This window comes from Magnolia sinica, chromosome 6 (genome assembly GCF_029962835.1).
Source record: "Magnolia sinica isolate HGM2019 chromosome 6, MsV1, whole genome shotgun sequence".
NCBI lineage: Eukaryota > Viridiplantae > Streptophyta > Magnoliopsida > Magnoliales > Magnoliaceae > Magnolia > Magnolia sinica.
Window position 1 is genome coordinate 73,472,075 of NC_080578.1, and position 72,089 is coordinate 73,544,163.

General features: G+C 43.6%; 1 protein-coding gene across 2 annotated transcripts; it reads right to left on the reverse strand.

Moving 5' to 3' along the window:
* Positions 1-10,851: 10,851 nt before the first annotated feature.
* LOC131248872 (DNA-directed RNA polymerase II subunit RPB1) lies at positions 10,852-22,783 on the reverse strand. Of its 2 annotated transcripts, XM_058249369.1 has the most exons (14): positions 22,655-22,783; positions 22,305-22,568; positions 20,101-20,400; positions 19,808-19,966; positions 19,287-19,448; positions 18,969-19,189; positions 18,738-18,879; positions 18,320-18,655; positions 17,933-18,219; positions 17,564-17,822; positions 14,425-17,486; positions 13,976-14,047; positions 11,286-11,339; positions 10,852-11,187 (listed from the first exon to the last, which is right to left on the reverse strand). In XM_058249369.1, the coding sequence occupies exons 1-14, from the start codon at positions 22,736-22,738 to the stop codon at positions 11,085-11,087; spliced, it is 5,505 nt and encodes a 1,834-aa protein (XP_058105352.1). In that variant the 5' UTR covers positions 22,739-22,783; the 3' UTR covers positions 10,852-11,084. The 2 variants fall into 2 exon arrangements, with proteins under 2 accessions (XP_058105352.1, XP_058105353.1); XM_058249370.1 differs by lacking the exons at positions 22,305-22,568; positions 22,655-22,783 and having other exon boundaries at positions 20,205-20,341.
* Positions 22,784-72,089: the final 49,306 nt, after the last annotated feature.

Here is a 72,089-nt window from a genome sequence, read left to right on the forward strand (position 1 = left end):
TAGCTATATTTTAGGAGTTGTACATGTTTGATGCATTTGAACAACAAGCTACATTTGTTCGACATTTGGTCTGTTTATCAAGCAGGGCACCTATTGCTAATATGATACAGCAATGTTTTTTTCTCTCTTCTAATCTATAGTTGATTAGAGTAGCACTCTTTTAGGAGAAATTTGGAGTGGTTAGAATTGCATTATATTAATTTAAATTTAACTTTCATATGTGATTTAAATAACCAATATATTTTAATAAATTTTTGTAAATAACATCTAAGTAATGGGTCCTATTTAATGAACAGAGAGGACCTTTAATACTTATTACCATCTTACTTGAGTAGGCCATTGTATTACATCATCTTCAACATAGAGGTATTACATGTGAATCAAAATACACATTCTTGTCATTTAATGCACAGGTAGTTGGACCAAATCCAAATGTCCAACTAATTGTTATATATATATGTGAGAAATGCTCACACACAACTAGTTGGACGCTTCATTTTCGTCCAACTAGCTGGCCATTCAATGAACAATTAATGCTAGTAAGAATTTCCATATAAAAGTTATTTCAATTGGCGAAAAAGAGTTGCTTGCTTAAGTGGGCCCCACTGTAGTATTAGGCAAAATCCACCCGGCCATTAGGTGAGCCACCTCAAGTTAGACCCAGTGCAAAACAATCAGCCCTATCCCTAGCTCACATGAACCACGTAATTGAAAAATGTGTATGTAGAAAGCTCATCCTCCAAACTCTTTCCCTTGGTGTGATTCACTTTAATCACTCATGTGCCAAATTTTTAGGTTCGAGGCCAAATTTTTGGTGTGAGAGCTATTGGTCGGAGTGGATTTTATATTCTCATCATGATAGGGCCTATAAAAATCAAGGGTGGAAGTCTCTCTCTCCGTTGTTTCAATTGATATGGCCCACTTAAATCATTGATTAGCCTTTTTTTTTTTTTGTCCTAGCCTAACATGGGATTATATAGGTAATGATCGAAGTGGATTTCTAAAAAATATCATAGTAGGGCCCTTAAAATTTTGAAGAGTGGGCGTATCTCAAACTATTGTTGGTCCCGAGAAAAATCTAATGTTTCCCGTATTAGCAGAAAGTGGATTAGGTATTATCTGAGTAACACCTATGGGCAAGTGTTTCTATAAACGTGGGCGCACCACGATGTATGTGTCACATATCTGTGCCATCTGTCAGTTTTTAAAGATCATTTTAGTGCAAGATCAAAAAAAAGAGGCAGATCTAAATCTCAAGTGGACCACGCCACAAAAAACAGTAAACATTGACCGCCTACCATTAAAACATTCCTAGGGCCCACTATGATGTTTATTTACTATCCAACCTGTTCATAATGTCATATTGACCTGGATAGATGAAGGGAAAACACAAATATCAGCTTGATCCAAAACTTCCATGGCTCCTAAGAAGTTTTCAACGGTAATCATTCAATCCCCACTGTCCACTCTACCTCATTTTTGGGCTCATACTTAAAATGATCTTAAAAAAAAATAAAGAACAAAATGGACAGACAGTTTGTATATGGCATCATCGGGGCTTGCAAAAAATTTTGCAACGACATTGCATTACGACTTGATCAACACCAGAGACGTGCACTTTATGAATTATTTTGAGAGCTGATTAAGTGTCTTTGAGACCTCACCCAACATGATGAGTCCTTGACAGTGGGGACCACCTAGATCCATGTATTGTATATCCATGCCGTCCATCCATTTTAACAATACTTTGGGGCATGAATAAAAAAAATTAAGTAGGGAAAATCTCTTGGTGGTCCTATAAGAATTTCACTAGCATGTGTCATTATCATCTCTGCTTCCTGTGATGTGTGTTGGGGGCCTTGCACAAAACCTTAGGATCTAGCCTCTTAAAAACACCAGAATTATTGAACAATAAAGCAATGAAATAAATCAAAGCACAAATCACATGACACAAGAGATTTTTACGTGGAAAACCCTCAAAGAGGTAAAAACCATAAGACCTCGTCCAGATCAACAATCCACTAAACATTACAACCGATCACAAGCACACACCGCTTGGATCAAACCTTCTTCACTCACGTAGGAGTGGATAAACAATAAGAGAATAAAGAAAAACGAACAGATCTAACCGATTACGAGGACGTAAAAGTGCTAAGATGTCGACTGCGAAGTAAATCACCTCTACGAGCAGAATCTCCCTTCCACAAGCTTCCTCTCTCTCTTTCTATCTTTCTCTCACACCTATGATAGCCCTAAACCCTTTAGCAAACCCTTTTAAAACTTTAGGAAACTCTCTTGCATTGTTAATGCCCTAGAAAAGCCCTAGGGACATCCTATTTATAGTTTAGGAAACTTTCTTTCGCACCCTTGCGAACGCCCCCTCAAAATTCCGCATCCCACACAAAATTGGACTCAAATCTTCGTAACCTCGACTTGTCGAGACAGGGCTTCGACTGGTCGAGCACTGTTCACTCGACTGATCGAGGACCCTCAAAGATCAAAACCAAAAGCTCGCTGGACTTTGGGTCGAGCACCACTCGACTGGTCGAGCACCACTCGACTGGTCGAGCAGGCTGCAGGACTGGTCAAGCAGCGCGAGAATTCCACTGTTTATGGCATTTGAACCGCACCTCATCTCCTCTGATCAGACAGGTTTCTACAAACCTCAAACTTACCCTTGAGCAATGCCTTAGTCATCATGTCTGACCCATTATCATCCGTGTGGACCTTCTCAAGCTGTAATACCTTCTGTTCCAAAGTATCTCTGATCCAGTGATACCGAATCTCTATGTGCTTCGACTTGGAATACTGACTTGAATTTTTGCTCAAGTGTATAGTACTTTGACTATTGCAATAAACCACGTGCTACTTCTACTTTAGGCTAAGTTCCTGTACGAACCTCTTCATCCAAAGCATCTCTTTATATGCTTCTGTGACCGCGATGTACTCGGCCTCTATCATTGACAATACTACGATCTTCTGTAGCTTGCTCTACCAAGAGATCGTTCCTCCTGCAAATGTGAACATGAACCCCGATGTAGACTTCGTGGAGTCTATGTTACCTGTCATATCTGCATTTGTGGAGCCCTTTAACACAGGTTTTCTGTCACCATAGCATACGCTCAACCTGGATGAGCCTCTTAGATAACTCATTATCCACTTCACTGCTGCCCAATATTCTTTACCAGGATTATCAAGATACCTGCTGACAACACCAACCACATATGCTATGTCTGGGCGCATACATATCATAACATACATCAAACTTCCTACTGCTAACGCGTAGGGTATCTTCTGCATCTCATCCACCTTTGCCTTCGTCTTGGGACACTGCATGTTGCTCAATCTGAAGTGATCATCCAATGGAGTACTGACCGGCTTCGTTGCATTCATATTGAACCGCTCTAGGACTTTCTCAATATACCGTTCTTTTGACAGCTAAAGCTTCCTGTTGATTCTGTCACGGGTTATCTCCATTCCTAGGATCTGCTTAGTTGGGCTTAAGTCTTTCATCACGAACGACTTACCCAACTCTTGTTTTAGCCTCTCAATCTTCTTAATGTTTTTTCCCATGATGAGCATGTCATCAACATATAATAGCAGTACTAAGAAATCACCATATGAGAACTTGCGCGGGAACATACAGTGATCCGATTCCATTCTATTATATTTATGTTTTAACATGAACTAGTCGAACTTCTTGTACCATTGTCGTGGAGCTTATTTCAGTCCATACAAGCTCTTCCTCAGCTTTCACACGATTTGCTCTTTGTCCTTGAATTTGAACCCCTCTGGTGGTGCATATAGATCTCTTCTTCCAGGTCACTATGGAGAAAAGCAGTTTTAACATCTAACTACTCTATCTCCAGATCTATGCTAGCCGCCAACCCAAGCAACACTTATATGGATGTCATCTTCACCACTGGTGAGAATATCTCCTCGAAGTCTATACCTTTTCTCTAACCGAACCCTTTCACCACAAGTCTGGCCTTGAACCTCATCTGTGAATTCTTCTGCTCAATCTTCTTTCTGAACACCCACTTGTTACTTAAAGCTTTATTGTCCTTAGGTAATTTCACCATATCATAGGTGTGGTTCTTATGCAAGGATTACATCTCCTCCTACATAGCTTTCAACCATTCCCCCTTATGTTTGTTGGCTAAGGCCTTAGAATAATCTTCTGGCTCTCCCCCATCAGTGAATATAATGTACTCATGCGGCGAGTACCTCTTGGACGGTTGTCTATCCCTAGATGACCTCCTCACATATGGCTCAACGGGTGGATCAGGTAGGGGCTGCTCCCCCGGTCCATCTTATGTAGGAACTCCCTTATCCTCTGCACTTTGCTTTACTCCCCCGTCATCAGGTACCACGGGAGGAATAACCAGATCCATATCCTCTAGCTCTCCTGAACTAAGCTGCATCTTTTCTGGCTTACAAATGTCTTCAATACATTGGTTTTATAAATAAATAAAAAATCACATCTCTGCTCTTGACGAGATTCTTCTCAGTCGGATCTCACAATTTATAGCCAAACTTTTCATCACCGTACTCCAAGAATACACATTGTCTGATTTTCATATCGAGCTTGAACCTCTCATCCTTTGGTACATGAACGGATGCCCTGCATCCAAATACCCTGAGATGACTGTACAATGGATCTTGTACAGTCCACACCTTCTCGGGTACTTCTCCATTCAACGGGGCTGATGGAGACCTATTTATCAAATACACTACCGTGTGCATTGCTTTTCCCCAGAATGTCTTGGGCAATGTGACACCCCGTCACTGTTGCACATGTGGGCGGGCACACGTGGGTTGACGCTGATGTGGGCGAGGCCTGAGGGCCAGGGCGAGATACCAGTGGTTGGCAGGCTACTATGTTGGCAGGCTACTGTGTAGGCAGTGAGAGGTTAAAGTTGTCCCACATCGGAAGCGATGTTCGAAATAATGGTGGTTATATGTATGGTTCGGACCTTCCTTGTACAAGGCCTTTTGGGAAAAATCCTAAGAACAAAACCCTGCAGGTCCAGTGGGACCCAAAGTGGACAATATCATACAATGTCAGTCGGGCCGTTACAAATGTTATCAGAGCCGAGGACGGCTCTACCCTCGGTGGGGGGATATTATGACGCCGCGTCACTGTTGCACATGTGGGTGGGCACATGTGGGCAGAAGCTGATGTGGGCGGGGCCTAAGGGCCTGGGCAAGCTACTGGTGGTTGGTAGGCTACTGTGTAGGCAGTGAGAGGTTGAACTTGTCCCACATCGGAAGCGTTGTCCGAAGTAATGGTGGTTATATGTATGGTTCGGACCTTTCTTGTACGAGGCCTTTTAGAGGAAACTCTGAGAACAAAATCGTACGGGTCTAATGGGACCCAGAGCGGACAATATCGTACACTATCAGTCGGGCCGTTACAGGTAAATTTGCATGGGATAACATGCATTTGATTCTCTCTACAATGGTGCGCTTCATTCGCCCAACCACACCATTATGTTGGGGGGTCTTGGGAACTGTCTGTTCATATCGTATACCCAGGGACTTATAATACTCATGAAAGTCACCAATGTATTCACTACTATTGTCAGTGCGGATGCACTTCAATGATCTACCTGTCTCTCTCTCGACCATAGCATGAAACAATTTAAATATACCAAAGACCTCGTCCTTAGATTTCAAAGCATAAACTCAAACCCTCCTATATGCATCATTTATAAAAGTGACAAAATACAATATCACACCCAAGGTTTTTATCCTCATAGGACCACAAATATCAAAATAAAATAAATCTAATGCATGCACTTTAATAACATGAGAAGCAAATTTAACAAATGAAATTCTATGTTGTTTCTCTAATAAACAATCAATACAGGTTTTGAGAGGTATACCTATCCGTCTAAAAGGAGTCACTTCCTCGCTAGTAGTTGAAGCCATTTTTCACTCATGTGGTCTAAACGCTGGTGCCACATGTCAATAGTTGAACCTTCCGCTGCATTCAACCCACCCTTGCACACAATGACACTTGCTTTGTAAAGGGTGTAACACTTTTTTCTTCTGGCGACGATCAACGAACCTTTGATGAGCTTTCAACGCCCACTAGCAACCCAGCTTTCATAGTCATCATCATCCAACCTTCCCATCGACATCAAGTTGAGGCGAAGGTTTGGAATGTGCCTCACATCCCTGAGAACCAATGTGCAGCCCACATCGGTCTTCACACAAATACCACTGACCCCTACGATCTTCGATACGCTAGAAATCCCCATCTTCAAGGTCCCAAAGTCACCTGACTTGTAGCTTATGAAAAAGTCCATGCGTGTAGTTACATGAAAAGAGGCTCCCAAGTCTATCACCCAGTCGGTGTCCTGACTCGTAGCCGTGAGACAAACATCATGATTTGCAGAAAGAATAACTACAACGTCGCCATCAGAAGCGGCTGCAATGGAATATGATTCATCTTCTTTCTCCTTTCCTTTTCCTTTCTTGTCATTCTTCTTCTTATGACATTCATGCTTGTAGTGACCCTTCTTACCACAATTCTAACATTCAACATCCTTCATGGTACTCGACTTGCCTCTTGATTTATCTCAGGCCTTCCCGTCCTTTCTGTTCTTTCCTCTTTCTCGATCTTGTATTACAAGGGCCTCATGCTGAGTAGACCCCTGAGACTTTCTCCTTGTCTCTTCATTAAAGAGACAACTAGTTATCTGTTATATGGATACCTTTTCGTCTGGCGCGGAATTACTCAAAGACACCACCAATGTCTCTCAACTATCAAGAAATGAGCTAAGCAATAGTAAAGCCTGTAATTCATCGTTCAAGACCATCTTCATAGTGGAGAGCTGGTTCAATATATTGCTGACTTCATTCATGTGCTCAGTTATAAAACCACCATCTTTGAACTTGAGATTCACAAGTCGTCTTATCATAAATATCTTATTGTCGACTGTCTTCTTCTCATACAGCCCTTGCAATTTCAGCCATATGCTAGCGGCTGAGGTCTCCGTAGACACATGGTGAAATACGGAATCGTCCAAGGATTGTCTAATAAACCTCACCGCCTTTCGTTCTAACTTCTTCCAATCACCATATGTCATATCCTTTAATTTTACTGATATGCCTTGAATTGGAGAATACAAGTCCTTGCAATAAAGCAAGTCTTCCATCTTAGCCTTCCATATGGTCCAGTTAAAACAATTAAGACTGATTATCCTTGATAAACCACATTCCATAATTTAGAACTGATCTCACTCTGTTCATCCAACCTGAACTCTCTGATACCACTTTGCTGGGAGCCTTGCACAAAACCTTAGGATTTAGCCTCCCAAAAACACCATAATTATGTGATAATAAAGCAATTAAATAAATCAAAACACAAATTACATGACACAAGAGATTTTTATGTGGAAAACCCTCAAAGAAGTAAAAATCACGGGACCTCGTCCAGATCAACAATCCACTATGAAGTAGAATGTTACAACCGATCACAAGCACACACCGCTTGGATCAAACCTTCTTCACTCACGTAGAAGTGGATAAACAATAAAAAAATAAATAAAAACGAAGAAATCTAACCGATTACGAGGACGTAGAAGCACTGAGATGTCGACTGCGAAGTAAATCACCTTTACGAGCAGAACCTCCCTTCCAAAAGCTTCCTCTCTCTCTCTTTCTATCTTTCTCTCATACCTTTGATAGCCTTAAACCCTTCAGCAAACCCTTGTAAAGCTTTAGGAAACTTTTTTGCATTGCCAATACCTTAGAAAAGCCCTAGGGACCTCCTATTTATAATTTAGAAAATTTCGCATCTCGCATAAAATCGAATTCAAATCTGCGTAATCTCAACTAGTCGAGGCAAGGCTTCGACTGGTCGAGTACTATTCACTCGACTGGTCGAGCCAAGCCCTCGACTGGTCGAGGACCTCGAAGATCATAACCAAAAGCTCGTTGGACTTTAAGTCGAGCACCACTCGACCGGTCGAGTGGCCCACTTGACCAGTCAAGTGGTGCTCTTGACTAGTTGAGCAGCACTGTGATTCCACAGTTTATTGCATCCGAACCGCATCACATCTTCTCTGACCCGAGGAGGAAAACCCCATTAATGTAGTCCACTTGAGCCTTGTATTTTCTTAATTTTTGGGCTTGTACCTTAAAGTAATATGAAAAAATAAATAAACAGTTGGATAAAACTCATACACCATGACGGCCCTTCTGAGCCCATGCACATTCCTCGCTAAGGATGAGCGGAGTTAGTAGTCTGCCGGTGTTAAGTTTTTGTAGGCATTCCCCGTTGGTTTCCAATCACACAATGTAGAGGAAGAGAGAGCCTGATAATAAAAGAGAGTGCATTAAATGATGAGGGAAAGTAGAAAGAGGAAGATTGCTTCAAAAGATAATGGTATAACTGGAGAAATTGTACGTGTGTGATCATTTAATAATTTTTTTTATAAATAAAATTAAATTAGTAAGCCCAATTTGATAAACCAACTAGATTTACATATGGATATTAAACTGAATGTCACATAAACTCCGGTGAGTAGATATTACATGTGGATAAAAAAAACATTCTTAATATTTAATGCATAGGTAGTTGGACCAATTTGAATGGTCCAACTAGTTGTGTGTGAGCATTACTCTACACATAATGAGCCACTGGTTGGAAGATGTACATTGTACATCATGTAATATGTACGTGGTCTTGATGATGGACAGTTTCGGGTCGTTTGATTTGATGAATATAAAATTACTCGTTTTTTGATGATGTCATCACAAGAAGATAGTTTTTCTCTCAATAAAACTCTTCTCATTTTGTTATGTGTGCAATCAATCCCACATGAAGACGAAACTAGTGCAATTGTTGGAAAAAGTATACACCACACAATGAATCGTCAAAAAATTTTATCGGCCGTTTGATGGATACGATGAATATAAACGATGGACAATTGAAAAATTTTGTAAATAGGAATTAAGTGGTATATAGAGTACCTTGATGGGTAAAGAGGTCAACATACGGTTAGTTATACAGATAGATTATCATGTTGTGAGATATGGTATGATAGATGTAACGGTGGGTGTATGGATGCATGTATCGCTTCTCTCTTTTCTAGAAAATATAAATTTGGCACGAAAGTATGTCCAAGGACTATGGGCCCCCAAAAACAAGTTCGATCAAAGTCCAATGCAAAAGGTAATCTAGTAGGTTTGTCAGGAAAGATGTGAGGATCATAACAGTGATTTTTTTTAATGTTTTAGTGGACCATCAGGTGGATATGATGAAAAGTTTTGATAGAGAGTCAGATATTATAATATAGCTAGGGAGATTAAGGATGTCTAGCTCAAATAAATTGAATGGCCTTAAATTAAATTCTCACCATGATTGACCATATACAAATGAGTTTTTGAGAATGGCTTAAGGTTAGGAGTGTGTACACCATAAAAATTCTTGAGCAATCAGTGGGTATACTTATACCCAACAAAATGAGAATTCAACAGTGAAAAATATTTATAAATGAATGAGTAGGGTGAACAGTTTACTTTGATATTTAGGCGGCCTAGTTAATAGATATGAGTGTAATGGATAGCCAGATGATGAATTAAAGTAACTGGACGTAAGGTTGGGTTTCAGTGGGGACTAGAAGGGGTCTATATCAAGACCATATTAGTTTTCTTCAAATCGAACCCATTTAAAACTAGGTTGGGGCAAGTTAGATGGGGTTGATTTTATGAGGTCTCACTTTCGAACATAGACCCACTTCAATGTGTTCAACTCTATATCGAAACACGTCTAACATGGTCAACTTGAAGAATCCATCTGGTGGACCCAACTTATCTGCAACCTGCAAATGACAATTTAACTCAAAAGGCTTGTGAATGCGATCCCGTGACCGTGTAATTAACTAGGTTAAATCTAGGCAAGAAGTACGCCCTGCCTGAATTATTCAACATTTATAGGATGAATATTTTTAGATGGGCCCAATTCGTTAGCTCATGGACTCAGCTGGACCTGATTCATCATGGGTGAGCTGTCCTTGGACTCAGTCCCTTATCTCCTTGGCTGGAGTTGGACATGCTTCAGCAGCCCAAACACCTAACGAAAGCTTGTAGCATTAGGAAGAACCATGAAGAATGGTAGAGGCACGGCAAAATTATCTGCTGAAACGGGTTTCTCCTACTGTATATGTGGCCCTTGAGTTTGACATATATAAAAACCCAGATTGACGGTGAACACTATCAAATAATAGGGAAAATCGCTATTATTGATAGGCAAATCTCTCATGGGTTGCTCCTTAAATAAATAAATAAATAAAAACCCCTTTCTTTTGAGTTGGGGAGTTGGGCCACTGTCTCTCCAAACACCACTCCATCTCAAACCCAGGCGATACATCCGGAGAATGGGTACACTTCCAGTTTGCAGCAATCTCAAGGGTATCCCAATGCTTAACAAACTATACAGAAACCTCGTGGGTGGTCCACTTAAACTTTGCAGTGGTTGTAACCATTCATTCATTCATTAAACTTTAGTGATCCGTTGCTTTACATATTTATGACCATGGCCAGTTAGCACTAGCCCGGTCCTATTTGCCTAAGCCCTAGCCCTAACCACATTAAAAACCCTTAAAACCAAAACATGATCCGAAAAAATGCTTTTGAAACCACAATGCGCCACACAAACATGATCAATGTTTTTGAAGCGCAGAACCATGCACCCAGACTGTACCAAAAACCGAAGGCTGCTCAAAAGCATCCCATACAATCTATACTTGGGGACTACACCTCTGTAAACTATAGGAATAACCCTTAATTACATCCTTCGCTTCTCAATCTTTTTTTGAGTTAGAAGGAAATTCTATCTTTTCCTAGATCTTCAATGGGCAGTAGGAAGAGTGCTCATATATTACAGAAATAATAATAAGTGTCTGGTGTTGGTTTTTGGTGAAATGGATCATCCATCATAAGCACGCATGATAATCCATGAATGTCTTAAAGCAGACTTTCATGAGATGAAGAAATGCTTCTGTTTATCCACTGGTTTTGGGAATTGGCTGAAAAAAAAAAAAAAAAAAACTCAGTTTCTCTTGTCCACTTCAGCGACTGCTGCCCTCATCCTTATTGCTCATCTGCGGAGTGTATTGGCTGGTGGATGATGGTGAATACCCCGGCGCAGTAGGTGAGTAGCCAGCACTAGGACTGAAAATAGAAGGTGAAGCACTAAGCTCATGCTACTTATGAAAGAAGGTAACTTGGAGAACACTCAACAACTGAAATCCACATAAAAGATACCATACCTGTACTGTGGAGAACTTGGGCTGTAATCTGGGCCAACACCTGAACTGTATGGACTGCAGAACAAAAGGGCAAAGACTGCTGTTAGGTACTGTTTCGACATGAAAATCCCAATGTAAGAAGACAATTTCTACAATCCTCGGACATAACATCAGTCCTGCATCAGCTCTAAAGAGGCAAAGATCTTCAAGATCCCTGGGATTTTTTCTTTTTATTATTATTAACTACACCCATTTACTTCGAATTTTTACACGTGCCTTCAATCATGCATACCAAAAGCACATAGAATCAAACTAATCAACAATCTTTCATCAATACCACATAACACTGGCTACAACATTTTCCCCGTTCTCTGAGATTCCAAGGCATGGGTCTTTGGTAGCAAACCCAATCCCATGACATGAGAGCCAAAAGATTCTAAACCAGCTTTTTGACCACACTGCTTTATGCATTATCTTGTACCATAGTTGCTCAAATGCACAAATGCTCAAATCTCCGACAGTTAAAATAGTTTGTGGGTGCTGGACCACAAGATTCTTGTTAGTATGCCTGTATCCCATCTTATACATTGATTTGTGGTAATTAAATGAGTTCGAGTAAATAAACAATGATGCATTGATGTTACACTGGTAACTTGATTTTAGTTTTTTCTTCTTTTTTTAAGCATATAAAGTGCCGGAATCAAGAGTTCTACCTGCAAGGTAGAAAAATGAGTTTATTTAATATCTAACTTTGCTTGGATGGGTTGTGTGTGCAACTTCATCCCAGGGTAGCGGGGGTGGATAAATTTTATTCTTTATTTTTTCTGGGGGGGTTGGGTTGAGTTGTATATCCTCATGATCTCAGCACTAGACATTGGACATAGTTTTCTAAGTCAAGGTCAACCAATGGTTTATGACACTATAAGTCGTCATATTCATCTGAGCTAGCATCCCATGGTTTTCAAGCATCTCTAGTGAAAATAGTCCAGTATCAAATCATCCAAGGATCACTTGAACTAATCTAAAAGGTCAGCAATCAGCCACAAACATGTCCCAAGACCCAGTTATTGGAAGTATTGTACGACAGAGTTTTCAGGATAACTACATCTAGATGTGGAAATTAGAGAGGGGAGGCAAAACAAAACAAAAAAAAAAAAAAAAGGGACAGTTTTTTTAAAACATCTTTAGACTATTTTAATATTACGAAAATATTTTAAATATCATTCATCCATTCTCCCAAACCCACAGATCTATGAATCTATGATCTTGAGTTGAGACAAGCTAAAACACTAAAAAGTTTTAAAATGAAATCGTATCTCAAAGATGAGAAACCGCAATGGGTATTTTCCATCTGAGAAACTTTGGAAGGCAAATCCAAAGATTTGAAACCGCATTTATCTTGAAACGGCTTCGAAATCTTACTCTCCTATTGAACTTTGGAAACAAGAAAAAATGGTGAAAATGGGCTTTGGAAAAACCGTCCTCATATTTATAAGCTTCTGACGAGTTGCATTGAGCAACTCTTCCGAATTAGGTCCATATCAAGTTGAATTGTACGGTTTGATCAGACTCGTCTTGAGACGAGTCAGACCTATTAGGGACTTAGTCATCCGATTTTAACATATAGGTGGTCCTAGTCGCACCAATTCCACCAAAACTAATATGACTAGGGTGTGCATGACATCCAAAACCATGAAACATCACATGGCAAATAACTTGCCAGCATGTCATCCCATTAAAAGTGTGCCCTGATTTCTGTACAGTTGGTACAAGTTCTTCCCTAAAATAAAACAAAATTCCACAGCAGTTTAGATTTTACCAAATAGTGTCTCAAAGAACCAAAATGCTCCAATGGTGCTCTTTAAGGGAAGAAATTGCATAAATGCCCTTGTTCAATTTTCCTTTAAAGAAGTGGATAATCGAGAATTGTGGGCACCATGGTATTTGTTTGACATCCAAACGATCCAACAGATGCACCCGACCATGATTATCATACAAGTGGAAAATATGGTGGGTCCAATCATAAGGTAGGTCAAACCATAAAAAAATAATGTACACCACTCAGAAACATCAAAATTCAAGTGTGGCCCATCTGATGATTCAATTGGCCAGATTTTTTCTTCTTCTGATCAACCATGATTGGTGTTGGACAGGCTGGATGTTATACATATACCATGCGAGCCCCACAATTCTTGACTTTGCTACTTTTAAAAGAAAAAATATAAAATAGATGAATTTTAATATTCCATCCTCTTCATCATGGTTGGTAACCTTATTGTTACTATGCCAAACATATATCCACATTCTGAATCTTAATATAACTAGATTAGGTTTCCCACTCTTGCTTACTTCAGGACCTTACACGCTGGGACCACTAGAGGTATCAACTCCTACCCTATTTCTTCACTTGTTCCAGTTTTTTCCCTTTGTTTTCACTTCTATCCTTCTCCATTGAATCAACAATTCTGTGTGTTTTTCTTCCGTACTCTTGATGAACCATCGTTTATATATAGATGTGCGAGGATTTGCTGTAATAAGCCCTTCATTGAGTAGGAGAAGAATTTGCTAGTGCATAAATAGGAAACCAAACATGCCCACCAGAGCAAGCATGTCCACAACTGTGCATGCATCACAATTCCCATCCACATGAAGAGAGCACAACATAGTTCACAAGCAACACAAACGATGCTTTGAAGTAGTGAGAAATTTACCTGCTGGGACTATACGTAGGGCTTGCAGGAGAATATGATGGGGATGTTGGCGAATATGATGGTGAAGTTGGGCTGCAATAAAAGCAAATATAGAAGTTAAAGTATATGACAGATAAAGGGAAGATGAATAAAAAAGAGAAACAATATTAAAGTTGACAATCCAATCTCAGCTTGTGACTTGCCCATGGGTGGAAACAGAGTCGAGTTAGAAATCATCCCAACAGACAGGCAGTACTTAATGTAACAAATAAGAATCAGCCAATGCTCAGCAGATACAGGATGACCGAATGGCTGCTGAATTGTTCTTGTTGGAGAGTTCAAATCTTTTTTTCTTTTTTTTTTTGGAACTATGAGTTCAACCCATCAAAATTTTAATTGATCACAACCCACATGATCATGTCCAGTGAATCACTGAGGTTTCAACTTTGACAACAGCATTTTTCTCTTACCTGTAATTTGGAGATGTCGGACTGTAAGGACTGGATGGTGACAATCTGGGACTGCTTGGGGAGTATGCCAGCGATGGACTGTATTTTGCGGAAGGGGGATTGTAACTTGGAGAAGTAGGACTGTAGCTCGGAGATGTTGGGCTGTAGCTTGGTGATGTTGGGCTATAACCAGGAGAAGTTGGACTGTATGCAGGTGAGGTGGGGCTGTATGAAGGCGAGGTGGGGCTGTAGCTTGGTGAGGTGGGGCTGTATGAAGGGGAGGTGGGGCTGTATGATGGCGAGGTGGGGCTGTATGCAGGAGAGGTGGGGCTATAGACCGGGGAAGTCGGACTATAAACTGGAGAAGTGGGGCTGTAGCTTGGTGAGGTGGGGCTGTAACTTGGCGAGGTGGGGCTGTAACTTGGTGAGGTGGGGCTGTAGCTGGGGGATGTTGGACTGTAGCTGGGTGAAGTAGGGGAGTAAGATGGGCTTGTAGGAGAATATGCAGGACTAGTTGGACTATAGCCTGGAGAGCTAGGGCTGTATGTAGGTGAAGTGGGACTATAACCAGGCGATGTAGGACTGTATCCAGGTGAGGTGGGACTATAACCAGGAGATGTAGGACTATATCCTGGAGATGATGGACTGTAGCCAGGAGATGATGGACTGTATCCTGGCGATGAAGTGGGAGAGAAGGCCATCCCACCAACATAAGGAGAAAACTGAGCATCTGTAATGGGTGACAAACGGGCATTTGGGCTAAACAAATAGCTTGGTGATGACATGCCTTCATGATATGGAGTTCCAGACATGGGTGAACGGGAAGGTGTCATGCCAAAATCCAAACCCTCCATATAACTAGGAAGCTGAAGTTCAATTGCTTGCTGCAGCATCTGATCATTTAAATACAAGGCACAGTCCCCTGTGCCAATGGGTGCAAGCTGCCCAAGCATAATATTTTCAGTGACACCTCTGAGATGATCTGTTTCAGCATACAAAGCAGCATCCAGAAGAATGTCCACTGTTTCCTCAAATGAACATCTCATCATTGGCCCAGTGTCATTCCGATTAATGCCATGGCGGGTGATGGCCATTAAATGGCCACGGTAGGTCATAGTGTCACATAGAATAGCCAAGTGCCTGTAATTCACGTAAGACCCATCAAAAGATATGACCACCCGTAACTCATCCAGCAGAGATCGACGTACAGCCTCAATTCCAAGAACTTCAATCACTTCGATCAAGTGATTACTTGTTGTCCTAGTTGCATCAACATCTTCATGACACATAACGGCCAACAGATTGACACCTTCTGTGTCCAACATCCATTCTATTTCAGGTTTAAACCCTTCATTCTCGTCAAACTTATTTATCTTTCCAGACTTGATAAACACCTTGTTGATGTCCGGGATGCCTCGTAGGGCCATTTCCGTCAACATGTTGCTCTCAATCTTCTTGAGGAAGACATCATCTTCGGCAGATTCATCTTGCATCTCCCCCTTTGGAGCTTCATCATTCATGATACGTATACGAAGAATTAGCTTCTCAGCATTGTCATCATTAAATATACAAGTCAAATCATCATCAAACTCGAGGTTAATCTTCTCCGCAATGTCTGCCATGCTCAACTTCTTATCCACCATCATTTCGCGATTCAACTCTATGCGAAGCAGCCAAGGAGAGATTTTCTCTGGGGCAACTTCTTCATCTGGCATTTCATAATAAGACTTCACAAACTCAGCATCCTCTTCAATGATGGTGCTCATAGGATCTGGATCATACCACACTTCAGTTGCTTGTGTTACACTGCGTAAAGTGGTGTATTCCAAAGCACACTGGACATTCTTTGCCCTCTCTTTTGTCTTGTTGACTTCAGGCTTTAGGTACACAGAAAGTGAGGGAGTTTTAATTTTCTTTGCAACATTTATGATTTCCCTCAACCTAGGAACGCCTAGAGTAACATTTTTGGCACTAACACCAGCATAGTGGAAGGTATTCAAGGTCATCTGAGTGGCTGGCTCACCTATGGATTGGGCAGCCACACAGCCAATCATTTCACCTGGTGCAACCAATGATTGTAAGAATCGAGATTCTATCTCACCGATTACCCATTCAAATGCTTCACGAGTTAGCCTGTACTCTTTCAACACACGCTTACTGGCAAATGTGCTACGAAGCAGAATGTTGAAGAAAAGGGTTGCATTTTTCTGAGCTTCCATGCTCAGAAAATCATCACCTGGAACGACTTTCAACCTTTCCTGAAGCTTGTCAACTGCTTCAACAATCTCCATAGGGTGCATGTCAGATGGCCTTCTCAAGTCAACCTTAAATGTCTTTTGAGCATTCCAGATAAGCCTCTTGAGGTTAACAGGCATAGGCCATGAGTTATCACCTGTAGTAGCAATCTCTGTACCAAGTTGGTATCGATCTGCTTCCAGTTTCTGAACTTCAGCATCAAAAACATTGCGGAACTCCCGGATGGTTTTCAAATCCTCAACATGCTCAGTTAACATGTAACTTGGATTCCAATTGGCATTGTCAAATTCATACCTGAAAACATTATCGAACTCACGCTTCTTCATTTTCAGAGAATCCAACTTCTGTGATTCAATCCAAACAGCATCCATACCATCCTCTCCATACAAAAACTGAATCACATCCCCTAATGAGTTCCTAACAGTACCATCATATTTGACCATAATGTCTTCCATAGCCTTCACAAGACGCCTCTGAATATACCCCGTCTCAGATGTTTTCACTGCAGTGTCAATCAGACCTTCCCTACCACCCATAGCGTGAAAGAAGAATTCCTGTGGAGTCAGCCCACGGAGATATGAGTTCTCCACAAAGCCCCGACTTTCGGGCCCATAGTCGTCTTTGGTGAAATGTGGTAGCGTCCGATCAATGAAACCGTAAGGAATTCGTTTACCCTCGACATTCTGTTGTCCCACACAAGCAGTCATCTGTGAAATGTTGATAAAACTTCCCTTTGATCCTGCTGTCACCATAGCCTTCAGATTGTTACTTTCTGATAAGCTCTTCTGTGCACTACTTCCAGCATCATCACGAGCCTTATTCAGCACCTGAAAGAGAATGTGTTAAGAAATAATTCCAAGTATAGTTGGGAGGGGGAAAAAAAAAAATCATTCAGCTTGTGCACCTGGTTCACCCTGTTCTCAAATGATTCCATCATAGTTCGCCCAGGTTCTGCCTCTAGCTGCTTTTCTTGGGCAGCCTTAATAAGTTCCTTCACTTCATTCTTCGCTTTCGATATTGTTTCATTAATTTTTTCCATAGTTGATGCATCTGCAATTGTGTCCCCAATTCCAATACTAAATCCATTCTGCAAAAGCCAGTAGTTAACAAGCCACTGTGTGTGGCCCAAGAATTTGCGGGCAGCATCTGGACCAACCTCTTCCCTGCACATCCAAATACAAAATTGACAAAAGGTAACACCGAAAGCATCCACATGGATCACAAAGAAAAAGGGAATAAAATCAAAAGTGGAAAACAGTCACAGGTCACATACCAGATGACATGAATAAGACTACCAGTAGATGTTCCAAGGGTCTTCTTGCAGAGAGTGCCAGCAAGCAGCTCGCCTCTCTCTATTCTAACTTGTGTATCTCCTGGAGTGATAAATCCTGTTTCCGCTTCCGAGTGCCATGCCGAGGTTCTTATGAGGTTTATCTGCTTAGGAATGATCAGATTGAACACTTGTTTTCCTGTCCAAAGAGGTCTAGGCTTCAGAATAGTTGGAGCAGGTATTTTCCCATCAAAATCCTCCCACCACATCAAGATATTCATAAAGACATCCTGCCAAAATCCAATCCGTATTTAATTTCCCACAATCTTAGAAGACAATACTACTAACGGCAAAGAAGACAGAAAATGAAACCAAAACACATGATATTACCTTCTCAATGAAGGTATCTCTTTTAGTTATCTTCCGGCATCCTAAGAGTGTATCCTGGACAATACCCATAACAGGGCGATTTGATTGAGGCGAGACAATGCATTTTGGTACCATCATCAGCTCCAAGACTTCTGCTCTAGTTTCAAATGACTGAGGAACATGCATGTTCATTTCATCCCCATCAAAATCAGCATTGTATGGAGAAGTTACAGACAAATTCAGGCGAAAAGTTGAGTATGGCATGATTTTGATTCGATGCCCCATTATAGACATTTTGTGAAGACTAGGTTGCCGATTGAAAAGAACGAAGTCCCCATCATTCAAGTGCCTCTCCACCTGCAAACAAGATGGCACATTTTCAACAAGGTGAAACCATGGTTGATTGGCAATAAAGAATGAAAAATAGATAATCGTGTACCTTATAACCAAGCTCCAGATGATGATCACTACTTTTTTTCAAGTACCGAAGATCAAGCCTCTGTCCGTCTTCCCTTATGATGTACTTGGCACCAGTTTTACCGGGAGGAGGATGGGGCCCATATTCTACAAGTTCCTTCAACCTGACAAGTACAGGAATTATTTTCAAACTACATATATGAAATAAAGGGAAAATTACATAATAAATACAACTAGAAAAAAAAATTGACACCTCTCAATGTTATATGGTGTCACAGTTTCTGGATATGTTAAATTAAGAGCAATACTCCATGGCACTCCAAGTTCATCAATGTTAATTGTCGGATCTGGTGTGATGACAGTTCGTGCTGAAAAATCCACACGCTTTCCCATCAAGTTGCCTCTAATCCGACCTTCTTTAGCCTTAAGCCGACTGCATATGGATTTGATAGGCCGTCCTGACCTCTGTGTAGCCTGAACAATAAAGCAGAAATCAGTCGATCAGATTCCTTGTCTAAGGCTTTTTGTTTAATTCATCATCTAAGAGTTAGTGAACATATGTTATGCATACCCTCGGCTGACCCGGAAGCTCATTATCGAAATATGTAGCAATGTGAAATTGCAGTAATTGTGCAAATTCTGAGATGATGTGGGCAGGAGCTCCATTTCTCTCCTGCCTTCTCAGATTCTCGTTGTGTCTAATAATCATCGCCAACTGATGAGTCAAGTCATCCTGTTTCCAAAAAAACAAAAGTTCTGGACTAAATTAATAGCAGCCATAAAATATGTTGGACAAAGGAATGATATGTTTGACAGAACATCAGAAAGAAAAAAGAAAAAACTTGTTGATTGTTGGATAAAAGTGTAGCGATCACCATCATTAATTCAGAATTAGGAACATGTAAGCCAGACATTGACAAACACATTTTAATCCATTTCAAGCTATTTAGAATGGCATGAAATGGAACTTTAAAAAGTTGTATTAAAAAGAAGTGTTCTATCAATAAACCCTTGAACATGAAGAACTTCACCAGTAGAGATAAGAAGCAGATAAAACGAGATAATGAAACTCGCAAGATCGCAGAAGCATACCTCACTCCTAGAAGACGTATCCATCATCACAGAAGGTCTCACAGGAGGAGGGGGAATCGGGAGGACTTGTAAAATCATCCAATCCGGACGGGCATACTTAGGATTCAAACCCAACAGTAGGCAGTCCTCATCACTTATCCGCTTGAGAACACTTAGAACCTAGAAAAAATAGAAAACCACAGGAACAAAAATGATGATAAGTACAGATTTTAGCATGCATGACAGAGTGACAAAAAGAAAGAGGAAGAGCATAGGAAAGGTGAGAAAAAAGAATAGACATGCAGAAGAGATACCCTTTCTGCAGAAAGCTGTTGTTTTCTTTCCACAGGTTCAGGAAGCTGTTCTTGATCATCATTCTTTTTCCTTGTAGCCTTGTATTCTGCAATCATTTTCATACCTTCAACAGTGAGCTTTGGCTGTTGAGCACCACAACCCCCTCGGCGCTTCTTTACCGGTTCTTCTAAATCTTGATCTCGGACCTCAATATCATCACCACCATCACATTTTGTTTTATTCTTACATGCATCCAAAACCTTCCTGAGTCGATGTTTTGGATTTCTAATTTTCTGAGATTGCTTGAATTTGTGGTCTTCCTGAAAGTAGTATAAAAGTAAGATGTATTTGAAAGCTCTGGGTATTGGTGTGGCGCCAGCAATACAACTAACAAAGAAAGCAACCGAAAATGACATACAGGCCTATAAAAAGGTGCCTCTGCAGCAAGAATCCAGATTACTTCCATAAACACAGTCAGTTCATGCCTGACAACACCTACACAAGGATGAATTGACTCCACGTATGCAGTCAGCCCTAATGAATCCTGACAGGAAGCATATTTATTGGGCCCAATGATGGATGTGGGCTGGAAGCACGGGCTCAAAATCTTGTGACCAACCAACAAGAAAGAAAATAAATAGGTTCAATCATCCAACAGTTTCTACACCTATTGGATTAATGTCATCATGATAGCATGTCCGCCCATTTATGTATCAGTGTGCATGTTCTAGTCCAAATTGTGGCCTACTTTAGATAACCCATGAGTTAAAAATGGCTGATACATTGAGCACAGGTTAAGCTAGTTTTGAGAGCTTAGTCAAAGTTGATTTAGGAAACTTTTTTGTCCAAGGTTACTTGTAGAGTTAATTTCTTGGTTGGAAAAAAAAAAAAAACCCCAAATAGAAAGTCTCGTGGGTTTGAATTATGAAAGAAAAGGAATCCAATATAAGATCGGAAACCAAGTCAAAAATGTCAAAGATGTTGTCTTTGAGTGGTAATTTCAATTAAGAATCATATAAACATGTGAAATATCTGGAAATCCCTATTCATTGCCTTAAAATTTTAGTTTCTTTTAACAAATTGCTGAAATTTTGAAATTTACCTTGTTCATCACAATATTCTTTTCAAGAAGAAGACTCGAAATCCATACAAGTTTATCTTAGACTGAAGCTTATTATTATCAATTAAACACAGTGACCCATAAATTCCACAACAGAAACCATTGATATCACATAAACTCCATATCCTTTTTATTCATCTCATCATCTGCTCCCCATTATAAGAACTAAGATTCTTCAAGGAATCCACCAATTATGCTTTGACAATCTTTGGTAAATCCAAATGACCAATAAATCCTTTTTAAACAGTGAAACAAGAAAGACATTTTCCAAGACAGATAGGGGTGCATTTGGTCCTGGTGTCATCCTGGTTGGACCTCCAAGCATCACCAACGGTACTTGGTGCTTGAAGCAGCATAGTAAATGGAAAACGCATTAAGCAGGCTATCTTTTCCTACTTTTAGCACCCCAAATAACGATTAAGATAAGCATACAGTCTCTTACACAACTTTGGATTTGATCTTATGTCAATCTTCATTTAGATTCAGCGCATCCTCTCCACCTTGGAGAGCAAGAACATGTGACACTTACAGTGAGTCTCCTACATAATCAAACAATTCAACATATCCTCATTACAGTGATGTGTTACCATAAAGTGTTGCACAGGGATTTTTTTCCCACTTTTGTTTATTTGTTTTCTTCTTTTTTTAATTGGGAAGGTCGGCTAGAACCTGAGAGCTAAATGTTGAATAAACAGCCTGTCTACTGTTGAGGTATGGGCTAGAACCCTTTTTGTCTTTACTTGCACAAGGATTCCTCAAGCTCAAAAATTCATAAACAATACTTGAAAAATGGGGAAAAAGAATACCAGCACCACATTCTAATTTTGATGGCAGTGATATTCATATTGATTAAAATGCAATTTTACTCAGCCACTCATCCTAACCATAACTAATCAAACCCAACAATTCAGACCAAAGAAAACCCAACACTCTACAGAGAAATTGCAATAAAACCATATTAACATTGATGTACTCATGAAGTATAATTCAAATTCAAATTACAGCCAATCAAAAAACTCAAGATGCATACAGACAAAAGGAACAAGCCACAGCTCAGGTAAGAAACAACCATAAAACATAGAATGAAGAATTTATAATGGGTACCTCATCAACAAGTATTTTAGAGCAATTAAAGCAGACGCAGCGCATGATAGAGAGCACAGTTTTCAAGAACCCGATATGGAACATGGGCTTGGCGAGCTCAAGGTGCCCAAAATGACCAGGGCACTCAGCCATGTTCGCCATGCACGTTTCACACTTCAGCTTACGATCAATGGTACCAAGCCGAGGATCGCTGAGGCCACCAGGCTTCGGCTTTCCACGCTCCATCGTCTCACTATGCTCGATCTGAACAACTGACATTTGCCGCTGCAAGAAACAAAAAACACCTGTATGAAAATGAAATCCCCATAAGAGCAATAAGGGAATTGACAGCGGTGATGATCGGAGATTACGATTTCATCAGGACTGAGGATGCCGAACTGGACGACCCGGACTTTTGCGACCTCTGCTGGGGAGTACGGGAATCGGATGTCCATGGCGACGAATCAGCTGGATTGTCCGCGATTGCTCAAGTTAGGGTTACTGGAATTAAAGATTGCTCGAGTTAGGTTTAGGGCTTTCAGGAGAGGTAGATTCGTGGAATTAGAGTTGGGGGACTTTTGGATGCCTGTAACTTGTGTAAGATGTAAGAAAGTAACAGGTGACTTTCTTACAGTTTGTGTTTGGGGGAGAAATGTTACAGGTAACAAAGTCTCAACCTGTAACTTTCTATCAGGTAAGATTGCAACAGAGGAATTAGGTGTTTTTCAAGTCACAGGTTACTTTGTTACAGGCAACGGCTATCCATTTCGAATTTGGGAGAGGGTGGTGGAAACGCAGCTGCATTGAAAGTGCACCTACCTGCTCTGACCCAACGTCTCCTTCTCCCTCCCTCCCTCCCTCTCTCTCTCTCTGCTGCTCTGCTCTGGCAAGGGAAGACCTAGCCCTTTTATTGTTTTTCTTTTGTATTTTTACCTCTCCTTTTTTTTTTCTTTTGCCTAAGTGCGGAACGGGGCTGTTTGGCAGGGCGGTTTCGGATGCCTAACTGTGGGGCCCACAGTGATGTACTTTCCTTACATCCACACCGTCCATCCGTATTGAAAGCTCATTTTAGGATATGAACCAGAACATGAAGCTGATCCAAATCTCAACTGGGCCACACCACAGGAAACAATCTTAACTAAATTCCTACTATTAAAAATATCACCGATCCACTAAAATATTTATTTTCCATCCAACGGAAGCGGTTTGCCTAGTGAGTAACTCACTGTGCTAGTAACCTCTATGCAGGCCACCATAATTCATGGATTTTATCTGCTCCGTCCATCCATTTTCCCAGATAATTTTAGGGATTGAGCCCAAAAATGATGCATTTGTAATTTCAAATGGGCACTTGTACTCCTGGCATATATAATTTTAGGGCATGTTTGGATTGACGTATAAGGGTGTATTGTATTGTATCCAACTACTGTTTATGTATATGTTTGATCAACTGCAGAATACATCTACCAACAAGTTATAAATCAATGTTTGCATAGGAGGAATTGTTCGGGCAAGTATACAAATTCTTCGTGTGATCAATGTTTGGATACTACATATTAGGGTTGTGTATTGTATATATGTAAAATATTGAGGATACTTGTATGACGATGGCTATTTTCAACAGCTGCTAGAGTAGAGATGATTCTGAGGGGCTATGTGGGTCCCTCAATGACATATGCGAGCCATCCACATTGTCCATCTATTTTAGTTGTCAGATTTTGTTTCGATTAGGGCCAAACAGCCAATCGATGTCGTCCGATCAGAATTTTGAAACACATGGTATCTAACATCAGAAACCTTTTCATTTTTGTGAGGTGATCCGATTCCAACCGTGCATCTACTAGTTGTGAGACCCACCATGATTTGGCCCACTTTTTTATCTGTACAATCTCTAGGGTAAATGTATATCGCAATTGATCGGGAAGGCAGATATTCGTACCTGAACGATCGGCTTTCCTACGTCCGATCTGGTGAATGATTTCCCGATTTGTCCCGATCCAACTTGGTAAGAAGTGTATTTTCCGACTATATTATGAAAGTTAGACCTTCAGAAGCGAACCTTCTCTGCTAAATGGCCACATGCAGAAGGTGGGAGATGATTTAAGGCGATGCTGGAGTAGGAATTTTTGGTCGTTCTCAGATAGAAAACCTGCAATAGACGCTGCCTCTATTACATGCGAATACAATATCTTGAATAGGCTATACTGCAAGAAGCAGAGCCGTCTGACAATACACTACCGTCATTTGAATTTTTTGACAAAATGATGTATTCATACGCATAATACTCCACGGATCTTAACTCCAAATCAAACATTATATAATGTATTTTAACCCATTTAATACAATACAATTCAATGGGGACCATCAATCCAAAACGGCCCTTAGGGCCACATAAGTTTTGAATCAAGCTTCTATTTTTGTTTTCTGTTCATCCATGTCTGTATAATCTTATAAATAGGTTGGATGACAAATAAACATTATTGTGGGGCCTAGAAAGGTTTCACGGGTGGAAATCATTATCCTAACTATCCTATTGTATGATCCATTTCATCTTTGTATATGTTTCAATTTTGGGCCTAACCCCTCAAATTAGATGGAAAAATGGATGGACGGCGTGGATAGACCACATACATTCAAGGTGGGCCTGACTGAGTTTACTAAGTACGATAAGAGCATACTGAGTAACTTAGTACTCGCAATCCTATTTCCCATCCAATCTATTATAAAGGAAATTAGATCTTTTACCATACTGAGTACACTCAGTTGGGCCCACAGTGAATGTATATGATTTATCCATGCCGTCCATTCATTTTTCAAGCTTATTTATGGGGTTGAGACCAAAATTGAAGTAAATCCAGAGCTCAAGTGGATCATACCACATGAAACAGTGGGAATAATGATTTCCACCATTGAAACCTTGCTGGGCCCCACAGTGATGTTTATTTGTCATCCAACAAGTTCATAAAATCATACAAACATGGATTAAGGGACAAATCAAATATAATCTTGATCCAAAACTTCTATGGCCCTCAAGAATTTGTCAACGGTAGAAGTTTAATTCATATTGTTGCCTGTGGTGTGGTTCATTTGATATTTGGATATTCTTCATTTTTTGGATCAAGATTTAAAATTATATGGTAAAATGGATGGACGGATTGGATACAATACATAAATCATGGTGAGCCTTAAAGAGTTTACTCAGCACGCAATCCACTTCCGTTGATAAGGTAAGAAAGACTTGGACAAAGATACCAAACAAATATCATCTTGATCCAAAAACTTTTGTGCCCACAAGAAGTTTTTAATGATCAATTACTATTGTTTCCTATACTATGATCCACATGAGATTCAAGTCTTCTTATTTTTTGTATCATGTTCTAAAATGAGCTTTCAACATGGATGAACGATGTGGATGTGGGAAAAATATATCACAATGGGCTCCATAATTTGGGATCCCGCACCCCTCGATGGATCCACTTAAGTTTGACTAGCGACGTTAGCCAATAACTATATCACTACTAGTTGGTGCTTTGTAGGCCTCACCATGTTGCATGTGTTTTATCCATGTTATTCATCAATTTTTTCATATCATTTTAGAGCTTAATCGCAAAATGAGCAAATATAGACAATTCTTAATCTTAAGTGTTCATGATTAAAAACCTCTTATGTCAGGCCCATGTCCTAGTGTCCGTTCTGTTCCGTATGATCTCACGATCCTCCAAGTCGAATTCCGACGACCCACAACCTTTTGATTGCATTTGCCCGTGACCCTGAGTCACATCCCGTAAACGCAAGTCAGCTCACCTGAGACCCATGCCACTGCGACCGCGCCATCGCCGCGGTTCCAACGCTGCGTCTCGTGCGCCAATCCGACGTCTAGATCATGAGATGTAGATCGCACTTGATCATGGCCATGAACTGCACGTTGCGGGACCCACATGACACATTTCCCTACGCCTTATGAGATGACCTCACCATACATACCTACCTACCCACCCTAACCTAGCCTAGCCACCCTACCCCCTAGCCCTTAGCTATTATCATTTTCTCTTCCCCATGACTTACAAGTGATTATGGTCTTACAAACCCATCATTACACCACTACAACTCCCTCTTTCCCTCTCTTTCTTCCTCATTTCTCATTTTCCTCCATTGTTAGCAAGGGAGAGCTCCCAAAAATCTAGGAACCTCAAGCTCCCTAATCCCCCATATCCAAACCTCATATAGACTATCAAATCAACCTCCTTGGAACTCTAGGAGCCATTGGTGGAAGAAGGACAAGAAGGAGATCAAGATTTGAAGGTGGGTGCTTCCTAGGGTCTATTTCTCTCATGGATCTTTATTTTCTTTAGCTTGGGACAAGTGGGATCCACCAATCAATGGTGGGGATCCCATCTTGGTTCCTAGATGTAGCTTAAAGCCCATCACATCATGCATGTATCTACCCATGGTGAGACCATGTCACGCCCCAAACTCGGTAATCGAACTCACAAGGAACCCGATAGCCGATTCTGGCAGCAATAGCCTCCGTAGTACCCCATTCTTGACTCTTGAGGCAGGTTCTGATCCTAAGATCTTACAAGGAGGATTTCCATAACAATATAATCATTTCCAACATGAGCATACCCAAGATCACAACAAGTATATCTGAAATAACAAAGGCATACATCACAAAATCCACTAAGAATTTAAACTTTTACAAGTTTTCATAAGGTCTAAAAGGACATACATAAGATAATAGAAGAAGGAGAAAAAAAATCTGCAACACCAGAGTCCTTAAGCTCAACTCTAATCCAAGCTCTGTCACTATGATGCTTGTTTAGGATCTCCTGCACGCATCAATCGTGTATGAGCTTATAGAAGCTTAGAAGGTGGTGAAGGTGTGTGACAATAGTGCGCAGAAGAATAATGGGAGATACAGGAAGGGAAACATGCTCAAGGACAATATCACTAGCCTTACCAAGGCTTATAATGAATACGATGCAATGAGTACTGTGCGCCTTACCAAGGCGATGCATAAGGGGGCTTATACAGCCGATGCAAATGCGAAGCAAAGTAATGTCAGTGCTCATGACCAATCCACATATCAAGTACATTTCCAATCATAAGGAAATCACCGGGGTCCAGTACACTACTGGATGATTACTGCTCTATAGACCCACACAGTCAAACAAGCGTAAGAGACCTCACTACCCGCTTGTGGACAGCCAATCACCAGTAAGGCTTGAAGGTAGCGGACCCATTTACGAGCTAGTCAGACTCAGCTTAGTAATGCCTCCTTACATCAGGCAAGTAAAGTCACACCCCTACCCAACCTACTACACGACAATGGGAGTCGCAGCTTAACGGTATAAGGCTCTCAATATTTTTCACTCGGTCATGACATTGGGGCAGTTCCTCAGTACCATGGAAGTTTTAGAAATTTCACTCATGGGCATCGTATGCACCCAGTATGCTCAAGTAATATTTTCAGTGTCCACACATACGGCCATCCACGAATATCCCTGTGGAGGCAAGGCCCTGATGAAGCAAGGGCGGTATCATCATGAAATGCGATGCCAATGCATGAGTCACACATACAGATCATGCACTAGCTTCAGGCACTCAATGTACACAAGGGGAGAAACTTCATCCCTCTATGACCACCACACAATGCAATCAATTCACACAGATGATGCATATAGGTCACAATGATGTAAGAGTGCTACTTGTAGAATATATTCCTCCTTCCCAAGGAGGGACAAGGTCTAAATACATAGACAGGTACTCTAAGGAGAAGTGAAGTCCTCTAGTAAGGGCCTAATACTTTGGGATGGCCTACAAGCTAAGAGAGTCATAAAGCCTTGAGGAGGAAACGGTCCTAACAAGGTCCAAGGTGGGCCTTCAACCACCTACAGGAACCCTATGGGCTACCTTAAGGCCACCAAGGAGGACAACCAACCTCAACTGGGTCCCAAAAGGTAGCCCGCTACGCATATAAAGTAAAGTCCAAGGCCCAAGCAATCCATGGCCTGGTGAGCCATATACTAAGCCCAATACTTAGGTATCATGGTGGGCTCTTAAACAAGGTTTGGGCACAACATAAAGGTCATGAGTCCACTCACTGTGGAGGGCCTAATGGGTAGCCCATTATTTCAAACATATGGGTAATCCTTACATTTAAGACAAGTAATTTGGGCCTCACATCTTGGCCCAATCATGGATTTATTTTAAATGGGCAAGCAAGGGCCCAACTACTTGAGTATTTAGCCTATAAAACCCATCACAATAGTGTGATATTCATAAGCCCAAGGGCTAGGGGTCCATCAAGAAAATTATAAGTCAATGGGCCTAGGAAACCCAACATGCAAATATGAATATTATTCCAATAAAATCCCAATTGAAGTAGGCCTTAAGTATGCACTAATTAAGCCCAAAATCTAATTAAAAATAGGGAAAGATATGTGTAACAATAACCCCAAATTTGGTGGACTATGCTACCCCAAAACATCCATTTATAGGCAGCAACCATGGCCCTATTGCTGAATTTCCAGCCCACCCACAATCTGGCATTGCTGGAAATTCAATTTTTAATTAAATTACAAGTTTATTTTAGTTCCCGATGACTCATACATGTCACAGGGGGTCTACCAGATGAAGGGAGTAGATAGAACACGTAAATCAGATGGGCCATGCTACTGGACTGGACGTCCAGCAGCAACCTAATGGGCCGGGCGTCCCATGGTGGGCAGCCTTATGGGCCTAGGTATTTGGCCCAAAAACTCATCCAATGGGCCCTAAAAATGGAAAACTATAGAGGGAGGATGATCACTGCCCCTATGGACCCCACAGGATGAATGGTGGGATATAAAATATATTAAGGTGGGTCCACAAAGTGGCCTGGATAGCCAGCCAAGGTTGGACTCCCCAGCCTGGGCATCCCAGCCTGGTAGGCCATTCTAGGCCACACCACAGTCGGTACAGGGGCCCGATGGCCCTGAAATTTTGCAGGGTGGTCTTTCCGTGGGTGGGCCACACCTCCACAATTTTTTATGATTTTTGGACACTCAAAAATATTTCATTTTAATTCAGGATTACGATCTATCCAGAAAATCTGGATGTCCCAGCCTGGTGGGCCGGTCCAGTCCTTGCCACGGCGTGCACAGGGGTCCGTTGGCCCCAAAAATTGGTAGGTGGGTCATACCATGGGTGGGCCACCTCCAGATAAAATTTTAGAATTTTCTGTATATGAAAACTATTTTTATGAATCAAGAGAAAACAATTTGTCTAGAAATCTGGTTATTGCTGGAATTTTTGTTGTCCCTATGTTTGGGACCACATGGAATGGGCCTGGACCCACCTAAACCCTTGAAAATTTGGGGGAAAGGTGGTCCTATATCTGGTCAACAAATAGGGTCCACTGGAGTGGCCCATTTCTTCTAGAAATTTAAGTGAACAAGATGATTTCTGCTATACTACATTGCTAAACTATCTAGAAAATTCTGAATAGTTAGCCATCTTTGGCCCAACCCATGGGCCTCAACCATGGGAGGTAGGGTGTGGGCTCCATCCCACATCAAAGTGGGGTCCACACAATACAAATCTCCTAAAGAAATTTGGGAAAAAAGAATCTGAAAATGGGTCTAATCATTAACCCAAAACACTCTAACTGGGCTGAAATCTGGACAACAACATATGCTGTCCATATTTTGGCCCATGCATAAAAATCAAAGGGCCCATGACCCTGATTTAACTTGTGGAGTCTACCTTAACATGCCAACAAAATTCCAAGACCTTGGTTTCATTCAAACCTCCATAAAAAGGGAGGTTTGGAGATCACCCAAACCATGCATGCATGGTTGGGCCTGGACATCCATTTAAGTGGGCTTGGATGTCAACCCTCCTTGAGGCCTGGGAGGTTGCTGACCTTCATTGGTGGGCCTCACCTCATCAGCAAATATGAAAGGAAATTTCAGAGAAATGAGAAGGAGAAAGAATGAGATTTGGCCATAGGTGGGTGGTCCCGCCACTAATGGACCACCCACACACCATCCACACCATTACTATCTTTATAAACTTCATGCATAACAATTTACATGGAAAATAAAGTGTTGGATGGTGGGAATTCCTATCCCCACATGCATGCAAGGCTTATATTACCCTTGATATACAAGAAATGGGAAGAAGAAGAAGCCTCATGGTGGGTCCATAGAGAATGGCCCACCATGGCTAAGTTATGCAAGATCTAGGTCATTTGCCCTACCTTGGAGCCATGTAGGGCCTCCACCATGGATTGGTGGGCCCTACATGCTTCCATGCATGAGGCAAAAGAGAAAGGAAGGAGGGAGGAAGCAGAAGTAGAGAAGAGACCAAGAAGAGCACCTATCTCACAAGAACACAAAAAATCTTCTACCACTAGACTCCTTAGACTCCAAGGTGCATAGATCTAAGGTTGAGATATTTCTTCAAGGGTTAGATGAGGAAATTTATGAGTGAAAGTGGGTTGGAGTTTGCCGAGCAAAGTGGGATGTCCAAACTCCTCTAGCTATAGAGAAAGAGAGAAATGAGGGAGAGAAGATGGGAAGAAATGAGAGGGAAGTTGCCAGGATAGAGGGTTTTTAGGAGAGCAATCATGAAATTACTAGAAACAAAAAAGCAATGATGGCTCTTCTCTCCTTGAGAAGAGGAAATTTCAGATTTTTCTAGCCTAGGATAGAGAAAAAGGCATGATTGCCATGGGAGAGGGAAAAGTGGTAGCCTAGAGAAGAGAACTCATCATAAGATGCTAGCTATGGGCCTATAGCCTAGGCTAGGTAGGCAATTTGAAACATAGGATGATGTAATGCATGGAAAAACGTGTACACCCTAGGTGGGCCATATAAAACATAATCAACGGTCCACAAGAAGCGCGACCTACATCTTTTAATCTACAATTCAGATTGCCGCACGAGACGCGATGTTGGAATCGCGGCAACGATGCGGTCGCTATGACACTAAATTTGGGTTGATCCGGGTCGGGTCTACGTGGCTGGACTTTAGGATGACCGCAAATATTAACTGAAGGTCACAGGTCGCTGGGATTTGACCAGTAAGACCGCGAGACCTAGAGGAACATAATGCACACACTCGGGTAGCGTCTTACAGACCATTCTCCATGGATCCCACCATGAAGTTTATAAGTTATCCATCTTGTAATGGCCATCTAGGCCTTGATCTTTGTGGTGGAGATATGGTTTTCCACCTGATTTTTCTGATTTGAGACCCACCTATTTTGGGATATCAATATGATGTATGCATGTACATGGAGGAGCTCATAGTGGCGGAGCTCCTCCCATCTCCGCCGTTTCTTTCTCTTTTTCTCTCTCTCTCTCTCCCTCTCTCTCTCTCCTTTTCTTTTGATGATGATGATGTATGTGTGTGGCCCATCTGATATGATAAAATCTGGACTATCCAGATTTTCTAAACGCCCAGCAACTGAGGCCCACTTGCTATTTATCTCAGGATGTCTGAATGGAGGTGAAATACAAATATCAGCTTCGTCTTACAAGCTGGTGGGTCCCACACGTGTGGACCCACCTTCATGTATGTGGTGTTCCCACACCGTCCATCCAGATGGTGAGTCCCAGCAACCTGTTGATGTCACCAGCTGTGGTGTGTGCCCCACCATGATGTATGGTTTCATCCAGCCTTCCATTGGCCTGGACGGTGGACTCCACCATGATGTATTGTTATATCCAAACCATCCATCCATCTGGAGGACGTGGCCCAACCCTGCACATGTGGGGGGGACCCACCTTGATATATATGTTATATATCCACTCCGTGGTGTGGAACCCCACATCGATGTACGTGTTCCATCCTAGCCATGTGGAGCCAGGCCATGATGCATGGTCCCATCCTCACCGTCCATATGTGTAGGACGGTGGGATCCCATCCATGGTGCATGTATTCTATACACACTGCCCATTCATCAGCCATGTGGGGACAACCCCACACGTGCTGCACGTGTGGGATGGGACCCACCTTGATGCATTTATTTTACATCCACAATGTCCATCTAACGTTATGTGGACCCCACTGTAGTGTATGTGTCTTATACACACCGTCCATGTGGGACCCTCTCTGATGTATGTGTCATGTATCCACACTGTCCATCTGGACAGGGCATGTGAAGCCCACCTAGATGTAGTGTTGTATCCAATCTGTGCAGCCATGGTGCCATGTGGGGCCTACCATGATATATGTGTTTTATTCCAAGCCGTCCATCCATTTGTCTTTCTTTTGGATGTGGCCCATCATGATTTGGACGGTGGGCCCTATTATGATGCATGCGTTCATCCATGCAGTCCACCATCCAGGTATGGACGGTGGGAACCATGCAATGTATGTGTTTCTCCAAACCATCTAAATCATGGGGCCTACCTTGATATATGTGTGGCCCTTATTTGAGGCCCAATTTGATGTATATGAGGCCCTTATAATGAGGCCCAATGTGTAGCATATGAGGCCCATATGTGAGGCCTAATTTGATGTATATGAGGCCCAATTGTCGCATATGAGGCCCATAAGTGCGGCCCAATTTGATGTATATGAGACCTTTATAATGAGGCCCAATGTGTAGCATATGAGGCCCATATGATGAGGCCCGATGTGATGTATGAGGCCCATTTAGTAAGGCCCAAAGTAATGCATATGTGGCCCATGAGTGAAGCCCATAGTGATGTACATTAGGCCCTTATGTGAGGCCATGGGCCCACTTTATGTTAGGCTCTATGTGGGCCACTCCTTTTAGTAGGTTTAAGCATAGCCCGCATCTGGTAACGCTCTACCAAGATTGATATTTCTTCCACGAAGGGCCCCTAGAATCGACCATGCATTACGCAAAAGCAATGGATAAGGGATGATGTATGAACGTATCATTTTTATAACTGCTATATATAGTTGCATTGATAAATAAATTTAATGTACAATTATAATTTTATGCAATTTGGCACAGATTAACATATAATTTACTGTATTATAAAATAGTGCAACAAAACATTCAAATCAGTACATTAACTTACTCAATCTACTTCAACCAAGCTTCTATTATTAATTGCTAAAATGCACCATTAAAGATCGGTCGTCGCAACTTCGTAAACCTTTCAAGTAAATCTACCTCACAAGGTTGATCAAACCTTAGTGGAGATGTGTTCCGATGATATTGGGATGTTTGTTTCAAGGTGGGTAACATGTCTTACTAAATGGTGAACTGATCCTGTTGTTGTTTTAGCATTGTCGTCATCTGTGCTACCAACCCAATGGCAGCGTCTCACGGTTGAACATTTGGTCCTACGATGTTAGCTCAAATAATGATTGTGAATAATGAGAGTTACATGTTATGTCCAGCATCTGCCATGTTAACTGGAGGTGGTGGTAGTGGAGGAGCTTGCCCTGCTTCATTGACTTCATTCTCATCTTTCTCGTTAAGAGTTGTTCCAGATTTTTTAGGAATATGAGAATTTGGCAAAGAATTATCTGAGAGAAGTGTACTTGCATAATATATTAAATCATGAACACTACTCGTCTTCTTAAGGGTCATGACTCCTATAAGATGAACTAACATATATGGTTATATATATGAATGTATAGGTATATATATGAATGTATATGTATACATTTATATATTATATGTATGTGTATGTATATACGTATGCATATGTGTGTGTGTGTGTGTGTGTGTGTGTGTGTATACATGCACATATATATGTATGTATATGTATATGTTTGCATATATATATGAATATGTATGTGTATGTATATGTGTATATGCATTTGTATATGTGTGTACATGTATGAGTATATATGTATACATACATATATACACACATACACACACATATACATATACACACGTACACATACACATACACATACATATACATGTATACATATATATATACATATAATATATACATGTATATGTTTGTGTATATACATATACACATACATATACATATATAGAGTCATGCTCACCTGCGCACCTATGCACGTGCGCACCTTTGCACATGTGTCATGGGTGTCTAATCTGAACGGTCCATGTAATGCAAAATCCCATGAAACCCCAAGGGACAAATTTTCACCATAATCTAAAATTCTGGTGGGCCACAGCAAAGAGAAATGCAAATCAAGGGAGGAAACTGTTTTCAATTTTCATGGCCCACCAAAGTGCCACGCCCAAAACTCAGAAACTGGGCTCACAAAATTTTCGATCATTGAATTCGGCGCCGACAGCCTCCGTAGTACCCCATTCTTGACTCCTAGCACCCATACACTGGGTTCCGATCCTAGGATCCTATAAGGAGGATTTTCAATATAAATTTTGTTTCACAATAAGCATAACCCACGAACAATAACTATAAGAACACCATCACAAAATCTACTATGATAAAAACTTTTGAGTACAAGACGCATAAAGGGAAGTACAATTGTGATGATAACTAAAAACTCCTGAAGCTCTGCGGCACACTCCTGCTCCTGCACAGCTACGGTCTAGCGTCACCTGTACGCATCAATCATGCATAAGCTTATAGAAAGCTTAGAGGGTGGTGAAGGTGTGTGCGCAATAACAGTGTGCTTAGAATGTAATATCAGAGTAATGCGGAATATGCTGGTAAGTCCATGAATGAAATCAGTCGTACCAAGGCTATGCAATGCGAGACATGAATGCTTCAGCCATACCAAGGCCATGCGATATGAGATGCAACTCAAGCATACAAATCCTCATCTGAATCCATAAATCAGTACTGTTCCTCTCTGGAAAATCACCGGGATCTATTACACTCAGCACCAGCTTGCCGCCCCTCTCCGGACGCACAACTGGGTGAGTGAAGAGACCTCACTATCCGCCTGCCAATATCGAGCTAGGCTCGTCGATAACGGACCCATTCCGCAAGCTGGGTCAGACTCAACCTAGTAAATTGCCCCCTCACTCAGGCGGGTAAGGTCACACCCCCTTTCAACCGATCACGACTCAGTGGGAGACGCGGCCTCCTGGTATTCGTCCCTCATGTGCTCATACATCCACTATGTCTAGGCATTGGAGCATCCTCCATTGGTACCATAAGGGTTTAGGGACTTTCACCCTGGGACATCCTACACGCCCTCGTGCTTAAAAGTATTTTCGGTATATAATCCTGCCTTCCATGTCATAACTGCAGAGGCCACAGCCTTGATGTTGGTAGGGCATCTCATAATCATAATCACACAATGCAAGATGTATGAATCACGCAGTCTAATTATACATCAATCTTGCACATACCGTGTGCTCTTATGGGACAACTCCGCCCATTTGGGGGTCCATAAACAGCCTGCCTAATGGCATATGCAATATAAACAACCTGCCCAATGGCACATGCAATGGTCAATCACATCTCATAACAAATATGCAGATGATGCGCATGGGCATGTATGATGATGGTATGCATACTCATGGTTGGCATCGCAAAATCAGCCTATATACAAAGTGGGGTCCATAGGTGAACAGCCAATCATAACCATAATTAATAAGGGTCGGCTCTCAATAGTGGAGTACCAAATCTGGTAGCATGGATCATGCATAATAATGGGGCCCAACCACTTAGGTCAACCCACATGGAAAATGGTGAGAATGGGCCTAACAAGGCATAGGGAAGGTCACAATGTGGACATTTAACCAACATTGCCCATCAATGTGGACATTTAACCAACATTGCTCCCTAAGAGTGGCTCACATAGAGCTAATCATATAGAGGGCCCACGGCCTCATACAAGGGCCTCACATACAACATAATGGGCCTCACACAAGAGCCCAATATACATCACAATGGGCCTCACTCATGGGCCACATATGCACACTTTGGGCCTTACCAAATGGGCCGCAAACGCGTCACATTGGACCATAAATACATCATATTGGGCCTCATCAAATGGGCCTATGGGTTAGGCACAAGGGATGGGCAGTTAGTACATCTCATACATCGTAGTAAGCTTAATGAGGCAGCCCATATAGTCCAGAAAATAAGTGGACAGTAAGCTCAATGTACACAACAAGGTGGGCCTGATAGGTCAGCCTTAAAGGTTCAGAAAAATGGATGGACAGGGTGCCTGTAATACATACATTTAGGTGGGCTTGTTGCACCACAAAATGGGCCTCATGGGGCAGCCCATAATCCAGGAAAAATGGATGGTCAGCCTGAATCATACATCACGGCGGGCCGCACAAATGGACGACATAGATATACAATGCATACATCATTGTCAGTCCTTCACAGGGATGAAACACATATATCCAAGGTGGGGGGTCCCACTGTCCTACATTGTGGATGGTGTGGATAAAACACATACTTCATAGATGGGTCCCACCTTCCTGCATATATGGACGGTGTGGATATAAAGTAAATACATTAAGGTGGGTCCCACCAGTAGAAATGGATGGACAGCGGGATACAAAACATATAACATGGTGTGTCCCACGCACATCGTCCAGGGACGGATGATGTGGATATAAAACATATACATTACAGTGCGGGCCACACCATCTGGACAGATGACAGAGTTGATATACAATTCATACACCAAGGTGGGTCCCATTCCACACATGCAACATATGTGGGATGGCCCCACGAGCTGAAAATAGATGGACGGTATGTGTGAAACACATACATCACCGTGGGGTCCACTGTCCTGGACGTAAGGACGGAATGGATATAGAATAAATGCATCATGGTGGGCCCCACCCACACGTGCAGGGGTGGGCCATGTCCTCCAAATGGATGGACAGTTTGGATATAACAATGCATCAGGGTGGAGTCCACCGTCCTGGCCAATGGATGGCTAGATGAAACCATACATCATGGTGGGGCACGCACAACAGCTGGTGAGCTGGGACTCACCATCTGGAGGGACAGTGTGGGAACACCACATACATTAAGGTGGCTCCACACGTGTGGGACCCACCAGCTTGTAAGACCAAGCTGATATTTGTATTTTCATTTCATCCAGACGACCAGCAGACCCATTGTCCCTACTCCAATGGATGGTGTGGTTACATAATGCATGTATCACGGTAGGGTCCACCAGGGTGGGCCGCTACCCTTGGAAGGCCGGATACACATCAAGATGGGGTCCACACGCTAGTGGGCCACCCTACTTCAAAAGGACCAGGCTGGTGTCATGCCTTAAACCCAAAAATCGGATTCACAGGAATCCCGATCGCCGAATCCAGTGCCGACAGCCTCCGTAGTAACCCATTCTCAGCTCCCAGCGTCCATACGCCATATTTCGATCCTGGGATCCTAGAAGGAGGTTTTTTTTCCAATGTATATTTAACTCGTAAGAAGCATAACCACAAGTTTACCCAAATCACAAAGGTAACATCACATCACATATCCACTAATATAATCATTTGAGTACAATGCTAAGAGGGAAATATAAAAATAAAAAATTAAGCTCCAAAAGTCCGTTGCACGCTCCAAGCTTAACACTACCACAACCTAACATTACTTGCACGCATCTATCATGCATAAGCTTATAGAAAGCTTAGAGGGTGGTGTAAGTGTGTACACGAGGTAAGTGCCAAGTATTCAATACAATGTCATAATCATACAATATCGAAAATACTGGTAAGATCATGAATCATACGATACCAGAGTAAGCGAAAATATTGACAAATCCATTAGTTAATCACTATCAGAATGTGTAATACAGATTAGCTACGTAAAAGAGGAGTCATAAAGAGCTAAATGTCAGATACCGATGATGCAATGCAATATATAATTCCTGATGAGTTCACGAATACTGTTAGCCACATCTAGATCATATAAATGTAGAAACACAGTAATTCAAAATGCCATATGCCGCAAATGTAATGCAAAATGTGATGCGAATGGAATGACCATGCTGGAGTGTGAAGTCGGGATGATAATATGTAGTATCACAGGCTATGGAGTCCATCACAAGGGACTTCTATCCAAACCAGTCTCATACCTAATTTGGATAGTCAGTTTCAATGTGGTAAACTCCTGATCTCAGGTTAGTCGCGTGCCCCAACCAAAATCCTGGCCATTATGAAGGTACACGTAAAAATAGATACGCACCACCAGCCCGAGTGGATAGTGAATGAATAAATGAATGCGTATGCAACTCCTACTCAATAACTCCACATATCAGTACGGTTCCTCCCTGGGATCATCACTGGGGTCTTACACTCTACGTCAGCTTGCCGCCTTTATCCGAGCGCACAACTGGGTAAGTGGAAGAGACCTCACTATTTTTCTGCCAATATCGGGCCCAGCTTGTCGATAGCGGACCCATTCCTCAAGCTGGTCAGACTTAACCTAGATATTGCTCCCTCACTCAGATGGGTAAGGTCACACCCCCTCCCAACCGACCACGATATAGTGGGAGACGTGGCCTACTGGTATACGACCCTCATATGCTCATATACATCCACTCGGTCTCGAGTTTGGAGTGTCCTCTGGTACCAAGAGAGTTTAGAGATTTTCATCCAAGGCCATCTATGACAACCCGATGCTAGAACAGATTTTCGGTGTCCCTTCTGGCCATCCACGATATGCTTGTGGAGGCTATGGCTCTAATGTTGTTAGGGCATACAGTAATCACAATGCACGATGCATAAGTCATACAATCCAGTCATGCATCAATCCTGCGCATACCATGCGCTCACATGAGATAACCTTCGCTTATTAAGGAGTCGCATAACAACATGCCCAATGACATATGCAATGGTTAACCACATCTCATAACAAACATGCAGATGATGCGTATGGGCATGTATCATGATGCTATACTGTCACATACTCGTAATCAGTATCGATAACAGATGTTGATGATCGACATTGATAATCGGTCTAACAAAGGGGCCTGAGGAAAGGTCACAATGTGGACATTTAACCATCATTGCCCATCAATGTGGACATTTAACTAACATTGCTCCTGAGGAGTGGCCCATATAGGGCTAAACATATAGTGGCCCATGACCTCACACAAGGGCCTCACATATACACCGCCATGGGCCGCATCAAATGGGCTTCATATACAACACATCGAGCCTCATCAAATGAGTCATAAATACATCACATTGGGCCACACTACCGGGCCCTCGAATACATAATAAAGGGGGCACAACACATGGGCCGTAATGATGGGCCTCCAATGCGTCACTATGGGCCCCAACTCATGGGTCTCAATACATCACAGTAGGCCACCACCCATGAGCCTCAAATATATCATAATGGGCCTTGTATACATCAAGTGGGCCGCATCTACGAGCCGCACTAATAGGCCCTCATATACATTATAATGGGCCACAACTCATGGGCTTCAAATACACAATAGGTGGGCCTACACATGGGGCCTCAATTATATACAACCGGTGGACCTCAATTACATTAAATCGGGCCTCACTCAAGGGCCATAAACAAATCATATGCATCACTTTTGGGCCACATCCCATGGGCTTCATACAAGGTTCTCATGAAACAGCCCATGGCCCACACAATAAATGGGCATTATCCATGATATTCTACACACTATGTTGGGTCCCAAGTAATGGCCCCAAGGCCTAAATACATCAAAATGGGCTACATGAGGGGCAGGCCATGGCTTAAAAACATCATGGCTAAGGAGGACATCCTTCTCATGCATTATGTTGGGCCTCATGGGTAACCCACGTGTCCCAATTAAATAGCCAAGGTGTAACCAACATCTACCAATGTGTGCTTTACAAATTAGCCCAAAACTAGGTAAGTTGGGTGGGCGGCAAAGATTGAGTCACATATATCATATTGGGCCCTTATGGGGTGGCCCATGAAATCCAACAAAGTAGATGGGTAGCATGTGCAACATATACACTATAACAGGCCCTCATGAGGCAGCCCGTGGCCCAAAGAGCCGATAAATAGTGTGTTTCCTATACATCAAGGTGGGCCTCAAAACTATACAATGGGCGACCAATCATACAATAAATGGGGCCCTTACATATCATAAACGAGCCTCACCAAAAGGTGGCCAGCATGGATATGGTACATTCAACATGATGCGACCCATTTGAAATATGGAATCCAACTCATAATGGAATCCACAGCCTATACACAATCTAGAAAATGAATGGACAGCATGAGCATAGAACTTATATATGGTGGGCCTCACAAGGTGGCCCACTACCCCCAAATGGGTGAATAGTATGGGTATAACATATACATCATAGTGGGCCTCATATGGCAGCCCCATGCATGGTTTGATACCCCAGCCCAACACACATCCTGATGGGCGCCCACCTAATATTTGGACCTGCTACAGCTGTGTGGGCTACAAAGCGGCCCATATCACATCAACACCAATGGATCCCACATCGATGGCCAGCATGAATTTACAACGCTCACAGAAAGATGGGCCATCTGGTGGGCGGTCAGCCCAACAGGACGCTGGACCTACTAGACGGGCTGGATGGAATATAAGGTGGGCTTCATCAGTGGGCCTCATACATCATCAATGGACCTCAGTTACATCAAATGGGTCAAATCAATCCAATGGGCCGAATCAAGTGGGCCGATCAAATGGCCGAATCAACTGGGTCGATACAAATGGGCCGAATCAAATGGGCTAATACAAATGGGCCGATACAGATGGGTCGAATCAACTGGGCTGATACAAATGGGCCGAATCAAATGGGCCAACTCGAATGGGCCGAGTCGAGTGGGCCGCTCCAATGGGCTCATATACGTCAAATGGGCTGCATCACGTGGGCTCAAAATACATCATATCGGGCCTTATCAAGTGGGCCCCAAATATATCAAATCGGCCTCATTAAATGGGCCCCTATTAAATGGGCTATACCAACTACATTATTAGAGATTATTTTAAAGCATTATATATAAAAATATCATATCCAAAGATCATCCAGACCATACCACAAATGGCAGTGGTGATATTGATTTATACTATTGAATCCCAGTGGGCCTCACCGTAGTACTTATTTTCCATCCAATCTGTCCATAAGGTCAGAAAGACTGGGATTTAGAGGAAAAACAAATATCATATTGGTTCCAAAACTTCTGTAATCCCCAAAAGGGGTTTCAATGGTGGGTGTTCAATCCATTGCTTTTTGTAGTGTAGTCCACCTGATGACTGGATCTGTCGTATTTTTAGTCTCAAGCCTTGAGACAAACTCACCAGATGAATGGACAGTTTGGATGCAACACATGCATCAGTGGCTGCTCAAAGCTCCTACCCATCCCAGCAGATGGGGGAACGGTTTAGATATAACACATGCATCATGATGGAGCCGTGCTGCACCCAGCACGTCACTAGGGTGACTGCTGCGCGTGCAGCAGCAGCTGACGTCGGCTGCTGGCCCAAGCCCTCCTTCAAATCGGACGGTGTGGATGCAAAAGGTGGGGTCCACGTCCCACGCTGGACGTACACAGCAGCTATATAGCTGCTGTACGTTGCAGTTACAACTATTGTAAACGGAGCAGGTATGTCCCACGTAGGGCCCACCATAATGTTTATCTGCCATCCAAACCGTTGATAAGGTCTCACAGACCCTGGATGAAGAGGAAAACAAATTTCATAATGATCCAAACTTCTGGGACACCTAAAAAGGGTTCCAATGGCAGACGTTCAATTCAACTGTTTCCTGTGACGTGGGCCACTTGAGTTATAAATACCGTTGATTTTAGGGATGGCCCACAGCCAAGAGGGGGGGCCATCAAAATGCATGGTGTTGATGTTCTCACACATCATGGTGGGGCCCACGGCTGGGACCCGTGGTCCCTACCCATCCGGCGTCCACGCAGCAGCAGGACGCTGCTGCGTCCTCTGGTGTCAGCGACTGTTGCCTAAATTTTTTTTTTAAATATTTGTTTTGAGGTTTTTCGTAGGTGGGGCCCGCATCAAGTGAATCCACTCCAGCCATTGCATTTCATGGCTCATGACCGAACAAATAAGCCCAATATTCAATATGTTTTGGCTCAAGGTGGGTCCTAGTCGATTTTAACGGTAAAAAATCAATATTTTCTATGCTATGGCTCGCCAAGAAATCAAATTGGGTTCATTTTTCAGCACAACGTCTAAAATGAGCTGGGGAATGGAATGGACAGTGTGGGTTAGACCAATACTTCAAGGTGGGGCCTGCAAGGGCAGCCCACCGCAAAAGCTTAAACCAAGCTAATAAATATTTTTTTATTTATTTGTCTCTGTTGGTGTTAGTGCACCCCACTGTCCGTTCACACTCCCCCGAGTAGCCATGTCCAGCGTCCAGGGACGCTGGATGGATGGCATGAACACTTTAATCAAGGTGGGTCCCACATGAACATGGCCCACGTGATTTGGATTAACCTGGTATGTGTGTTTTCCCATCATCCGGACCCTCCAAGAGGGGTAGCAAAGTGGGTTGGTCCCCATGTTTGGATAGCCATGGGGTCCATTTGATAGACGGTTTGGACACCACATATACTCATTGAATGGGCTACAAAATAAAGGAAGGAGAGAGAGAGAGAGGCACCCACCTCTAGATCAACTCCTTCCGCCTATGCAAGCTAGAGCCCCAAGGGGACAATTTCGACGGTTGAGATGATGATCCAAGGGTTGGATTGAGTGGTAAGAAGGTGGGCCACACCTGTCACGCTCCAAACTCAGAAATCAGATTCACAGGAATCTTGATCGCCAAATCCGGTATCGACAGCCTCCGTAGTACCCCATTCTCGACTCCTAGCATCCACATGTTAGATTTCGAACTTGGGATCCTACAAGGAGGATTTTTTTTTCAATATGCATTTAACTCGTAATAAGCATAACCACAAGATTACCCAATTCACAAATGCAACATCATCACCACATATCCACTAATATAATCATTTAAGTACAATGCTGAAAGGAAAATATATAAATAAAAAATCAAAGCTCCAGAGATCCGCTACATGCTCTAAGCTCAACGCACGCATCTATCATGCATAAGCTTATAGAAAGCTTAGTGGGTGGTGAAAGTGTGTGCACAAGGTAAGTGCCAAGTAAGCAATATCAGAGAAATCGGAGTAAGCGGAAATACTGACAAGCTCGTAATCATACAATATCATAATAATGAAAAAACATGCTGATAGGCCGATAAATACCATAAGCTTTATCCAGGCTATGCGATGCAAAAATATAATAAACCAATATCATATACTGAGGAAGCAATGTAGATCAGCTATGCAATGTGGAGATAGTAAGCCAAATACTATGTGTTGAGGATGCAATGCAATATGCAATGCGAATGAAATGACCAAGCTGGAGTGTGAAGTCGAGATGATAGTACGTAGTATCGCAAGCTACGGGGTCCACCACAAGGGACTTTTATCCAAACCGATCCTATAACTAAATTTGGATAGTCAGATTCAATGTGGTAAACTCCTGATCTCAGGTTAGTCGCATGCCCAACCGAAATCCTGACCATGCGAAGGTACACAATAATTAATTGCGCACCACCAGCCCGAGTGGATAGTGAATGAAATGAATGCATGAGTATGCACTCCTACTCAATAAGTCCACATATTAGTATGGTTCCTCTCTAAAAAATTACTGGGGTCTATTACACTCCAAACCAGGTTGCCACCCCATCGCGCGCAACAAAGAGAGTGGAAGAGACCTCACTATCTGCTTGCCAATATCGGGCCTGCCTCGTCGATAGCCGACCCATTCCACGAGCTGGTCAGACTCAGCCTAGCATTACCCCCTCCTCTAGGGCAGGTAAGGCTGTAGCCCCTTCCAATCGACCACGACATAGTGGGAGACGCGGCCTAACGGTATACGACCCTCATGCACTCATGCATCCACTTGGTCTAGACGTTGGAGTAACCTTTAGAATCAAGAGGGTTTAAGGACTTTCAGCCAGGGATATCTATAACACCCCATATATAACAGATTTCTTGTGTCCCATTTGGCCATCCATGAAATACCTGTGGAGGCTACGCCCTTGATGTCACTAGGGTGTACAGTAATCACAACACACAATGCAAGATGCATGAGTGTAACGCCCAACTCAACACACGAGTTCCAATGCATCACTTATGCAACATAGATAATGATGATTAAATGTTTCTATATTAGTGCATTAATCATGAGTAGAATTATACCAAAACAGTAATTCATACTCCAGATCAATTCATATAACGCAAGCGGAAGACTGGAAAATATATATAGACGTGTATGAACCAAAAAGATCACGATCGGTCACCAGAGTATGAATACATCACTAAGTCACCATAAACATGTAATAGTTCAAAATAGTTCAACTACAATAATAGACCCTGTAGCCCCGTCGATCCGGATGGCCTAAGCGAAACCACCGGAGAATTGCATATATGAGAACTCATCCTGATCATCATCGTAATCGGGCTCCACCTCCTGAGTCGCATCATCATCTACAACTAAGACAGAGTCTGGTGGGTGTTCGGAACACCGTCCCAGAACGTGGGAGTGAGTGATCAACTCAGTGGAACAATAAAGCAAAGGTTAACATTTTCTCAATTCAGTCAAGCAGTAATGATAAAGCAGACATATCAGACATTTCTAGATACTCTTATTAATGCAAGGATGAAATGTAAGCATGATGCATGCCCTCGCCTACACTCCCTCGTGCGACACTATCTTACGGTTGCGGCATACTTTCTTCCCTCTATGCTCTTCAACCCGGGGCACATGCAGTGCGATGAAATGAGCATGAGTACCGAGTTATTTTAGTCCTTTTCAAACAGCAAGTTTGGGAATCTAAGGTACCTCCCTTATATCAATTCCCAAACAATGATTCATTCTAGGGTCGTCAGTCCTAGTAAATCTCATACGATGATATGGTTCAAGATCACTGCAAAGGGCTCGTCACCTTATCAGTGCAGGCCTAGTGTACTCTTGTTGCTACGTAAGGGCTCGTCGCCTCTACGCAGTCTTAGCGTACGCTCCAGGTCACTACAAAGGGCTCGTCACCTTATCAGTGTAGGCCGACAGCTTGAAAACAGTTTCCTATACCACCGTATTCAGCTCACGAGTATGGGTTACTCACTGGTCACTACGGGGAAGCTCGTCACGCCAGCGTAGGCCGATAGCTCGACCACGGTGTCCCATACCACCATGCCCGGCTCATGAGTCTTAGGGGATCGAGGTACCAAGGTTTTAAAGAGGTTTTCACTGGTGAGTTTGGTACCTTAGATTCAAGCAGTAACGTCCATCCATAGTAAACATACATCGGGCCAATCGGGTTATTTGACGAGCTCGACTAGTACGAGCGCACGTTGAGTTGATCGACATGAAGTGCGTAAGCACTTCGTGTGGCCTAACCACTGCCGACGTCCCAAGTACGGCTTGGATTCATCGATCGCGTCCTATGTGGCGAAACAACCTCAACCACTTATTCAATGCCTGTTACCGATTGCCTAGACTATTCTGTAGTCCCAAACAAAATCGACTATAACAGATAAGCATACAAGCTAATCAGAACAGTAATGGATCAACAATTCCAAGCATACAAGCATGTGAGCATTTGGTGGATTTCAACTTAAACATGAATTCACACATAAGCAGTGTCTAAATAAAACAGAAAAAGAATATAGGTTATATGGAGGAAATCATACACATTGTTAAGGTAGTTGAGAATCTCTTCTCAACGCCCATTTAAAGTACAATATATTACACATTTGTTCATTCAGACATTTCTACAAACACTTAGACTACATACTCCAACATACATGACGTATGTTGGTGTTAGCAAGTATTAGGGCAAATCCTTTCACTAAGGAATTGTCACATATAATTCAACCATTTGTCTACAACAGTTAATCATGGCAAATCCACATACATACAAACATTTCAACATGCCCAAGAATACACATTATTTAACATAGTTCATACATATGTGTAAAGTGCGGGAACAACGTGTTTAAGCATGTGATAACAATTCAAATCAGTCATAAATCATTAGCTGACATTGAAAGCCTTGAAAACCATAACCTAAACATTTATAGTTCGCACCTTTCCCCGGTAGACTTGTAACGAACTCAGTTTTAAAGCTAGGTCTTTGTCTATGGCAGATTGGCAACCTATAACATAAATTAGGTTAGCTATTTCATAACTTACACTATCAGAAACCCTAAAATAGATTAGGGTTAGGTTTTCTTACCTAAGAATGGGATTGGTATCGCCCGTATAGCGACACAGGAGTGGTGGCTAAGCACGTGGAGCATCAGGGAAAGATCCCAACCCCTATCTCTCACACACTCTCTCTCTCTTCCTCACTTTCTTCTTCTCTTTTCTCTCTTCTTTCCCTTAGGGTTTACAAATTCATATGGCATATGAGAGAGGGTGTTTAAGGTCCTTATATAGGCCCAGGTTTAATGGGAATGGCCCCAGGCCAAGGTATACTTAGGTTATATCCAAATATGGGTCGTTCCGGTCCAACGGAGCACTTCTGGTGGCCCCTTTTCCACTTGTGGTTGGACTTAAGCTCCCTAACCATGGATCTAAGTCGGGCTAAGTTTTCATCCTGATCGGATTTACAGATCAGCCGTGGCGGACTAGTTTCAGTTCAATGGTCACGGTCACTCGATCAGGGCCACAAGTACATCGACATGTGTGGGACATTTCTCCTGATCCGAGGGTGTATTTGGGTCAGATTTTGACGGTCTGAATCCTTATATTTGGCCCACAAGCGACACGACTCAGATTACTTAAATTTAAATTTTTATTTCTAAATATTTTCACGTTTCTCACACTCTTCGCTCCGGGCTCAAGTTGTGTAGTTCTAGACACAATTAAGACTTGATTTTCTAGGGAGTTGTTAAGTCCAGTAATGCGGTCATAACTGTATAGTTTTGGGGTAATTGGACTTTCGACGTGCGGTCCAAATCCGATACGGAGTTTTGGTGTGCTCCCGAGAGCAACCGGGTTTAAAGATGGATTCTAGATTTCAGGGTAATGTAGCGTCAATGATTCTGCATGTTTTGGGTCTTGCAGATCATATTTAAAGTGATTAGTGCTAATTTCATAAGCACTCTAGTTTAACACTTGCTAATATTAACCTAATTTCTAAAGGATTTGGTCCTGGGTGATTTTTGCCTGAGGTGGTACTCGGGTCCTTGTACGGATTTTTTTGAGTCGTTACAAGCTACCCCCCTTAAAGAAAAATTTCATCCTTGAAATTAGTACCTTCTCGTACTCCTCGAGAATCTGAGGGTAGTTCTTTTGAACATCGGCTTCTGTCTCCCAAGTAGCCTCTTCTTCCGTGTGATGCGTCCACAACACTTTCACAAGTGGAATAACCTTGCTACGCAATACCTGCTCCTTCCTGTTTAAGATACGCGTCGGTTGCAGTACATATGTAGCGTCCTCGCTCAATTATACCTGCTCCCATCTGATAATGTGGGAAGGATCGGGAACGTATTTCTTCAGCATAGATACATGAAATACGTTATGCACGCCCACAAGTGGTGTGGGCAAAGTAAGACGGTACGCTACCGCCCCCACTCAATCAAGTATCAGGAATGAGCCAATGAATCGAGGCGTAAGCTTTTCCTTTTTGCCAAACCGAAGGACTCCCTTCATGGGGGAAACTCTGAGGAACACATAGTCTCCGACCTCGAACTCTAGCGGTCACCGCCTCGTATCGGCGTAGCTCTTCTGTCTGCTCTGCGCTATCAAAAGTCAGCGCCTGATGATGTCGATCTTCTCTGAGGTCGCCTGTACTAACTCTGGGCCAATCAAGCTTTTCTCGCCAATCTCTGCCCAGCAATGCGGCGCTCTACATGGGCGCCCATACAGTGCTTCGTAAGGAGCCATGTCAATACTCGCCTAGAAGCTGTTATTATAAGCGAACTCTGCATAGGGAAGACAGTCGTCCCAACTATCTTTAAAATCCAGCACTCAGGCCCGCAACATATCTTTCAGAATCTGGTTCACCCGTTCTGTCTGCCAGTCAGTCTGTGGATGGAACGTGGTACTGAACTTTAACTTTACTGTAAGACCCGTATCCTAGCCTGTACCGTTCCGTAGGCTTTCGCGGTCCTCCTGGTTGAATTTTGGTGACCCGCAATCTTTTATCGGTAGTTACGTGCAACCTCGAGTCTTATCCCGTATTCCAGAGTTGGCTCGATCTGAGACTTATACCAGTACAACCGCGCCGTCGCCCCAGTTCTGACACCGCGTCTCACGCACCAAGGCGATACCCAGGTAAGAGATGTGGGCCCACGTTCGGTTCGAGGAAACGCCACGCGTTTGTAATCCCAAGAGAATATCTACAACATGTCAAATCAATCTAATCAATCACCTCACATGTCAAGTACATGTCAAGTACAACACATCAATCAACCCATCACCCAACACATCACTCACCCCATCACAACCTATACCTCTCTTACACAACAACCCCAAAAGTCAACATTTCCATCCCATCTTCTCTCTCTCTCTCTCTCTCTCTTATTTCTCCCTTCTCTTCCAAGCAATCAAAGGAGAACCCAACGTCCAAGCTCTCCATGAGAAGACCTTGGTGTGGCCCATCTTCCTACCCCCACATCTTTCATCTTAACCCTCCAAACTTCATCATCCTCTGTCAAAGACGAAGTCGAGGAGCTAGGGATTCCATCAGGCCAAGAAGATCGAAAGGTGGGTGCTTTTACTTATTAATTTTTGTGAATTGAGGGCCCACCCTTGCTGCCGGCTTAGGCAGACCCTGATATAGGGAAATTACAAATATCACCTTGATTCAAGCTGGTAGGGCCACATCACGTGGACCCCACCATGAAAACGGACTGGCTGGGTACCTCATACCAGTCATATAGCTGGTGTATTGAAACCACCAAGCTTTGAGGGTCCCACTGACGTCAGCAGGTGTTGTAGGTCCCACCATCCGCACCGGCCGTCAGGTAAATGTCCATGCTCTGGACGTTAGCTGCAAGCATTCTTATATTAGTATTATATATATAAAATATTATATAAAATCATAAATGTATATGATACATATGTATACATATCTGGTGAGCCCCACGTGGGACCCACCTATTGAATTAAAATATTATATAGTATTAAATATAACTGGTATAAGGACGTTAGCTGGGGCCTGATGATCCAGACCGTCCGTCTATTGAGGACGTGAGACCCAACACCGTCCACTTCCTTTTGCCTTATGGGTCATCCCACATGTGTGGCATGTGTGAGATGGGACCCACTTTAATGTACGTGCATTACATCTTAGGCGTCCATCTGTTTGAAAACGGTGGACCCTACAGTGAGGTGTGTTTTATGCACTCCGCCCATTGCTGGACGCATGGGTCATCCCCCACGTGTGACACTTGTGGGGTGGGGCCACCTTGATGTATTTATTCTAAATCCCATCCATCCATCTGAGTGTACGAGCAGCACAGCTACTGCAGTTGACGCCACCAAGTTATGTAGGCCACACCATGTTGTATTTGTTCCATCCACACCGTCCAGATGATCTGGACGGTGCTAGAGTGATTGGATGGTGCACAGCTGCACAGTGATGTATGTGGATAATCCTCACCGTCCATGGGCTGGACAGGTGGGAACCACCATGATGTATGTGTTTTATATGTAGGCCATCCATGCCTGGACGGTCCTGTGGGACCCACCTGGACATATTACACGCCAGCATCCAGGTATGGACGCTGGTCGTCCTTCAAAAAAAATAAAAAATAATAATAATAATATAAGTATACATAAATAATAATATTATTATAATAATATATGATATATTATATATGTGGTGGGCCCCACGTGGGACCCACTGATGAGTGAAGCAGATTGGCTGGTTAACCACACACAGCTGTAAGCTGCTGTGGTGACTCCAGTAAGTTCCGTGGGTCCCTCGATAAATGTGCTTCATCTATACCATCCAATGCGATGGGACCCACCTGCTGTGATAATGTCAGAAAGCCTGTGGGATCCCACCACGAGGTAAATGTTGTATTTGAACCGTCCAACCATTTGGCAAGCTTGTTCTAAGGTTTGAGACTAAAACTGAGCATATTCAAATCTCTGGTGGGCCACCACGTGAACACCACCATGAGGTATTTATTTCATCCACACCATGGCAGTGTTTGGATGGTACTGTCCAATGTTTGGATGGTGCTGATCATCATTAGTGAGCCTTATGCCCCATAAAATGATTGTGTAATATGACACACATGTTACGCCTGCAACTATTAAAATGATTTTAGATGTAAGCTCTCACTTGAGGCCCATTAATGCGACCCATTAATGTAGCCCACTTGATGTGTATAAGGCCCATTAGCGCGACCCATTGATGCAACCGACTTGATACATACAAGGCCCATTGGATGTATATTAGACCCATGTGATGCGGCCCATTATGTTGTATGTGGCCCACCATGATGCGGCCCATTGTGACGTGTATGAGGCCCAATGTGTTGTACAAGGCCCATGTGTAGGGCCCACCTATTGTGTATTCAAGGCCCATGGGTTGTGGCCCATTGTGATGTATTCGAAGCCCATGGGTGAGGCCCGATGTGATGCATGTGTGGCCATTACGTTGTGTATGAATCCCTTATGAGGGCCACTCTTTGGGAGCAATGTTGGTTAGATGTCCACATTGATGGGTAATGATGGTTAGTGTCCTCATTGTGACATTTCCTTAGGCCTTGTTAGGCTTATTCTTACCGATTTGCCGATTCTGATTATCGATCGATTCCGATTGTTATGACCGATTGCTGATTCTGATTGACGTGATCGATTTGTCGATTCTGATTATTGATCAATTCTGATTGTCACGACCGATTGCTGATTCCGTTTGACGTGACTGATTTGCCGATTCTGATTATCGATCGATTCTGATTATCATGACCGATTGCCGATTCCGATTAACGTGACCGATTTGTCGATTCTGATTATCAATCGATTCCGATTGTCACGACCGATTGCCGATTCCGATTAACGTGACCGAGTTGCTGATTTTGATTATCGATCGATTCTGATTGTAACGACTGATTGCCGATTCCGATTGACGTGACCGATTTGCCGATTCCGATTGATGTGACCGATTTTTCGATTCTGATTATCGATCGATTCCGATTTTTATGACCGATTACCGATTCTGATTGACGTGACCGATTTGCTAATTCTGATTATCTATCGATTCCGATTGTCACGACCGATTGCTGATTTTGATTGATATGACGGATTTGCCGATTCTGATTATCGATCGATTCCGATTGTCACGACCGATTGCCGATTCTGATTTACGTGACCGATTTACCGATTTTGGTTATCGATCGATTTCGATTGTTATGACCGATTGCCGATTCTGATTGATGTGACCGATTTACCGATTCTGATTATCGATCGATTTCGATTGTCACGACTGATTGCCTATTCCGATTGACATGACCGATTTGCTGATTTTGATCATCGATCGATTCTGATTGTCACGACCGATTGTCGATTCCGGTTGACGTGACTGATTTACCGATTCTGATTATCGATCGATCCCGATTGTCGTGTCCGAGTATCGAGGCCGATTTTGAATTGTCGAGGCCGATTGTATAGGCCGATTTTGAATTGTCGAGGCCGATGTATATTCTGATTTCGATTGTCAAGGTCGATTTTGATTGCTAAGTCCGATTGTCGAGACCTATATAATGTATATGCAACCCGTAGTTAAGGTCCATTGTGATGTATTCGTGGCTTATGGGCAAGGCCCATTGTGATATGTAATAAGCCCATGATGCATGGCCCATTTGATGTAATCGAGGCCCAGATACGTGGCCCATTTGATGCATATGAGACCCATGTGTAGTGCTCACATGTCATGTATTTGAGGCCCATGGGCAGGGCCCACCCGTTGTGTATATGTGGCCCTTGGGTAAGGCCCCTTATGTTGTATATTAGGCCTTTGTGTGATGTCGTAGGCCCATTATATGTTTGGCTCTGTGTGGGCCATTCCTTGGGGGGTAATATTGGTAAATGTCCACATTGTTGAGGCCGATTGTTGATGTCGGTTATTGATATTGATTATGAGTACGTGACAACATAACATCATGATACATGCCCATACACATCATCTGCATGTTTGTTATGAGATGTGGTTGACCATTGCATATGTCATTGGGGCAGATTGTTATGAGACTCCTTGATAGACGGAGGTTATCTCATATGAGTGCACGGTATGCGCAGGATTGATGCATGACTGGATTATATGACTCATGCATCTTGCGTTGTGTGCCCTAACGACGTCAGGGCCATAGCCTCCACAGGCATATCGTGGATCCCAGATGGGACACCGGAAATCTATTCTACATGGGATGTTATAGATATCCTTGGGTGAAAGTCTCAGAACCCTCTTGGTTCCAGAGGTTGCTCCAACGTCTAGACCGAGTGAATACATGAGCGCATGAGAGCCGTATACCGTTAGGCAGCATCTCCCACTGTGTCGTGGTCGGTTGGAAGGGGGTACGACCTTACCTGCCCGAGAGGAGGGGGCAATGCTAGGTTGAGTTTGACCAGCTCGAGGAATGGGTCAGCTATCGACGAGCCGGGCCTGATATTGGCAGGCGGATAGTGAGGTCTCTTCCACTCACCTTTTTACGCGCGATGGGGCGGCAATCTGTTTGGAGTGTAATAGACCCTGGTGATTTCCCAGAGAGTAATCGTATTGATATGTGGACTTAGTGAGCAGGAATTGCATATTTATTCATTCGTTCATTCACTATCCACTCGGGCTGGTGGTGCGTAACTATTTATTACGTGTACCTTCACATGACCAAGATTTTGGTTGGGCGCGCGACTAACCTGAGATCAGGGGTTTACCACATTGAGTCTGACTATCCAAATTTAGGTATGGGACTGGTTTGGATAGAAGTCTCTTGTGATGGATCTCATAGCCTGTGATACTACGTACTATCATCCCGACTTCACACTCTAGCAGGGGCATTACATTCGCATCGCATGTCGCATTACATCCGCAACATATGACATTTTGGGTTGCTATGTTTCTGCATTTATACAGCCTAAATACGACTGATGTTATTCGTGAAATCATCAGGATTTGCATATTGCATTGCATCATTGGCATCTGATATTTGGCTTGCTGTCTCTGCATTGCATAGCTGATCTGCATTGCTTCATCAATATATGATATTGTTTTTATTATATTTCTGCATCGCATATCCTGGATAAGGCTGATGGTATTTATGGGCCTATCAGTATATTTTCTGCTTACTCTGATATTGTATTATTATGGTATTGTATTGAATGCTTGGCACTTATCTTATGCACACACTTTCACCACCCTCTAAGCTTTTTATAAGCTTATGCACGATAGATGCGTGCAGGTAATGTTAAGTTACAGCAACGTGGATCTTGAAGCATGTAGCTGACTTCTAGAGCTTTGATTTTATTTTGACATATGTACTTCCTCTTTCAGCATTGTATTCAAGTTTATATTAGTGGATATGTGATGGCGATGTTGTCTTTGTGATTTGGGTATACTTGTGTTATGCTTCTTTCGAGAAAATGTATGTTGGAAAAATCCTCATTGTGGGATCCCAGGATCGAAACCTGACATATGGGAGCTGGGAGCCGAGAATGGGGTACTACAGAGGCTATCGGCACCGGATTCGGCAATCGGGATTCCTGTGAATCAGATTTTCGAGTTTGATGTGTGACATTTACACCCATTGCTTCCTGGATGCGGGTCCAGAAAATAGATGTAAACCACGTGTCTCGGTCCGACACGATCTCCAAAGAAACTCCATGCAGACGTACTATCTCTTTGATGTACAACCTATCCAACTCGTCTGCAGAGTTCGAAACTCTAATAGGGATGAAATGAGCCGATTTCGTCAACCAGTCCACGATCACCCAAATAGAATCATAACCCTTCCTCGTCTTCGTTAGCCCAGAGATAAAGTCCATGGAGATGAAATCCCACTTCCATTCAGCTATGGGCATGGGCTGAAGCAAACCAGGAGGTCGGCGTCTGCCTTGACCTGCTGGCACGTGAGACAATGGGACACGTAATCTGCTATGTGAGCCTTCATATTATCCCACCAGTACGACCTCTTCATGTCACGATACATCTTCGTACTGCCTCGATGCATAGCCATTCCAGAATCGTGAGCGGCCTCAAGAACTTCTTTCCTCAAGTCAGGGAGGTTCGGGATGCATAGGAGGCCACGGTAATGTAAGCCCCCATCCGTACCAACGCTCTACTCTAAGTCCTCATCGCTGCTAGCCTGCTCTCTCATCTTCACCAATAGCTCATCGTCTGCTTGAGCCGCGATAATCCTGTCATCAATGAGGGGCTGTAGTCGAATATGTGCAATGCCCTCATACGGCTCTTCCACCGTGAGTTTCTGCTCAAAGTCTCGCATGAACTCTATCATGCCCCACTCTGCTACCATCAACGGAGCCACAAACGCCAATGCCTTCTTACGGCTCAGTGCGTCTCCCACAAGATTGGCCTTACCGGGATGGTAAGAGACCTCGAACTTAAAGTCCTTCAAGGTTTCCATCCATCGCTGCTGCCTCATATTCAGGTCCCACTGAGTGAATATGTATCTGAGGCTCTTGTGGTTACAAAAGAGCTCGAACTCTTCTCCGTAGAGGTAATGTCTCCAGAGCTTCAGTGCGAGGATGATAGCTGCTAACTCCAGGTCGTGCGTCGGGTAATTCTCCTCGTGTTTCCTCAATTGTCTCGAGGCATATGCAATCACCCTGTCCTTTTGCATAAGGACACAACCCAAACCGACACGCGATGCATCTGTATATATAATGTGAGACTCGTATCCTAGCCTGTACCATTCCATAGGCTCCTGCGGTCCTCCTGGTCGAATTCCAGCGACCTGCGATGCGTAGATAGCATTTACATGCGACCTTGAGTGTCATCCTGTAATTTCGAGTCGGCTTGACCTAAGACCTATGTCATTGCGACCACATCGTCACTGCGGTTCCAACGCCGCGTCTCGTATGACAATCCGAGATGTACATCAAAAGATGTAGGCCGCGCTTTATTTGAACCTTGATAGCATTTGTGGGACCCACCTATCACATTGACACTTTTCCCAAGGCTAGGGTGACATCACCCTAAGCCATCCATAAATTCTAGTCAAAGCAATAATGACCCTAGCCCATACTTGCTACCTTTTCCCCAAAACGCTTATTACCTAGCTAAGAGAGAGAGAGAGCTATCATCATTACTCTCTCTCCTTCATCTCTCTCTTCCTTTTTTTCATTCTCCATTTTTCCACCATGGTAGCAAGACCTTGGACGTCCCAAGCTCTCCAAATTCCTAGCCCTTTCCCACCTTAAATCCCCCATATCCTGCCATCAAAAAGCTCATTTCCATCATTGAAGGAGCCCCATTGGAGCTTTGGAGCATCAAGGAGGAATAAGGAAGGTGGGTGCTTCTTTCTCCCACTCTCTCTTTCTTTATCTCTTTGTGATGGTGTGATCATGTGGCCCACTCAGATGGACCCCACATTGATATATCTCTTACCCACATTATCCAACCTTGTGGTGGCCCACCTAGGCGACACATCTGTAGGTGGGGCCCACCTTAAATAATGTACTATATTCAAACTCCAGCGTCCAGAGAGCGCTGGACGTGGTTTGTGAAGTGTGAGCAGACGGTGAGTGTATAAAAAGAAGAAGATATATATACCTTTTTTTTTAAAGCTTTTAGGTGGACCGCCCACACAAGCCCCACCTTGATGCATTGAGCCCATCCAAGCCGTCCATTCCATTCCTTAGATCATTTTAGGCGTTGAACCGAAAAATGGGGCCAATCCAACTTTCTGGTAGGCTGTCCCTTGGAAAACTGTGGGTTTCACCGTTGAAAACCCACCCTGATGGTTCTATACACTGAAGTATATCCAATATTGGACTCGTTTGGTCCATCTTGATTAGTAGAAACCAATGGATGGAGTGGATTCATCAGATGCGGGCTCCACATGTGAAGTACTGCATATTTAAAAAAAAAAAACCAAATGCAGCAGCGTTGAGCTTGGAGCGTGCAGTTGTATTCTAGAGCTTTGATTTCGATATATATATTTTCCCTTTCAACATTGTACTCAAATGATTATATTAGTGGATATGTGATGATGATGTTGCCTTTGTGAATTGGGTAATCTTGTGGTTATGCTTATTATGAGTTAAATGTACAAAAAAAAATCCTCCTTGTAGGATCCCAGGATCGGAATCTGGCGTATGGACGCTAGGACCCGAGAATGGGGTACTACGGAGGCTGTCGGCACCGAATTCGGTGATCGGGATTACTGCGAATCCGATTTCTGGGTTTGGGGCGTGACATATAACATACTTGACCCCTTGCTCTGGCAATACTAGCACAGGGGTGGACGTCAACCTGTCCTTCAGCTCTTGAAAAGCTGCTTCTGCCTTTTCATTCCAGGCGAATTTCAAATCTTTCTGTGTCAACTGAGAAAAAGGTCTGGCTATCTTCGAGAAATCTCGAATAAATTGTTGATAGTAACCTGCCAGACCAAGAAAACTCCTCACCTCGGTAACCGAACCGGGCTGCTCTCAGTCCTGAACTGCGGCTACCTTAGCAAGGTCCACAGCTATCCCTTCCTTAGACACCATATGTCCCAGGAACTTGACTTCTTCTTTTTAGAAGTCGCACTTCTTGTACTGTGCAAACAACTGGTTCTTCCTCAAAGTTTTCAAGACTACTCGCAGGTGTTCCTCGTGCTCTTCCCGACTCTTGGAATATATCAGGATGTCATCAATAAACACAATGACGAATCGGTAAAGAAACGGCCGAAATACTCTGTTCATCAAGTCCATGAACACAACCGGAGCGTTCGTAAGACCGAACGACATCACGAGAAACTCGTAGTGCCCAAAATAAGTTTTGAAAGCCGTCTTCATCCCTAACGCGCAACTGATGATACCCTGACTGCAAGTCGATCTTCGTGAAATACTGCGCTCCTCTCAACTGATCAAACAAATCGTCTATCCTAGGCAGAGGATACTTGTTCTTTACCGTCACTTAGTTCAGTTTGCGATAATCAATACACAACTGCAGTGAACCGTCCTTCTTCTTCACAAACAACACAGGTGCTCCCTAAGGAGACACACTCGGTCGTATGAAGCCAGCATCTAACAGATCATCGATTTATTTCCTCAACTCTTCCATCTCACATAGAGCCATGCGATAAGTCGGAAGAGATATTGGTGTCGCATTAGGCACAAGGTCAATATTGAAGTCGATCTCGCACCGAGGAGGTAGTCTAGGTATCTTACTGAACATGTCCTCAAACTCCCGAACCACTAGTGTGTCTTTAAGTACCGGGCCGTCAACATTCTTCAGTAAGGAAGCCTAACAAAGAACTCGAAAAGGGCAACTGACCTGCACGGGAATCGTAAAGGGCATGCCCTCAGGTCCGTACGCTGTCACTAGACGGGTCTCGCAGTCAATCTTGGCCCTCATTTCAGTCAACTAATCTATACCGAGGATGATGTCGAAATAGTATAGTGTGGTGATAATCAAGTCAATGTATATTGTCCTGCTCCCTAGATCTATCAAACAACCCGCACACAATTTAGTGGCATCTGTAAAGGTCCTTGGTGCTGCAATAACTCGCACCCCAACCATCGGAGTCGTCTTCAGCCCTAAGCGCTGGACTGCAGAACATGATATCACAGATATAGTGGATCCTATATCCACTAACAGAAATATAGGGGTACCTTCAATATGGGCGGTGAGCTCGAAGGCCATAGGTACGGTAGCTGTAGAGTTAGGCGCTTCCGCTGTAAGTACATGAACGCGTGCCTGCTGAGATCTGTTGGGCTGAGGCACCATAGGTCGCTGAGGTGGCCTAAATCAAGGTGTAGGGGGCCTGAAAGAAGGATGTGTAGGTGTTGTCCGTAGGGGTGGAGCCGATAGAGCCTGAGGGCGAGGGCGGTCGATTCTCTGTGGTAGTGAAAACCCACTATCTCGCATGCGTGCAAAACAGCTCTCCACCGCATGACCTGGTTTCCCACACTACATACATGTCACACTAGGTCGCCTCATCGGAACTGGTGGCGCCTCGATCCTGGGAGGAGAGTCGGTACGAGATCTCTTGCCGATGAATGGCTTGTTCGGCATATCTGGTCATGGCCTAGGGATCATAGGCCCACGAGAACATGACAATCGATCCCCATCCTGCTCCGCCCTCATAGACATGTGTACTAACTCAACAAAAGAGGGTATATTAGCACAACACATCTTTAAGAAAATATCAAGTCTCAGGCCCTCTGAAAAATGCCGCATCCACATTTGCGCGTCAGCAAGCACTGTAGGGACGTACTTGCCTAACTCCGTAAACCGGTGCTCGTACTCTATCACTGACATGCCTCCCTATCTGAGGCGTGAAAACTCATTCTCCTTCTCGTGCCGGTACGTCTGGGGATAGTACTTCTCATGAAAGCGGAACTCAAAAGCTGCCCATGTCCATACATAGTCAACTGCAACGATCCGCATGACACTATCCCACCACAAGCTGGCCTCCTTTTCAAACATAAAGGTGGCCAACTCGACCTACTCCGGCTCTATACAGTGTAGCATCCTCAGCATTTTAGAGATGCGGTCTAGCCAATATTCGGCCTCCTCGGGTCTGTAAGAACCCGCAAATGTAGGAGGCCGCAAGCGCTGGAATCTCTCGAAGAGGCCGCTCATTCCCAAGTTCCCCGTAGGGTATATACCAGGTGCAAGTAAAGGCACACCCTCATCCTGAGCAGAAGGCCCTACAGTCCTACAGGGCGTACAGATGGTGAAGGTGGAGTCGCACTTCCACCCTGAGCTAGGGCCCCCGCAATAATGGTCAAGAGCTGCTGGTGCTGCTGGTGCATCATCGTCATCAACTGCTCCAACCTATCAGTAAGTGGGGTTGACTAAGGCTCATGCTGCGTCGAAGAAGATGCACGGTTTTACTCACGAATTGGTAGTGTGTAAGGTGGCGGCCTAACTATAGGACCAGTAGAAGGCTGAGGCTCAGGTATAGTCTCACGAACCGGGCCCAAACCAGGGTTCGTACGACCTTCACCCTGGGGAGGTGACTGGTCTATCAAATCAATAAATGTGAGGCGTGCCGTGCTCCGCGTGACCTTAGGTGGCATTCCCTATATGAAATAGGGTGCAACTTAGGTATGATGTAGCATAGCAATACACAATCCTTTAAGCATTTCACACAACTTCATAGCAAAAGAGACCACATGCATTTCATTTACCAAAATTTGTCACAGCACATGGAATACAGTGTTACATGAATCATGACAGAAAATGCATACAAACACAAACATCCTAACACAGCGACAAAACAAGCTATGGGGTGACAGCTTGGATGACTAAGCATCTGAGTTTGGCGACGAAGGAGGGGCACCCTTATCCTGTAGGCAGTATAGGATGGACTTCAAAGTGCGAGTCACCTTCTTAAACTTGTGTTTCACGAGGCCCTGAAGATCCATTATATCTTGTCGTAGGAAAGCCTAACCTTCCTCAAGTTGAGCTAAGCGAGCTTGAACAGTGCCATGCTCCGGTACCGCAGGAGGGGAGCTCTCATCCGTATCCTGAGCCTCATCTTTTTCCTTGCTATGTTCTTCTTCTATTTTAGCTCCCTCTTCTTCCTCACTCTCTTCCTCTTCGCTCTCTGTCTCATCCTCACTCTCTTCAAGTTGGGCTTGTCGTTGCCGTGGCCCGATACCCATCTGATTGAGAGTCGCTTCATTGATGTAATGGATCGGCACCGGCTTTTCCGCCCTAAGCCTGTAGCCAAACTCATGTGCAATCTTACATATGAGTCGAATGGGAGCGAATCCGACCTTCTGTTAGAGCGTGCGGTGAGAACTATCTGTCGCAAAACATATGTAGGCACACACAGCTTCTCCCTGCCCCACTTAATATAGGAAATCTACCATCAGGCGCGTGCGCTCGCTGCGGTTGCTCCACCTGGGGTAGACATTGAACGTGAAGATATGGTGAAGCAAACGGAAGTCGCCAGACATATGGGTCGCTAGAAGGCTATTGTTGGATTGCCACTGAACCAATTGGCCATAAAGGGCCCGTGTGCGGCGATCTCTTTCACGTACACTCCTCAGATTATTCTCAGTTGCATCTACCTCGCCAAGAGGCACATTCATAAGCCAAGATACTAAACCAACGTGGATGGTGGCTTCCCGATCTCTTCCACAAGGAATCTTGAACTGCAAGGGCTCCAACGTAGGCTCTCGAATGTGGGCATAGAAAGCTCAGACAGTGCCCACATTTGCGCGGTACTCGCCCTCAAATAGCAGACCCCACCCGGCCTCTTCCAGGCGCTCGAGCAAGAGGTATTCCCCAAATAGCCTTGCATCCACATGAGCTTCAAAAAGGACTCTACGGCCCTCATAAACTCTATGCGACAGCTCCGCCAACAGCATCCTTCCGATGGGAGCCTGGGGATCAAGATCCCGTTTAGTCTGAAACTCCCAATTGACGCTCGAACTTGCGGCGGCACCTCTTGGTCTCCTCGAACGAGTAGGGAGACTAGGCCCAGCTTCTTCCACAGGAGCTCTTTTCTTTCCCATGAGAGAAAGAAGGGCGAAAAGAGAGAAAATAGTTGCCACAAGCTTAAAAAGAGCCATTGAAATGGAAGGAAAAGTGGGAATAGGATGGGTTACGAGATCATAAGATCGTTGAAGCACACAATGGTATTTGTGTGTTCCAAAAAGAGAAGGAATGAAGAAAGTTGAAGGAATAAGGAAGATTAGAAGAGGGATTGTTGGGTTTTGAAATCTTGAGCTACAAAAAGGGGATGTATAGGCTCAAATGAAAGGGAAATAAAGAGGAAAAATGATGGAATCAAGTAGGTTAGTGAGCTTACACGAATTTGAGACTCAAATGGAGGGTTTAAGAGCTCAAACGAGAGAATGCAAAAAGGGTTGGCAGCTGTGGTAGAGGTTTTTGAAGGGGGTAGTGCAAGGGTTGCACGAAAATGAGACAAGAAGTGCTTGAAGGAGGGGTTTGAGTGGAAAATCTGAAATTTTTTGGAAAAAAGGAGAGCTTGGGGTGGTGGTTTGTGAAGGAAAGGTGGTATAGAAGGGGTTATAATCGACCCCACCTATGTGCATGGACCACACAACACCTAGGACCGATCGGCCCGAGCCGGCCCGCCCGGCCAGGCCCGTTTGATGGTGAGGCCTCGCCAAACCGGCAAGGTCCTTGCCGGTTACTGGACTTTCCAGTGAGGGCTCGCCCTTTGGGCGAGGTCTTTCTGCCCCTTGGGTCCCAAAAAGGTTGGGTCCCACCATGGGTCCCCCTGGAAGTGTCTCGTTTGGCCCCTCACTCCGTTTTGACTTGTTTCGGGTCATTTCGAATAAATTCTGACGTATATTTACGTTACCGATTTTAAACGGCTGGGACGAAATAAAACATGATCGAAACCTGTCAATTGACTATCTAGGGGTGATTCGGGATCGACTCATGCGATCACGGATGGGTACAGACCCGAGAAAATGATCGATTTCTGTGAACTTTGCCAATTGGCGAAATTGGGGAATCCTAAGCTTGTTTCTAGATTTCTCTCGCACCCAACTATGTTGAAAAGCGTCAGCATACGTCGTGTGACCCTAACCCAGGTCCGGTTTAATTCAAATCATGCTTTGATACCAACTTATAACGCCCTGAAAATCGGGGGTCGAGCATAAACTCAACACATGAGTTCCAACGCATCACTTATGCAACATAGATAATGATGATTAAATGTTGTCTGTGTTAGTGCATTAATCATGAGTGAGATTATACCAAAACAGTAATTCATACTCCAGATCAATTCTTATAACGCAAGCGGAAGACTAAAAAATGTATATAGACGTGTATGAACCAAAAAGATCACGATCGGTCACCAGAGTATGAATACATCACTAAGTCACCATAAACATGTAATAGTTCAAAATAGTTCAACTATAATAATAGACCCTGTAGCCCCGTCGATTCGGATGGCCTAAGCGAAACCACCGGAGAATTACATATATGAGAACTCATCCTGATCGTCATAGTAATCGGGCTCCGCCTCCTGAGTCGCATCATCATCTGCAACTAAGACAGAGTTTGGTGGGTGTTCGGAACACCGTCCCAGGACGTGGGAGTGAGTGATCAACTCAGTGGAACAATAAAGCAAAGGTTAACATGTTCTCAATTCAGTCAAGCAGTAATGATAAAGCAGACATATCAGACATTCCTAAATACTCTTATTAATGCAAGGATGAAATGTAAGCATGATGCATGCCCTCGCCTACACTTCCTCTACGACACCATCTTACGGTCGTGGCATGCTTTCTTCCCTCTGTGCTCTTCAACCCGGGGCACATGTAGTGCGATGAAATGAGCGTGATTACCGAGTTATTATTAGTCCTTTTCATATAGTAGGATTAGGAATTTAAAATACCTCCCTTATATAAATTCCCAAACAATGATCCATTCTAGGGTCGTCAGTCCTAGTAAATCCCATACGATGATGCGGTTTTAGGTCACTTCAAAGGGCTCGTCACCTTATCAGTGCAGGCCTAGTGTACTCTTGTTGCTACGTAAGGGCTCGTCGCCTCTACGCAGTCTTAACGTACGCTCGAGGTCACTGCAAAGGGCTCGTCACCTTATCAGTGTAGGCCGACAGCTTGAATACAGTGTCCCATACCACCGTACTCGACTCATGAGTCTGGGTTACTCACTGGTCACTACGGGGAGGCTCGTCACCCCAGCGTAGACCGATAGCTCGACTACGGTGTCCCATACCACCATGTCCGGCTCATGAGTCTTAGCGAATCGAGGTACTAAGGTTTTAAAGAGGTTTTCACTGGTGAGTTTGGTACCTTAGATTCAAGCAGTAGGTCCATACATGGTGAACATACATCGGGCAATCGGGTTATTTGACGAGCTCAACTAGTACGAGCACACGTTGAGTTGATCGACATGAAGTGCGTAAGCACTTCGTGTGGCCTAACCACTGCTGACGTCCCAAGTACGGCTCGGATTCATCGATCGCGTCCTATGTGGCGAAACAACCTCAGCCACCTATTCAATGCCTGTTACCGATTGCCTGGACTGTTCTGTAGTCCCAAACAAAATCGACTATAACAGATAAGCATACAAGCTAATCAGAACAGTAATGGATCAACAATTCTAAGCATACAAGCATGTGAGCATTTGGTGGATTTCAACTTAAACATGAATTCACACATAAGCAGTGTCTAAATAAAACAGACAAAGAATATAGGTTACATGGAGGAAATCATACACATCGTTAAGGTAGTTGAGAATCTCTTCTCAACGCCCATTTAAAGTACAATATATTACACATTTGTTCATTCAGACATTTCTACAAACACTTAGACTACATATTCCAACATACATGACGTATGTTGGTGTTAGCACGTATTAGGGCAAATCCTTTCACTAAGGAATTGTCACATATAATTCAACCATTTGTCTACAACAGTTAATTATGACAAATCCATATACATACAAACATTTCAACATGCCCAAGAATACACATTATTCAACATAGTTCATACATATGTGTAAAGTGCGGGAACAACGTGTCTAAGCATGTGATAGCAATTCAAATCAGTCATAAATCATTAGTTGACATTGAAAGCCTTGAAAACCATAACCTAAACATTTATAGTCCACACCTTTCGCCGGTAGACTTGTAACGAACTCAGTTTTAAAGCTAGGTCTTTGTCTACGGCAGATTAACAACCTATAAGATAAATTAGGTTAGCTATTTCATAACTTACACTATCAGAAACCCTAAAACGGATTAGGGTTAGGTTTTCTTACCTAAGAACGGGATTGGTATCGCCCGTATAGGGACACAGGAGTGGTGGCTAAGCACGTGGAGCGTTAGGGAAAGATCCCAACCTCTCTCTCTCTCTCTCTCTCTCTCTCTCTCTCTCTTCCTCACTTTCTTCTTCTCTTTTCTCTCTTCTTTCCCTTCGGGTTTACAAATTCGTATGACATATGAGAGAGGGTGTTTAAGGTCCTTATATAGGCCCGGTTTGATGGGAATGGCCACAGGGCCAAGGTATACTTAGGTTATATCCAAATATGGGTCGTTCCGGTCCAACGGAGCACTTCTGGTGGCCCCTTTTTCACGTGCGGTCGGACTTAAGCTCCCTAACCATGGATCTAGGTCAGGCTGAGTTTTCGTCCCGATCGGATTTACAGATTAGCCGTGGCGGACCAGTTTTAGTTCAACGGTTATGGTCACTCGATTAGGGCCACAAGTACATCGACATGTGTGGGACATTTCTCCTGATTCGAGGGTGTATTTGGGTCAGATTTTGACGGTCTGAATCCTTATATTTGGCCCGCAAGCGACATGACTCAGATTACTTAAATTTAGATTTTTATTTCTAAATATTTTTACATTTCTCACACTCTTCACTCCGGGCTCAAGTTGTGTAGTTTTAGACACAATTAAGACTTGATTTCCGAGGGAGTTGTCAAGTCCAGTAATGCGGTCATAACTGTATAGTTTCGGAGTAATCGAACTTTCGACGTGTGGTCCAGGTCCGATACGGAGTTTCGGTGTGCTCCCGAGAGCAACCTGGTTAATGATTCTGCACATTTTAGGTCTTGCAAATCATATTTAAAGTGATTAGTTCTAATTTCATAAACACTCTAGTTTAGCACTTGCTAAAATTAACCTAATTTCTAAAGGATTTGGTCCTGGGTGATTTTTGCCTGAGGTGGTACTCGGGTCCTTATACGGATTTTTTCGAGACGTTACAATGAGTCATATAATCCAGTCATGCATCAATCCTGCGCATACCATGTATTCATGTGATACAATCTCCGCTTTCAGAGAGTCTTATAACAACATATCTAATGTCATATGCAATGGTCAACCATATCTCATAACAAACATGCAGATGATGCGTATGGGTATGTATCATGATGCTATTCTGTCACATACTCATAATCAGTATCAATAACTGGCACCGACAATCGGCATCGACAATGTGTACATTTAACCAACATTACCCCCAAGGAGTGGCCCACATAGAGCCTTACATATAGTGGACTCATAGCCTCACAAAGGGCCTGATATACAACACCATGGGCCTTACTCAAGAGCTTAATACACATCACAATGGGCCTTTCACACGGGCCTAACATACATCACAATGGGCTCCATCGCCTGACCCTCAAATGCATCACAATGGGCCTCATCACATAGGCCTCGACAATCGGCCTCGGCAATCAAAATCAGCCTCGACAAACGAAATCGACCTCAATGATCGGAATTGACACTCGGAATCGGCCTCGACATTCGGTCTCGACAATCGAAATCGACCTATACATTGGCCTCGACAAATCAGAATCGGCCTTGATACTCAGCTCGATAATCAGAATCAGCCTATACAATCGGCCTCGACCAATCAAAATCGGCCTCGATACTCAGCCTCGACAAATCGAAATCGGTCTCGACAATCAGAATTGGCCTCGATTATCGGAATCGATCGATAATCGGAATCGAAAAATCAGTCACGTCAACCGGAATCAGCAATCGGCCATGATAATTAGCCTCGATTGCTAATCGACAATCGGCCATGACAATCGGAATCGGCAATCTGTCACGACAATCGGAATCAATCGATAATAAGAATGGTAAATCAGTCACGTCGATCAGAATTGGCAATCGGTCACGACAATCGGAATCAATCGATAATCAGAATCGACAAATCGGTTATGTCAATTGGAATCGGCAATCAGTCACGACAATCGCAATCAATCGATAATCAGAATCGGTAAATCGGTCACATCAATCGGAATCAGCAATCGGTCACGACAATCGTAATCAATCGATAATCAGAATGGCAAATCGGTCACGTCGATCGAAATCGACAATCGGTCACGACAATCGAAATCAATCGATAATCAGAATGGCAAATCGGTTACTTCGATCGGAATCAGCAATCGGTCATGACAATCGAAATCGATCGATAATCATAATCGACAAATCGGTCATGTTAATCGGAATCAACAATCGGTCATGACAATCGAAATCGATCGATAATCAGAATGACAAATCGGTCATGTCGATCGGAATCGACAATCGATCATGACAATCAAAATCGATCAATAATTAGAATCAGTAAATCGGTCACGTTAATCGGAATCAGCCTCGACTAACGGAATTGCCCTCGTCAATCAGATTTAGCCTCGACAATCGAAATTGACAATCGGAATCGGAATGGGCTTAACAAGGCCTAAGGGAAGGTCACAATGTGAACATCTAACCATCATTGCCCATCAATGTGGACATTCAACCAACATTGCTCCCAAGGAGTGGCCCACATAGGGTTAGACATATAGTGGGCCCATGACCTCACACAAAGGCCTAATACACATCACAATGAGTCTTATACAAGGGCCACATACACATCACTATGGGCCGCATCACATGGACCTCAAATACATCACAATGGGCCTCACTCATGGGCCTCGGATACATCACATTGGGCCTCGAATACATCACATTGGGCCTCACCCATTGGCTTCAAATACACAATAGGTGGGCCCTACACATGAGCCTAATATACATAATTGGTGAGCCCTGCACATGGGCCTCATACACATCAAGTGGGCTGCATCAATGGGCTGCACTAATGGGCCTCATCTACATCAAGTGGGCCTCATATAGGTCACATTGGGCCTCATACTGGGCCACATCATATGACCCTGCTGACTGCATATCTAGGCCTGGCTGTTGAGGCCCAGGCCTTAAACTGATATGGAACTGGTGGACTGTGTGGATACAACACCTACATCATGGTGTGGTCCACGGATGATGTAGATAAAACACTTACATCATGGTGGTTTCCACCGTCCTATAGACAATGAGGGTAAAACCCATACATCAGGGCCACGTCCTCAGACGGACGGTGCGGCTACAGTACATACATCCTAGGTGGGCCCCATGCATATCTGAATGAAAGACGGCTAGGATATACATCACATGCATCAATGGTGGCCTACAGAACTTGCTGATGTCAACTGCAGCGGCAGCAAAAACTGCTGGCTGTCCAGCATATGGATGGCCCAGATACAAAATACTTACATTAAGATGGGCCCCACCTGTTGCCAGGTGGGCGGTTGGATAAACACATACTCCATGATTGGGCCAGAGAATTTGCTGATGTCGAAACAGATGGACGGTAGAGATATAATACATACCCATGATCGTCCATACAATGGATAGTTGGATATAGCACATACATTATGTGGGACCCACAGAACTTGCTGACGTCAGTTCAACAGCTATCTGCTGCTGGATGGACGGTCTTGATAAAACACATATATCATGTGGACCCCACACCATGTGTGAGACTGGACGGGCTGGATTTACCCACCGTCCCACTTGCTGGACGGTGGGATGAAGCGCATACATCACATCAGGCCCCACAACACATACACAGGTGGGCCTCATCCCAGAAAAATGGATGGACAACGTGGTGAGCACATTCATACATCAAGGTGTGCGCTACACAACACACACACATATTGCAGGGGGTCCCACCGTTCCCAAACAAATGGACGGCTAGGATGTAAGGCACGTACATCAAGGTGGGCCCCATCCCCCACATGTAGTAAAGACCCTACACGGTCTGAAAACATGGCTGGACGGTGTGTATAAACACATGCATTATGGTGGTGCCCGCACCAAAGGACAGATGGAGGACTAGGGGATATACGATGCATCCACCAAGGTGGTCCCACCCCACACGTGCCACACGTGTGGGGTGGGCCACACCTTCAAATGGAAGGACGGTTTGTATATAAAATACATACATCACGTTGGTGCCACAACAACTGCCAACGGATGGACGGTTGTATACATCTTGGTGGCCCCTCTCTGCACCGTCCAAAATTGGACGGTGTGGACATATGCTACATTCGTCAAGGTGGGTCCCACCCACACGTGCAGGGGTGGGCCCCGTCCTCCAGATGGCTGGCCGGTTTGAATAAAACACATGCGTTATAGTGGGCCTCGTCCCATTTCAAAATGGACGGACGGTCTAGATGTAACCATACATCAGGGTAAGATCCATGTGGATGGGATCCACGGGGAATACATGAAGTAAAGGTGGGTCCCACGTGGGGCCCACCATAATATATATATATATATATATATATATATTTTTATATAAAAATACATCCACGTCCAGGCCCCTGGACAGGCGGCCTGTCCAAACACTTGTATTATGTGGGCCACACGTCCAGTCACTGGACGATGTTGGCATCATACGAAAATCATGGTGGGGCCCACGGATCAAACCGATATGTGTGATTTCCCTTCTTTAGGGTCTGTTCAAACAGACAACAAGGGTGGGCCCTAGTTGGATGCGGTAGCAAGGTAGGCCCTCGATTTGGATAGCAAATGCGGTCCGCTAATTGGACAGCGGCGTGGATAAAATGCACACATTATAGGTGAGGTCCTTAGCACCGTCCATCAAGGTGGACCATCACACAAGGAAAATAACATAGAGAGAGAGAGAGAAAGAGAGAGAGAGAGAGGTGAGACGATCATGAGAGAGGAGGGACCACGCCACTGTAGGCCCTCCCTATACATGAATACATCAAGATGGGTCCCACATATGTAGGCCCTCAAATCACAAAATCAACAAATAAAAACACCCACCTTTGATCTCCTCTTCCTTCTTCCGCCAACATGATCTAGATGTTCTTTGGATTTCAACGGTTGAGATGTTCTTTGGATGGTGGAGATGGGAGGTAGGGAGTAGGCCACACAAAGCTCTCTCATGGAGCTCTCATGAACGTTGCGTTGTTTGCTTGAAAATGGGGAAATGAGAGAGAAAGATGAGAGAGAGGTATGAGTGATGTAAGAGGGTGATGGGTGACAAGGTGAGTGATGGGTTGCTTTGATTTTGGGGTTGCTCGGGGATGGGGTTTTGTAATTGACATGAGAGGTGATTGATGGAATTGATTGATAGAATTGATTTGACATATTGTAGAGATTCTCTTGGGATTGCAAATACATGATGTTTTCTCGAACTGATCGCGGGCCCACATCCCCTGGCTCGGGTATCGCCTCAGCGCGTAATACGGGGCGTCGGAACCGCGGCGACGGTGCGGTCGCTAGGGTACAAGTCTCAAGTCGCGCCGACTCTGATATACGTGACATGACTCAGGATCGCATGCAAATATCGGTAACAGATCGCGGGTCGCCAGAATTTGACCGGGAGGGCCGCGAAAGCCTATGGAACGGTACGGTCTAGGATACGGGCTTTACAACACCAAGCTCTCATGGGGGTTGAGACGTGGGTTGTTTCTTTTTGGAGAATGAGAGAGATGAGAGAGAGAGAGGTGATGTGAGTGATGAAGTGATGGGGAGGGGGATGGTGAGTGATGGGTGAATGTACTTAGTTGTAAGAGAGAGTTAACTTTAAGAGAGGGGTGGTTGTACTTGCATTGATTGATGGAGTGATGTGATGTGTCGTAAAGATTCCCTCGGTGTTTGCAACGTGCGGCGTTTTTCTCGAACTGAACGCGGGCCCACATCTCCTGGACCGGGTATCGCCTCAGCGCGCGAGACGCGGCATCGGAACCGCGGCGACGGCGCGGTCGCAAGGATACAAGTCTCGGGTCGAGTCAACTCAGATATACGGGACAAGACTCAGGACCGCGCCCAAATACCAGTAACAGGTTGAGGGTTGCCGGAATTCGACCGGGAGTACCGCGGAAGCCTACAGAATGGTACGGTCTAGGATACGGGTCTTACACTGGTATTTGGGTTTCCTATTCAAACAGCTAACAAATGGGCCTGGGAGATATTCTGGACAGCTGGGTATTGCTGCCTAGTGCAGCCCACAAATAAAAGTCCAGCAAGAAAACCCATCACATACATTAAGATAGGGTCACTTAGATGGGCCACGCACACTCCGATCATGGCCCCAAACGATCCGGACCTTGTGTGGAAAAGTGGATAGCAAGGTGAATCTCCCTCATCCAGAAAATGGGACAAGGGGAAACGTTCAACAAGGGTGGACGGCTAGATGTGCCTTGCACATCAAGTGGGCCACCTTGATCAACAAAAATGGTAGAAAATAGGGAAAGAGAGAGGAAATGAGAGAGAATCCGATCATACATAGAGGGATTTCGCCACTAGGATCACTCATATAAAGATCTAGTCATACATATTTACATCTTGGGTCCATGCATGCATGGATCCCACAATAAAAATTTTCAAGGTGGGGATACCATCCCCACCATAAAATGAAGGTTTAGATGACCTTAGAATGGTTGGGATCATGAGATACATCATGATGGGGTCCATGGAGAATGGCCCCATCATGGGATAATGCATGCATGCAGGATGGGCCAAGGGCCACATCCAAGGGATCAAATGGGATCCCCATCATGGATTGGTGGGTCCCACATTTCCTATATCAAAAGAAAAGAGAGGATCAAAGAAGAAAGGAGAAATCAGCAACTTGAAAGCACCCACCTTTAAAACTACTCATTCTTCCACACTAGGGTAATCTAGCTCCATGGAGAAAGAATCAATGGTTAAGATTGGATTTTAGAGGTTCGATGATAGGGTATGCAGCTTCAATGTGGCTGGAAAATGGAGGAAAGCCTGGACGTTGGGAGCTCTTGTTGTTTGAATGGGAAGAAAGACAGGGAGGGAGAGAGATAAGAGAGAGAGAGAGAGAGAGAGAGAGAATGAAATGATTGTGGTAGGGTAATCATTGCTTGGGGAAGACAGATGCCATTATTACATGTAAGAAGGGTTGACTTATGAAGAGAGGCCATCATTACTTGTGTAAAGGCATGACATCACCCACCTAGGGAATGGTGCCAGTGGGTCCCGCAACGTACAGTCCACGACCATTATTATGCGTGGGCCACATGTTATGATCTAAGTGTGGCATTTACGCACGAGACGAGGCATCAGAACCACGACGATGGTGCGGTCGCAATGGCGCAGGTCTCGGGTCAAGCCGACTCAGGTTTACAGGATGAGACTCAGGGTCGCGCATAAATGAAATCTATGGGTGGTGGGTCGCCGAAATTTGACCGGGAGGACCACGAGATCATACGGAATAGAATGGTCATTATGACGGGCTTGACAGCTCTCCCCTCCTAATAAAAATTTCGTCCTCGAAATTTACTATTACGCAAAATAAAATAAGGGAAGAGAAAACATCACTATATACACATACACACACACATATACAGCATATACACACATATACATATATATACAGATACACAAATATACATACATACATACACACACACAGAGACACACTTACATATACATATACTGTAACGCCCTGAAATTCGGGGGTCAAGCATAACTCAGCTCCCGAGTTCCAAAACATCACTTATGCAACATATTTAATGAAGGATGTATGTTGACTGTATTAGTGCATAAAACATGGAATAAATTAAGCCAAAACACAGATATGATTCAGGGATAAGTGAATAAAGCAAGCGGAAGACTTATAGTAAAATATGTGTACAAGTGTAAACCCCTGAATTACATATACAAGCCAGATCGTATGAAAGTGTTATTTAACAAAATTATAAGTATCAAGTTACATCATTTCAGTTCCCAAAAATAATCCCATGATCCCGCACACCAGACCGAGGCTCGCTAGAACCCGTCTGAAAACTGCACATAAGAGAAGGCAGCCTCGTCATCATCCAGCTCCCGCTCTGCCTCAGAAGTCGCATCCACATCTGCAACATCAGAGCCTAAGACAGAGTCTGGTGGGTGT

Coding starts and splice junctions, on each gene's coding strand:
- LOC131248872 (XM_058249369.1), bottom strand. CDS start 22,738: ATGGACATCCGATTCCCGTACTCCCCAGCAGAGGTCGCAAAAGTCCGG. Junction 19,190..19,286: donor AGCTTCCGGGTCAGCCGAGG/GTATGCATAACA, acceptor TTTATTGTTCAG/GCTACACAGAGGTCAGGACG. Junction 11,188..11,285: donor CCAAGTTCTCCACAGTACAG/GTATGGTATCTT, acceptor TTCTATTTTCAG/TCCTAGTGCTGGCTACTCAC.